We start from the raw sequence: 53,313 nt of genomic DNA, 5'->3' as shown, positions 1-53,313 counted from the left end.
AAGAAGGTAGTTTCAATAAACAACTTTTTGATTAAAAAGCAGATTTTTGACAATTGTTCAATTGTGAAAAATTCGAAGCGGCGTTACCCAATTCTAAGTTTTTTGGTGTTGGAGATTTAATATCCTAAATTTGGGATTATAAATAAAATAGTTGTATTAATATTTGCCTTTTAAAAATAAGTAATATCTTATCTTAAAAACGTTTAAATTTTACATTAAATTCGATAACAACTTGCCAAATCATTATTTTAATATTAATACAATTTTAGTGAACATATTTTAAAATTTTTTTAGTTGCCTCATATCATGTGACTATTTCTCAGTGTAGTTTTCTATATCGGCTACGATGATTCTGAAATAATTCAGGCAGTGAAATTACACATTTCGATGTTTTACTTAATAAATATTGTCTTTGTCCATTTAACAGCAAATGGAATTTACTTTGGGACCCATGGGCCGTGAAATTTTTCCAGCCACATATTGTTTTCAGATAAAATTTTGCCACACCCAAAATGAAGTATAAAATAAATAGATAAAGACAAATTTTCAATCAAACTGATTTGTTTAGTTCAGGTGCGAATTTGGGTAAATGTTTTGGAGGCTGTTTAATATATCCTATATTATTATATAACCTATCCTATATTATTTCTTTGCTTTTCCACATTCTGAGAAGTTAAGAGAATGAAGTCTACGACGTTTGATTTCATTTTTTGCAATCATTAGTTCATTTCGCTTGAGGAGTCACAATGCCCATACCGGCTGTACCGATTTTTTGAAATTTCGGACACAAATTTTCCAAAAATGGTTATAGGCTAAAACAAACCCGATATCTAAAGGGGGTGTGGAACCTGCCATACAAATCGAATTTTTCATAGTGCATATCTCTGCAAGTATTTGTGGTAGAGTCCTGGAACTTGGTATGGATATATGTATATGAATTCAATCTCAAGCTCATGGAAAAATATGGGTTTATTGGAAAGTCCGGCGTGCCAACGTAGAACTTGGAATATTGGTAAATGAAATCAATCTTAAACCTATGAAAAATTGGGTATATGAACACGATCTCGTAGCCATTGATAAGAGCTAGCTATGACTTATACTCATATAAACTAAAATTCTGGTGACGCATAGATACCTCTGGAAGCATTTACCTAGAATACTGAGAGGAGGCATTTTTCCAATGGAAATATATACAGAAAAACTGGCGCGACACCTTCTGGAAAGTAACATGATCACAGGGTGTATCCCTAGAATCATGTTAAGCTAAACCTTGAGAGATTACATTCTTGCCAAGACCCACAGGCATAAGCTGAAATTGCGTAGCAAGTTTTACGATCGGCTTGGGTAAGGTTTAACCACTTAACCCCCCTTTGTTTTCGCCGCTACTGAATTCAATAAACTGTCAGCTTTAACTCAATTTAAAATGTACATATGTATTTAAAAATGTCATGAAAATTGTGTTGCTAGCTTCATGTTGCAAGCTTTTTCACAGCGTGAACAGAATACTACTTTTCTGCCTTATATTTCACAATGTTGCCTTTATTCGTTGAACGTTTTATGTGTTGCTCCTTTGGAAGTATTTACATATATTTTGGGTGCAATTTGGAGATTTATTATTTGCTTGCAACATTGTTTTTTTTTTAATTTTCCGTTTGAATTTTTGTGGAAAATTTGTTTTTTTCTAAAACTGTCCGTTTGAATTTTTGTGGAAAAATAGTATATAATTTATTTGTGATTAAAAAATTAATAATGCCTAAGCCAAGCTGTGTAATTTGCAGAAAAACGTGGACTTACGAAGGCGTCCGTTTGTTCCATTCACCAGCGGAACAGGTTAGGCTGAATAAGTTGGATATTTCAAATATTTAATGGCGAAGTAATTTCTTGCACCACCAACTTTTCCGAAAAATTATTATCCCACAGTCATGAAATGGAAGGTCTATAAATGTGAAAACCCTATTTTTTAAGTGCAAGATGCATTTCTGTATAAATTATTTTAATTAGCGCTTGAAAGGCTAAAGGTATAATCGATTAATTCTTATAAACCTCCCATATATAGCTATTTAAATTTATTTATTTAAACCTTATAACCATTAATATCACGTGTTGCGTTTTTGTATTCACGTTGCTGATTGCATGTATCTAATTTCATCTCTTCAAAAAATTATCAAGGTTGGTCCATACATCCGTCGGTGGGTCCTTGGAAGTATTCTTTGTGCAAAATCTTTTTTACTGTTAATGGTTGTCTTTCAATACTAAATACAAGCGCAATCCACAATAAATAAAATAAAAATACAAACTTTTTAATATACACCGCTTTTATAAATGGACTAAAAAGTAGAAAGTAATATTTCTCAGTCCCACAGAATTTGTTTTGATAACTTTTGATTTTGAAATTCTAGCAATAGTCATTATAAACAATTAATGACATTGAAAACGAAAAACGTGGAGCGCATGCAGTACAAAGCATTGGATTTCATTGACAATAGTCAAACTAGCAGCTGTGCTAATCACTTCCTACATGTCTTGGAAACCACAATTTGTGTGTATTTAAGAGCACTTAACCTACCTGGGAAGACGCGAACAATATTACCTATAGTTGTACTTAAATATGTATGTATGAATGCATTTAGTTCACCCAACGTGCCGCTACTACTTACATACATATGTATAAATTGCCTCTGAGCAAAACTACTTGAGAAAAAAGCATTAATTTAATGGCACGAGTGCAACACCGTACACGTGATAAAAGTAAAACTTCTTAAAAAGAGCACATGTGTGCGCCCCACACCCGGTAGAAATATTAACAAAAATAAACTACGAGACTATCAGACGAATATAGTTGTTTATTGTATCCAAAGTTGGTACCAAGTTGATAAGTTTTTATCAATTCTTACATATTTAATTTTTAATTTTTTCGAATACAAAGGATATGATCATTCTTTTTCGCTTTATTTCGTATTCGAAAAATTATGTGTTTCAATGGACACATCGATTTGAATACATAATTTATATTTAGATAATATTTTTAGCAATTTATTTGAGAAAAATAAAACATTTAGATTATTGTTTGTATTTTGGTCGATTTTAAATTTGCTACCCCAAAATAATTGATATCAAATAAAACACCTCTTTGAGGTAAAATTTTCGAGTGACGAAAGCTGAACTAGAAACACAAAATTTATGATATCAATTTCGTGACGCATTTTTTAACTGCCTTTGAAACGTTCGGAAAATCTTTTTTTATTTATTCGGAACGTTGCGTTTTCTGCTAGAAACACAAACGATTCGTATGAATAAAAAAGATTTTCCCTGCGTTTCCAAGGCAGTTAAAAAATGCGTATAATTTTCACGAAATTGATATCATAAATTTTGTGTTTCTAGTTCAGCTTTCGTCACTCGAAAATTTTACCTCAAAGAGGTGTTTTATTTGATAACATTCTACAGCAAGAGTACAAATTTGAGATCGATTTTAAGCGGTCGTTATTCATATGCCCACATACATACATATGTTACTTTTCATATCAATTCAAGTGTATTACATGCGCCCCACGCTTTTCATTTTCAATGTCATTAATTGTTTATAATGACTTTTGCTAAAATTTCAAAATCAAAAGTTATCAAAACAAATTCTGTGGGACTGAGAAATATTATTTTCTACTTTTTAGTCCATTTATAAAAGCGTTGTATATTAAAAAGTTTTATTTTATTTTATTTATTTTCTACTTGTTAGTCTAGTCTGTACAAAATTTTGCAATAGATAAAATAATTAAATTTGCAGTGAAAGGAAACAAAAGACTATGCAAGCAAAATGTTGTTTGCTCACATTTAGTATATGCCTACATATGTACATACATACATACATATAGCAGCAATTAATTTCATTTAAAGAAATGGCGTGTCGTCCATTTCCGCTGTAGCGTATGTAGTGGATATTTTTAACTTCTTCTGGCGAGGCGACATCTATCTCTAGAGTATTTCTAATTGTATTTCTTTGATATGATACGTACAACGAGGTTGATATCTAGACTAGGTTGATGTATAGAATTTGCCATAACTAGCTTTGCTACATTAATGCAACCGAGCTACAAAAGAACACTCGCTTAAATGACGAAATACACACAAAGCAACAACACAAACTCGGCTATTTATCCGAGCTCAGCCAGGTCGGTTAAAAAATACGCGACCTGAAGGCTAGTGTTGGTGAGTGAAAAAACTGCTCTATTGTAAATTGTTAATGGGAAAGTGGAGAGGGAAATTTTTGCTTCCTTTTATACGTGATTTATATTTTAAAAGAGTATATATATTACGCAAATACCTCGCATAATTACTCATTTATATTGGTTTTTGTATCTAAATCCCGTTAAAATAACCACATTTTCTTGCCAGCTATCAACACGGTTGCTAAGGAAATTTTACCCGAGTTGAGCGTTCTTTTGTCGCTCGCTTACAAAAAAAGCAGCTAGTATAAATGGTGGTCTGGACATACAACATTCAAGGCGGTCTGGACATACAACATTGCAAGTTGATAAAAGCGTTGTAATAATAAAATAATATATCTCAGTCCCATAGAATTTGTTTTGATAACTTTTGATTTTGAAATTTTAGCAAAAGTCATTATAAATATAGATTTAATTGACAATATTCAAACTACATACATAACATTGACCTAAAATTTGTACAGCGAAAGTACAAATTTGAGATAGATTTTAAGCGGTCGTTATTAATATACATATATTACTCTTCAATTTCAAATCAGGCCTATTACATGCGCCCCACGCTTTTCATTTTCAATCTCATAAATTGTTTATAATGAGTTATAAAGGAGAAACCACGGACTAGTGAATCAAATTTCTAGTTTCGTACTAGGTCTTTATCGCCAAAAAGGAACTAGTCCGATACGAACTAGATCCCCACCAGTCCAAAATCGGCGAAAAGTGGTACTTTTAAAAACTAATGTTTTCAGTTTTTTTTCACTAGAAATATATATCTAAGTGAAGAATTTAGAACTGCTTCGGAACTATAGAAAAAGAGATGCAGAACGAACTAGATCTTATTTGTCGAATTTAGAACTAGTTCGGAACTATCGAAAAAGGGATGCAGCGGGGGCTTGTTTACTTTACATAGATATGTGTTCGGTGGCTTTTTCGTTCAAATACGCTTCTATTCTGTGCTTCGCAGATGCTTTTTCATAGCTTGCTAATATAAAACTAAAATCTGTGTTAACATTGCAACATCTTGGGACAGTCTGGAATCTTAGAAATAACAGCGAGCACCTCTGCACACTCAGATACAGCTAAAGGTATGTAAACGTACATTTCTTACAATCATTCAAACAAATTTAATTTCAAATTGAAAACATATTTCATCCAAACAATTTAAAATCGCACACACGGAAGAACCAAAAAGATCGAAAAATCATGATACTTTTTTCTTTCGTCTGTCGATTTTAGAACTGGTTCGGAACTATAGAATTTCGGACTAGTTCGGAACTTACGAAAAAGGGATGCAGCGGGGGGCAATTGACACTTCCTAGGACATCGCCATCTTAAATTCGCCAGTTGTTTGCATGCAAAAGAGATTTATCGCGAACCAGTACTGGGTCTAAAAGTACTAGAAGCACACCAGTTCAGAACTAGAGATTTTCGCCACAGGGTATTTATAGTATGGTGGTCTGGACATACAACATTGCAAGTTGCTAAAAGCGTTGTAAAATTGTTTAGCTTCGACATATCTAATTTGAACAAAAAATAATAAATTATGCTTGGTTAATTTAAATGGCTCTTTTATTTTTATACCCGAGCGCACTTGTGCACAAGGGTATTATAACTTTGTTCACATAACGGTTGTTTGTAACAGGCAAAACGAATCGAGATAGATATAGATAAATGTATACATAAATGATCAGAATGAAAAGAGAAATCGATTAAGCGGTGACTGTCTGTCCGTCCGTCCGTCCGTCCGTCTGTCCGTCTGTGCACACGATAACTCGAGTAAAAATTAAGATATCTTAACGAAACTTGGTACGTGAACTTCTTTTGGGCGTAGGACGGATGGTATTGAAAATGGGCGAAATCGGACAATAACCACGCCTACCTCCCATATAACGGTAATTTTAAAAAATACGAAAACTGCGATATTTTAGTAACTACTGAAGATAATTCACTCAAAATTGATACTTATAATGAGTCTCAGACGAAAAACATGAATATTATAAATTTTTGGAAAATGGGCGTAGCCACGCCCACTTATGGTTACATGTGTATATCTTGGTAACCGCTGCACCAATTTCTTCCAAACTTGGCACAGTTGTTGGCCTTAGTACAGCATACTAAATGGCTGAAAAGTTTAAAAATCGGACAATAACCACGCCTACCTCCCATATAACGGTAATTTTCAGAAAAACGAAAACTGCGATCTTTTAGTAACTGCTGAAGATAATTTGCTCAAAATTGATACTTGCAATGAGTTTTAGACGAAAAATAAGAATATTACAAAATTTTGGCAAATGGGCGTAGCCACGCCCACTTATGGTTACATGTGTATATCTTGGTAACCGCTACACCAATTTCTTCCAAACTTGGCACAGTTGTTGGTCCTGGTACAGCATACCAAACGGCCGAAAATTTCTAAAATCGGACAATAACCACGCCCACATCCCATATAACGGTAATTTCGAGAAATGCAAAATCTTCGATAAATCAGTAAATATTGAAGCTAATTTATTCAAAATTGATGGTTGCAACAATTCTTTACCAAGAAATACGTTTATGACAAAATTTTGGAAAATGGGCGTAGCACCGCCCACTTGTGATCACATATATGTATGTATCTCGCTAACCGTTCTAGCAATTTGTACCAAGCTCGGTATGGTTATTGTGCTTGCCACATAAAAGCAAACCGTTGAAAATTGTTGAAATCGGACTAAAATTGAGGCCGCTTTTCATATAACGGTAAATTTCAGAAATGGTTGAAATTTCAATATTTCGAAATTTAAGGACGCTAATTTACTTAAAATGTATACACCCCGGCTTATCATGTAGCGGTAGCTTTCGGAAAGGAGGAAAACATATATTTAATACTTGCGCCGGGTATTTAATGTTCGGCTCCGCCCGAACTTAGACTTTCTTACTTGTTCAAATAGGGATATTTCAAAAGTAATTTTTAATATTATGTACTCTACAAGAAAAGCACTTTTTTTGCTGACCTCTTCACTAACACACTAAAATATACACCAATACATAGAAATAAGTAGAAAAGGGGCCTTTTTGCACTGCTGGTAAAATCTCCATGTGAGAAAGGGGCGCATAGTCACATGTACACAAAAGAACTGGCCAGGATTTTCGTATTAACCCCGAATATCTGATGAGGAAATTGCAGCATTAGCTTTGTTCCACACGCTTTCCGTGCTGCTCCGGTAATTAGAGCGTAAAAATAAGTTACTCTCTCACAAGTGTCAAAAATGTTTCAACACGTGCCAAAACTGCCCAGAGCGTGAGGAACGCAAAAAACAACCCGGAAAAAAAGTCCGGGCTGTTTCGTGCATAAAGAAGAAGACATTTTCGATTCAAAAGTGGAACGTATTCGCTCTCTATTACCCATTTTTCTAGCGTGAGGAACGCTTTCTGGGCTGTTTTGGGCACCCGCGGGTACACGCGGGCTCGTGTTGAACAAACCTATTATTGCATCAGCACTGACCGTCAGGTGACCGGTCATTTGCCAGTAAGGTTCTTGTAGGTTATGTATATGTATTAAATAAAAAACTTCAAATTATTACCCCTTTTGTAGTCAAAAAGGGTAATTCTTTTTAATATTTCTGGCCTTTACCCTTTAAAAAAAATCTAAGGGCGAACACTTCCAATAAGATAGTGTCAAATCTTCCCTCTCGCTCTTATTACTTCACCTGGTATTATTCGACCATGGGTAATTATTTTGAGTGACATAGTTCACAAAAGAGGAAATCAAAATTGCTTGCTTTTGAATTGGATTGAAGTGAGGAGGAAGATGGAATTTTTTTTCCTCAGTGAGGAATTTTTGGGAGCTCTGTCTAAAAAACACATTTTTTTATGTCGGAACCAGACATAAAACCACGCATGCGGAAAACAGCACTCTGACTACATGCCGTCCATTGTATTGTTTTCATGTCCTTTTTAATCTGTTTTAAGTCTGCACGATTTACGATTTAAATCTAAGCAGATTGTTGGTGTCAATGAACTTAGTTCGTCTCTAACACATAGTGGCCAAATGCCTCATACCTAATTCTTGCAAAGGCGGGGAAGAAGCACAAAAAAGTTCCACGGTCTCAATCAGTGTTGCCGCGGCGTTCAGAAGAAATGTATCACCAAAATTCCCTAAAATGGATCAAAAGTATCTTGAAAAAAAATTTTAAGTATCAAAGTATCAATCTTCAATAAAACTTCTAATTCTAATTTTTAATTGAGATCGTTGACAGTTTTTATTAATATTTTTTGTTTTTATATAAAATACAGAGTGAAAATAATGCTTTTATACTCGGTAACAGTTGAACTCATTTGCATACTTAACTAAAATCACATATTAAATTGGTGTTTAGAACTGTAAACACATACAAGTAATTTTCACAATACTTACTGGATTACTCTAGATGAAATTCTTAAGGCAGTGTTACACGATTGGTACATTTGTACGGATTTGTACATTTTGGCAGTTACAGAGTACTGTTGTTTGGAAATTCTTTTATTTAGCTGAATTTCTAAAGAACACCACTCTGTGTCTGACAATTGTAGAAATCTGTACAAATGTACCAATCGTGTGACACTGCCTTTAGCCCAGTACCACATCCGACAGCTTCAAAATCAAAAAGGAACGGCAATATTAGCCTGTTCCCGCACTCCATGATTTAGTGAGAAATTGTTCGCAAAATATATGATAAATGTGTGAAAGGAAATGACTACGGGCTATTTCGGACTAAATCCTGGAGTACGGGAACAGGCTAGTTGTCTGTAGCTAACAGTGATGCCATATGCAGATTAAAGGTGGCATGTTCAATGAAAGGAAACAAACTTAATGTGTGGCCACAAAATCATAAAAGTCTTAAGATGGGAAGAGTTACCCTCAACTTGTGAATTAAAATGTATCACAATTTTAACTAAAAAATAAAAGTATCTTTTAAAAATTCGATGAGAAACGGCAACACTGGTCTCAACCTCTTCAAGGCAGCATGGGCAAATGGAGTTGTCATGTACGCAGTCACATATTTATGCCACGTGAAGTGACCAGTCAGCAGTCATGTAAGTGGTCTGCAGTTCCGCCTGCACACCTCTCGATGTCTCCCAGTCATTGCTAGGGTTGCCAGACGTACTGCTTTTGGGAGTAAACGTACTCCTTTTTATTGCAATGTACTCCCTTGTACTTCCAAAAAAATATCAGGAAATCTACTCCTTTCTTAGTTTTGTGCTTCTTTTGTACTCCTTTTTCCAGCTATTAATGTAAAATAATTACTGTTGCACAGGTTTTTTGAAAAATAAAAGGGACATAGATTTTGCGAAAAAGTAGTTTATTCTTAAATATCCACAGATTTTACTTAAATTTTATTAATAAGTTTTTCAATTTTAACCTTCATTTGGGTTTACCAGCGGTAAACACTTTGAGAGAAAAGTGCATGCGGCACGCAAGTCTTCGTCGGTTACTTTATAACATACCTCCTGTAACCGTACGCTAATTTCCCCCATTTGGGTCCTTTATACTCCGTCTTTTATCCAACATAAGGCCTCATACTCAGCAATAGAAAAGACTCGGAACTGGTGACTAGGAGGCCGTTCATTCGACCAACGTTATACAGTTTTTTTTTTATAAATACAAAGTCTAAGAAAAAATACACCTGAAAAAAACATGTACCAAAGCTGGCAAAGGATTAAAATTTTTAAACTAATTAATAAAGTAAAATATTTACAAAGATAACGAAAAATACTTTTTTTTGCAAAATCTATAAAGGACCCTATTATTTTTCAAAAAACCTGTTTGACAGTTATTATTTTACGCCCTGTACTTTGCCATTCATATTGTAGGCAACACTACTTAATAAGTAAAGTTAAGTGTGATAGTGAAAAGGTGTAAGCATGGTCGTAGCCAGGTAGGTGCAGGGCGCTCGGGCATAAAAATCAGAAAAATTTTAAATTATAAGGCTTAATTGTTTTTGTTATTTTGTGGCTTATAGCAATTATATTCACCTAAGGCTTAAATTAAAAAATGGCCATACATTCAGGAATAGTCTGGAATTCTGTTATAGAATTTAGTTATTTATTTTCAACATTTATTGTTGCTTTGAAAAAGATTTCTATGATACCTTTGTTTGTTTGTGCCTAATTAATGGTAATTTGTAACAATAAATTGCAAAAAAAAATTAAAACAAAAATGTTACTCCTTTTTTATGATTTCTACTGCTTTTTTCTATCGAAAATAGAAATGTACTCCTTTCTCTGTTTCAGAATCTGGCAACCCTAGTCATTGCTGAGCGAAGTATTAACCAGGTTTCTGATGATGGTGACTTCGATAGCCAAAGCTGGGAGTGCTATAACTGGTTGCGGATCGAGGAATGCCTGAATGCCTGAATGAGTCGATTCTGGCCAAATTATCAAATGTCTCATTACCAGGTACCTCAGCCAGGAAGACCCAAGCATGTACCTCCAAGAGAAAAGTGAAACTTATCCCCACTAACTTCGAAAAAGACCCCAGATCGTGACCCAGAGTCAGTTTTGGAGCCATCGGTGAAGATTCGACAATGTGGGAGTCCGGGCTTAGTGCTGGAATTAAACCAGTATTCAGCCTCAGGGAACTTAACATTATAGAATCTCTTCAACAAAGGTAATGTGGCGTACTATCCTGTGGCACTGAATAGACATATGGGCTCAGATCTCAGCCGCCAGAAATTTTCGCCTCGCCCCAGTCAGTGTTACACCAACATCCGTTTCGTTTTAGTCTGCAGGTGGGCCTTTAAGGCCTCCCCACGTATGAAGACAAAAGTGACGGTAAGTGCAGCAGTGCGTCACGCGTCACACTACTCAAGAAAATTAAGGGAGGTTTTAAAAATAGAAAATTAAAGCTAAATAAAGGGGCTATCCGATTATATGAGGGCCTAAATGAAACAAACCATATCAGTCCCGTGGAAAAAAAGCATACAATTTGGAAAATTATTTTTTCGCGTTGTCTGTCAGGATTGCATGAACACCGTGGCTAATAAAAATTTTTAGCCAAAAAGAATTAGAATCTTAGAGCTTCAAATGCCTTTTTAAAGTCTCAATACCACCATTCTTACCGAAATACGGCCTGTCATATACCCCAGAAAAATGTGGTATTTTTTTTTGCTCCTTTAATTTTTTGGAGTAGAGTATTATCTGCCTACATTGATAGATAAAGCCAAGCAACCATTTTTTTCTTTACTATCGCCAACGTAGACCCCCGTCGAGTCTCCCGTGAACCCCTGGGGGTCCACCTGGACCACTTTGGGAATCACTGATCTAGGCCATCGTTATCTTAGCTAAAATACGAATTTTTTGCCAACAAAAATATTCTCTGTGAAAGGCTTTTTAAATGCCATGGGATCGCTGGTTTTTAAACCACGGCTCTGAAATGCTTAGGAAAGATGTATGCTATTAAAAATTGCGAAAAAGCTCGTCCAAAAAAATATCAGTTAGGGCCTTTACACATTTCAACAACAATATGTACTTCAAGTTTTTTTTTTTTTTATTGGGTACACGTGCTTATGTAATATCGCCTTATATTATTCGATTATCGAACACAAATAGCTAATCTACGTACTTATGTCCCAATATTATAGCAAATCATAAAAAAACGCTAGCGGCGTATCATTAAAAAAAGTATAGTCTATATATGTATTTCAGTTGTTGCCATAGCTGCATTTTACACTCTAATACGAACCCAATTTGCCACAGAGCGAGGACGAGTTCGAATCGACGTCGGTCTGGTGAATTCGTTTGGATGAACTCGAAACGACGTCGAAACGAAGTCGTTTTTTTCATACCAACCGCAACGTAGTTACGACGTCGGTTTGGTGAAGTCGTTTGGGTGAACTCGAAATGACGTCGTTTTTTAATACAATACACAAGTGGTTTTGATGAACTTGAAACGACGTCAAAGCGAATTAATTTTTTCCATACAAAATTTGTTCTCTATTACACTAGAATTTAATCAGCTATAAAATTGCTTTATATATTTTTTTTATTCAGGTTGAAAACTTTGAAATTTTTAAGAATGCTGATTTTTTTTTTTTAATTTTGAACACAATTTGATTGGATTGGTGTGGTTTTTATTAAACATTTTTAACATCGTTTTGCAGTTCGCTAGCATATCGTGTTTTGCGGTTCGAGTCGGTTTTACAGCCCGCCGGCGAGCTGTGCTTTTCATCCGATGGCGAGTTCGCCGATCAGTGTTGCCAGGTTTTCGGCATGAGAAAACGTTCCTCTTGGTCTGAAAAAACGTCATTTCCTACCCAAAAACGTCTTTTCCATGTATGAATTGGTCTTATTAAACTTTTATTGTAGACAAAGGTCCATATGTACGTAAGGTATATTAAAATGTAATTTTGACAGAGCACATTTAAAATTCATTAGTGGTATTCACCAAAGTGAGCAAGTGGCCGGCCACTCTGGTAAAATAGCAGATGAGCTCAAGCAACGACTGTTGACAACAATTTGGTGAATACCACTATTGTAAACTGGTTTGAGATCATTAATATAAAAATCATGTTATACATACACTTGTGATCAGCTGATTAAGTCATCAACATTTTGATCGATTTTAGCTGTTTTTCTTTTGTTATTATTTTTTTCATAAAAGCCTAGCTCATTATATAACTAACACAATATAAATCCACATTTCAAACTTATAAAAAATTATAAAAATCTGCAAAGTTTCAGCTAGAATTTCAAGTTTTTATTCAGATTTTTTAGAATTTTTTTGAGTATCCGGTTTGATAGCCCATTAAATTCCAGGGTAATTATGTGCAAGTTTAAAGTTGCTAAAGAATCGCGTTAATTTTTAAATATTTTTTTTCTTGTAGACATTTGGTAAGGTGGTCGGTTGTCGAAAATGCTAAATTACGTTCTGCTAAGAAGGAACATAGTGCTTTTGCGAGCGTGCGTGTTGCAATAGATCAGCTCTTCCTGATTTGGCTTTTAATATGCAATTGCAAACATTGTAATAAGCCTTGTAATCTCAAGTATTTACACAACCAGCCTTTGAACGCGGGATCATATGTGTCCAAAGAATAAACATCTTTTGAGGCACCTCCTGCAAAAGTTTGTAAAGATTTAATAAGAAAATAATTCAAAATGAGTTCTACTTACAAGATTTAGTAACAAATTTGCCGACAGAGTGATCGTAAGTACTTACTCTACAAGCAAATAGTACGCTATACATTAAATATATTGTGCATAGAGAAAAATTACTGGGAAGTTAAAAAACGTAATTTTTTACACAAAAAACGTCCAAACGTCAACAGGATACAAAAAACGTCCAAATGACGTTAAAAACGTCAACCTGGCAACGCTGTAGCCGATGAACAAATTGTTAACCAGAACGAGTTGGAAACGACGTCGTTACGTTCGCATCACTTTACACATTCGCATCGACATTCGCCTTCGCATCAAATGATACGAATATTTTGCGAATGCCAATGAGTACTTGGGCAACAGTGTTGTCATTTTGGTGTTTTTGGAGCAAGATTTAGCTCTTGATTTTTCTATTTAGCACCGAAAATTGGACTTTAGCTGCTAGCTCTTTTCAAAATTGTCTAGCACTTTTTAGTTCCACAAAGATTTAGTTGTATTTGGTAATATATTAAAATTAGGAATCTGTATTTCAATGTACAAGTGTTGCCTAAAATTTATTTGGCTTTGGTGATCCCAGGCTATCTCCAATTTCGATTAATAATTAGAAAAGTTCCATTCTTAATGCAAATGGCGGGTAAGCAAATGGAAAATTAGCCCAGGAAAATTAGATAAATTTGGTAGGAAATTTGAAAAAAATTGGTAAAAGCGATTTTTTGATGCAGTTTACTTCTATTTGGCACGTAGATCATGGAACCACAGTTGTGCTCATTGCTAGAGACTACGAATTAAACTCTATAACTATTTACGCCAAAGATGTACAATGAATTAAGCAGTAGTGCGAGATAGTTTATTTCTATAATAAAGGAATTACATTAACGATTTACAAATTACCAAAATTTAGATCTTACCGCGGTTCCGTCTCTGTCGGCTTTTTGCAACGAGTGAATTCGTCAAATCGCTGAAGATGGAACCGTGGTTTACAATCTTGCCATGTTCACAAATAAACATACAGAGTTGCCGCATTTATAAATAAACAATTTTAAAGTTTGAAATAACAGCGTTGCATTTGCTAGGCGTTTCGCGACATCCCTCCCCCGTGAATCACACTGATTCACTATTTTCTAAATTAAGAATGGCTAGCTTAGATGAGGCGCGTCTAACGATTCCGTTGCTGGTACGGACATTTGCCTTCCTGATCACTCCATCAGCTCCTGGGTAGACTTCCTCGATGATTCCACGACACCATTGCCTCTTTGGAACAATCGCGTCGCATATAAAAACTGTGTCACCAAGTTCGATTGGTTGTGTGCCCTGGCACCACTTGACACGTCGCGTTAAAGTGGGTAGGTATTCAAGGATCCACCTTTTCCAAAAGTGGTCACGAAGTTGTCTAGCGATACGCCACTGATTTCGTAGCGAACACATCCTTTCGGGTTCCTTGTTGACACTTGGTGTTTGTGCTGTGTTCGCCGAACCGAACAAGGAGTGGTTAGGAGTAAGCGGTTCTTCTTGGTCTGGAGCGATGGGTAGGTGCGTAAGCGGGCGCGAGTTGACGATGTTCTCAGCTTCGCCGAGGAAACATTGAATGGTGTGTTCCCTTGGTGCAACTTCCTTAAGCGTTCCGTAAAACTCCTTTTACGCACTGCACCATTCTCTCCCATACGCCTCCTTCTGATGTATTGACAGGGCAGTTAAACCTCCATTGAATACCCTTCGACGCTAGTTCATTCTGTACCCTTTCGCAGTCGAAAACCTCAGAAAACTTATTGGCCTCTTCGTTTGCTCCGACGAAATTCTTCCCGTTGTCCGAACGTAACCTTACTGGCACGCCGCGCCGGTTGATGCAATTTCGAATTGCGATGATACATGCATCCGTACTCAAGACGTAAGCCAACTCTAGGTGGACGGCTCTTACCGTCAAGCAAGTGAAGAGCGCCACCCACCTCTTTTCTTGCCGGCGTCCTATAGTGACCATAATAGGGCCGAAGTAATCTAAGCCAGTGTATGTAAATGGTCGCACAAAGGGCTCAAGGTGATCCACTGGCAGCGGTCCCATAAGTGAGGTAACTGGTGCAGCTTTATTTATACGACAAACGAGGCAATCGGCTATAATCTTCCGGAGAAGTTGACGTAGGCGTGGAATCCAGTAGGTTCTTCGAATTTCACAAATTGTTGCTTCGGTGTTCTGGTGTTTAAGAACAGCGTGATGTTGTACCAACAATTTTGTAAGAGCGTGATTGGATGGCGATATAACTGGACGTTTCGTACTAAACGGCAACCAACTCGCAGCATCTATGCGACCATTAACTCGCAGCACATTGTCTTCGTCTTTGTATGGCGACAACTGGTATAGATCGCAGGTTAGTGGGATAGGAATGCCATCTGCGATACTCTGGAGATCGAGGGCAAATGCTTCTTCTTGGAAATGACGAAAAAGAAGCTTTTTTGATGCGTCCACCTCTTCCGATATCAAACCCCACTGCTCAGCATGCCAAGCACGTCGGCCACAACGACATCTCTTCGTGAATCGCAGCACCCAAGCAGTAGTTCTCACGAGTTTATTAAACGACGAAAAACGATTAATATCATCAGGTCTATTACTCACAACCAACCGGGCGAATTTCGGGCTCAGCTCTTCTTCATCTTTCAAGCTCTGGTCGTTGAATCCAGCTTCTTTTGGCCAGTCCACTTCATTGCTGAGAAGAAATTTCGGGCCACATAGCCAAAGTGACGTGGAACAATATTCGTGACGGCTCTTTGCTCGGGTCGCCTCATCAGCAACATTCTCAGCCGTAGAGAGCCATATCCAATTTGAAGGCGTCGTTGCAGACAGAATTTCTGCTACACGATGCGCCACAAATGGCTTGTATCGGCGGTGTTCGCTCTTAATCCACTTCACAACCGTTTTTGAGTCTGACCAGAGGATACAGCTGGATGCTTTGACTGCATGCTCCTCTCGTAACGTCTGCATCAGACGAGTACCCAGAATGGCTACTTGGAGTTCGAGACGCGGGACCTTGATTGGCTTCAGGGGTGCACATTTAGCTTTGGAGCATACGAAGGCGACTTCTATTTCGCCAGCTGAATTCGTGGTACGCCAATACGATATGGCGACAAAGGCATCTTCGCTGGCGTCCACGAAGATGTGGAGTTGAAGATCTTGTGGCATACCGTTTCGAAAATAATTTCTTGGAATGCGTAAGTCTAGAGCTAAAGGCAACGTACCGCCGCCAATTGTTCCAGGCGACATTAACACCGTCAGACAATGGGTCATCCCAGCAGATCTTTCGTCTCCAAACCTCCCGCATGAGCAAATTCGCTGCGATTGTGAAATGGCTCAAGAATCCAAGCGGGTCGAATATGAACATTACCATACTAAGCAGTTCTCTCTTTGTGGGGCGCCTATCGCCGTTTATGACCTTCTCGTCTACGCCATGGAATCTCAGCTTGAACCTAAACTCGTCATCGGACGGCTGCCAGTACATGTCTAAGACCTTTTCAATTGGCAGGCTGTCTTTGCTGACGATGGGAACCGTGACGTCAGTGCCACACAAAGCAGTTATTACCGCTTCAGAATTTGAAACAAAGTTTCGCAGCTCGAAACCAGCGCGTTGGTGTATTGCACGTACTTGTCCCGCAACCTCAATAGCCTCCGATTTACTGCTGAAGCTATCTACAAACTCGTCCACGTAGTGATAGTTTAGGATGGACTTAACTGCTCGTGTGGCGTGATTAACATGCATGCTCCAGAGCGTTGGCTGCTTCGACGAATTGCGCGCAACATGGCGAGGAAGCAGCACCGAATGTCATCACCTTCATCTCATAAACATCGGGATCTTGCGTAGTGTTACCATTTATTCAAAGGAATCTTTGTGCACATCTGTCTTCCGGGCGGACTAAAATCTGGTGGAAAATCTCCTTGATGTCTCCACATACAGCTATTGCTCCCTTACGAAAGTGAAACAAATCCGATGGCAATGCACAAAGATCTTGCGGACCCTTCAGGAGATGAGCATTCAGTGACACACCATGTGCTTCAGCAGCGGCATCAAAGCCTCAATTTCCCTGGCTTGTTAGGGTTAACCACGCCGAATTGCGGCAAATACCATGTTTTGTTTTGTAATGAGGCTATCTCTTCTGGCTGGAGTTTCCGGGCGTAATCCTTCGATGCCAAGAAGTCGCCTGTATGCCATTGAGTAACTTTCTGGCAGAATAATGTCGTCACTCCTCCACAAGAGCCCTGTTTCGTACCTTCCGTTTACTCGACGCGTTGTTGTATGTAAGATTACTTTCGCTCGGGTGTCATCTGCACTTTCAACAGGGGGCGCTGGTTTCACTCCGAAGCTTTCTATGGTGAAATAATCAGCCACCAGGTCGTGAAGCTCTTGGTCGCTGGTTTGTTTGACTAAAACACATCGTTGTACGTTGGGCTGAGCCTTTACTGTTGGAAAAAATACACTAAAGCCAAGCTCGGTATTGGCGGCGTATGGTCCAGTGCAATGAATCCTCAGGACTTCCGCAGGCAGACCTAAATGGCAGTGGTCGAGGCCTAGTAGCAATTTTGGCACGGCACCACTATACGGCTCCAACGGCAACTGTCGCATGTGGGTTAATGATTTAAGGTCTTCTTTACTTACGCTTTGTGATGGCAAACACAAACTCGACACGCTATGGACGTTACGCAGATGATGTCTCTTCTCCATTCCTGTGCCACTGATGAACAAGTTGACGACTTGGCTGAGTTCTTCAGCTGCCCGACCTCCGAACCACTGAACATGTAGCTTGCGCTGATGGCCACGTAAGCCCAGCTCCTGTACTAAAGCACTGTCAATCAGAGTGAGAGACGAACCTTCGTCGAGCAAACCATAAGTGTTGACGCCTTGTTCTTACCATAGAGCGTCACAGGCAAGATACGGAATAACAGCTTGTTTTTTTACTAAATTGTTGCTGCAACTCAAGACTGATGGTTTATTACCTTGATTTAGTAAATCTGCAGGTGCTGGAGACGGTTCTGGTACTTTAGCTGAATTCTGAGTCAAATCGTGTAGGAGCTTGTGACTCACTCTTTTACAGCCATCTATAGTACAGGTCTTTCGGCGACGGCAATCCCGTGCAGAATGTCCAGCATGGAAGCAGGAAAAAAATAGGCGGTGACGCTTAGCTTCAGTCCAACGATCAGGTACTGTCATTTTAATGAAGCGTTGACAATCCGCCAACTTATGACAGTGTTTGAAGATTACACATTTCAAGGTTGGTGTCGAATGTTTTTCACGCTGGTTCTCTGTGGCATATAATACTACACGACGTGTTATTATTTCTTTGCTATCGAAACTATGCACAGTGCATATGAGATTCGCAGTCTGAGTAAGCCATTCACTAAAGTGTACTATGGTTGCGTACGGTTGAATCACTGATGCAAACCTGGCCCACTCGATTCTCTTGCTCATTGGCAGTTTATTGACCAGCTCCTCCATCAATCGTCGGATTCACCAGATGCTTATGACCGTTCGCCGATTTCAAAAACGCGACAAGATTTTGTACTTTAGTAGCAAACGGAATCAGCTTCACTAAATTGGACTCGGGCACAAATGGTATACCTTTGCTGATCGACAGTTGGCTGCGAATAAGTTGTTTGGGGCGACCAAAACGAAACCTTAGCTGCTCAATGATGGCATTTACATTGTCTGGATGGATCAATAACGCCCGCACAGTATCGCGAGCTTCCCCTTTCAGACTTTTCTGCAAGCGCTGGTTGTTCTCTAAATTTGTGTAACCATATACCGCTGTAGATTTTATGAACGCTGTATGAAACAAAGGCCAATCCTCTGGATGGCCGTTGAATTCAGGCAAGTACTGCAATTTGCGCGGTGCTAGTGCCGTATTTTCATGTAGGACGTTGTTGCATATAGGCGTTATCCCAGGCATTCCTGTATCTGGCAAAGGCGACGCTGATGATGAAGCGAAAGGCGCTCTCGTTGGTAGAATAGCGAACATGACGGCGGATGCTCATTCGTTACTCTGGCGCGTTGATGAATGCCACTAATTGGTTGAAAGTCGCTCGAACCTGCATTAGAGGACGACGGCTGCGTGACAGGGACAATAGAGCTGGCGACAACGGCGGACGAGTTAGCGGCACTTGTAAAGACAGGAGTAACGGCTTCATAGGTAGCAGACCTTGAAAGTAGCGGCTTGATGAGTCATGGCGGGAAACCCATGCGATGCAGAGACTGTATTGGTGGTCAAACTGCTATACAAGGCGGTTGATGCTTCATTATCAGGTCTCGCCATCATTGTGTTATTAGCGCCCTCAATGTAGCAGCCAACTGAGCCGGTAATAGCATTGGTGATTGGAACGGCGTATGATATGGCCGTTGTGTCATCCTTGGAAATGCGCTGCTGAAGTGCCTCCCTTAACGGAGGCATTGTGAATCGCTTTCCTTAGCTCTGACTTCCACGCTTTTAAGTTGACATTCAAGAGAGGCAATTTGTTTAAGCAGGGTCTGAACAACGCTTTCTTGGGTGGGCAAATTTGCGGAACTGGCGAAAGTATTTTGTGTGACGGCTTCTGATCGTTGGCTAACGCTATCCTCTGGTACTGTTGCGGCGGGTACAGCGGTGGTAGCAATTTGCGTTCGATGCTGGCTCGGCTACATTTCCTCTTGGCCTGCGGGATTAGGATCATAGGCTGCATCGCCTTTGTCTTGACTGGATTCTGATACTAGTCCTTGGAGGCGAGGGCTACCACGTGGGGCGTGCGTTCCGTCATTTTCCGCAGTATGCAAATGGAATTCGCTCGAATAAAAAATGTATGCAAATGGCGGCTTATACAATTGAAAATTAAGAGGCGCGAAATAAAGATGTGCTCGTTGCTAGAGACTACGAATTAAAATCTATAAATATTTACGCCAAAGATGTACGATGAATTAAGCAGTAGTGCCAAGATAGTTTATTTCTATAATAAAGAAATTACATTATCGATTTCCAAATTACCAAAATTTAGATCTTACCGCGGTTCCGTCTCTGTCGGCTTTTTGCAATGAGTGAATTCGTCAAATCGCTGAAGATGGAACCGTGGTTTACAATCTTGCCATGTTCACAAATAAACATACAGAGTTGCCGCATTTACAAATAAACAATTTTAAAGTTTGAAATAACAGCGTTGCATTTGCTAGGCGTTTCGTGACAAAAGTCTTTCCCCTAAATTCCATTTGGCAACATTCCGCCATCTTAAAGTTTTTTTTTTGGGTTTTTTTGCGATTTGCAAGCCTATTTTGCATCTTTCGTAAAAAACGGTTAAATGCAAATATGTAGAGAATTTAATTACCCACATTTAAAATTTTTACATTGTCACGGTTTTTGCCATTTTTTGAATATTTCTGTTGAAAATACATAGCATATTGAAATTCCAAAATTGTAGAGAATTTCATTTCTCACAACTTCTATACCAACATTTTTTTTGTATGACGCTTAGATCACGGCCGAGAACGTGCCAAACATAGCGATTAGCCAAATAAAATTAGATAAGAATAGATAAGAAATAAACTAAAGATTGAGAGTAATATAGGGCTGCCATAATTGCTGGGCCTCAAACGGGGACACTTAGCAAACAAAACTTAATTCATTCCAAAGGGATACTCATGCTCTCGTTTTTCAACCGGCTTCGCAAAAAGGAAATGTTATTAATTCGTCGGAATATATATATGTTTTTTTATGTATGTTACCGCAAAATTTGGACCACGGTAACCGATTTCTATAATTCTTTTTTTTTTTAAAGGAAATATGTTACCTCACAGGTGGTCCCATACTAATTTCGTTTAAACCGATCATTGCATCATGAAGAAATTAACGATAATCTTAAATTTTTATATCGGAATTGAAATCGGTTTTGTTTTTTGCTTACAAATTGCTTATTTTAAATCATATTTACATTTATAGTCTCGTTCAATTGCAGAGGGTAGTTAAGTTAATACATACAAAAACGGAATTGCATAAACCATAATAAATAGAGATGAAGCAAACAGTGAAGGAACGTACTATTTATACGCATAACGTATTTTATTATATACTAGCAGACCCGGCGAACTTCGTCCCGCCCAAAATCTTTATTTTTTTATTGTAACTTTTTGGACCAACATTTTCACCAACAATACACGTTTTCGATTTTCATTGGCACATTCATCTGCTAAGATTATGGTTTGGTGGTCATTTACCGCGTTAAATAACCTAACACTTCCCGTGTTATATCCGTGAAGAAGTTCTTGAAATTCTCCAACTGTGCAGCATTTCATAGCACGGTTATTCAAAAAACGAAATAAATTTGAAGAATTTCTTCCTATTCACTCCCTGGCGGCACCAATGACCCGGTCCTATAGTGAATCTGCCCTAGAAGCTTTACAGTATAGTTGGTGGCAATTTCAAAATGGGTACGAATAATTGTTCTACAGAAATGAAATATACATATATTTATTTCAGACGAAATACCTTAAAAGCTTGGACGCATAATAGTATGAGAAAATCACATCCATTGAGCCAATCGTAACACAGGAGAGTTCGATATACTCAATGGTGCAACGGGTCGATTTAATCTGACCTTCACGGCACCTTTTCTCACTTGGCTATTTTTAGTAATAACTCGACTTCAGCGCCACTTGGCAGTAGGGTAGAAGGGGGACCATTCGTCACTTTTTTTTTAAATCTCTGCCGAAAGTACGCCGTTCATTTCTTTTGTTTAATGTTTGGTCATCTCGAAATATACATCATTTAGCATCTTATATTCATCTTCCTATAGTCATTTATTTTGCAATGTCTATAAATTTTTTAATGATTTTTGAAACGATCCAAAATTGTGAAACGGCCCCACCCATGGGGTAGATCTGCCATCGAGATGGGGTGCAAACGCCAATACAAAAAAACGGAACATAATAAACTTTAATATTGTATTTAATTCAAATTTATTAAGTCAACACTTTTTCTTATAAGGAACAAAACAAAATTACAAAAGTTCATCTTTAACAAAAATTAGAATGTTTATCTTCTGATGCTAACATCAGTTCTACTTCACATTAAATTTTTTTAAATCTGTGTCAAATATGTATGTTGCAGCTGCTCGTGAAGTTCCAGGCGGAGGAAATGGTTCTGGAAGCCTTAAAATAATATCTGTTTTCGGTACATCCGATGTGTCTTTTACGTTCGGCTCTATAAAAACCCATGATTTGGCTTTGTTTCGCAAAAATTCGACTTCGAATGAGTTCTCGAGTTCACGTATTATGCGGCCAACAAAGAATTGCTCGACTGGACCTTCAAATCGCACCAGAACATAATCATTTAAATCCAATTTATCAGTACCTACGAAAGATCCAGTAGATTTATCCGTGTCTGCAAAACTTATTACTAAAGATTCGTCTGATGTTTCATCCGAGCTGCTATACTTTTTGGAAACTGGCTTCCTCTTGGCAAATTTTCTTGGTTGTACTTTTTTGGATACAGTATTTTCCTTCTCTTCCTTGACTGGTGTAGATGTCAGAATTTTAGATGCCCCTCTTCTTGGATTTGATGCCTGAGAAGCTTTGCATATTCTAGGAAGAGGTCGAACTTGTTCTGGAGTTCTGTGAAGTGGCGGTGTAACTGAAGGCTCGTAAGAAGTATTAGGTTCAGCTGAAATGTTTCTTTGCTCTACGATCATTTGCGATGCATCGTCGGTGTCAGCTGTTTGATGTTCGACAACTATAGTTATAAAGTCTGACTCTTGAAAAACTTGTCTGTTAAATGGGTGTAATCCTGTTGTTGCGAAGCCTTTGCAAATGTTTTCGGAAACAAATGCTTTTTGAAAAGGAACTTTTGAAAGATGTGGTATATCGTAAATTGTTATTGTCCGCCCAGGATTGGACAAGAGAAAATCATTGAATGAAACGGTCAAGTATCTTTTAAATGGTCCAAATACTGATACGTCCAAAGGCTGCAACTTGTGCGAACAATGAGGTGGAAAGGTAACCATATGGATGCCATTATCTCTGCAAAACAGAATTGCCGCCAGGCTACAATGTGAGACGTGGTTGTCTAAAAAAAGCAGAATCGGCTTCTCTTTGGAGCACCTGGTGTTGTTTTTGATATGTTCCAAAACATCGTAGAAGCCTTCAGTAGACATCCATCCACTTTTGCCTGCAATGCCTTTGCAGCCGCTAGGACCCCCATTTACAAAGTGGTCTTTATAATTCACGCGAGGAAAAACATAAACCGGTGGAAGAGCATTTCCAGCGGCGTTTATAATGCCCACCATTGTAACAAGCGAACCTCTTTCTGCGGAAGCCACCTGAGACACAGTGCGTTTTCCCTTCGTTGAAATCACCTGACCACGATATAAAAAATAAACGAATGGGTATGAGTATAAACATGTGATCAAAAAAGTCTGTAAATATACCTTTGGTGGAGCGAGTACAGTAGTTATGCCAGTTTCATCCAGGTTATAAATGTCAGCAGGAATAAATGAAAATTTGTTATATAAAATCTCGATATTGTCAAAAAATGACAATACTGCCGTTTTATTAAAACCCGTTAAACGCGCAAGGCTAGTATTTTCTGGCTTTCTTAAACTTAAGCTTTTGTTTCGCTTCATGAAGCCTTGCATCCAATCAATACCTGCTGTTTCGTTATTTACCCAAGATACAGGAGTTTTAATGTTATTAATTTCAGCATATTCGAAAACGAATTTTCGTGCAATGGTGTACGTGAATCCATGTTGCAGGTTAGAGCACTCCCTAAAGTATTCTGCTATTTCACCTTCTTGGTATTTTGTAAATACTTGATTTGAACTGTATTTTGATGAAAACAATAAATTTTCATTGTCCGAGTAATGACCAGAATCTTCAACAGATTTAGATTTTTCATTGCGCATCTTTGCTATTCGATCACGTAATGTGGTGCGGTTTAAGCCATAAGTTCGCGCCGACTCACTTATGCTAAATCGCTTAGAAAGAACATCCTGCATAGCAAGTTTAATTTTTTCCTCGTCCAAATCTCTTCGATTCGTCTTCCTTTTGTAATTGCGAACCATGTTTCTGCCTATGTGTAAAATTATGGGATTACCTGTTTGTAAATAATACATTCCATTCTGTTTAAGGGGCACATACGCCAGAGGGAAATCTACCCCGTGGGGCCCATACACCAGCGGCACTTCTACCCCATGGGGCAGATTTGCCGGCGAAACAACCCCACTAGGAGTCTGGTGGATCTGCCCCACGTGCAGCTCTTTTTATAAAAGTCACATTTTTTTTAAGAGCCGTAAACAATTCAGCAGAAAAAGCTATCGATTTTATTTGAAAAAACATTGGCAGAATTCCACTTATAAAAAACTATTTTAGAACGCGACAACTAACAAAGTTATTACGAAATATATTTACCCACAAAACTTTTCACAGCAGCGCAAAAAAGTGAATAAAAGCAACTGTCTACGACCACTTGCAAAGATGAACTGTCAAAGTAAATATCGAGAGATGTGGTCGACTGAAGCACAAATTACTGATTTTCAAATATCGATAGCACTAATGAGTTTGAAAAAAACGATGGGTGGCGAATGTGCCCCGTTGGCGAATGCTCCCCCTTCTACCCTACGTTTTTACAATAGTATTGCTCTCACCATTACCAATACATATTTAAAATATTAGCCAAATGGGATCATAAATAAGATTTTTAGTAATAACTCAACTACAGCGCCAACTGGCGGATTAAATTGTGAAACTAAACCATCGAGAGACCCACTCAAACACACACAAAAAAATTCGTTAAAATCCGTACAACCATTTTGTAGGACTTCACTAACAATCATACCTACAGAAGAATTATAAATACATTCAAAGATAGCTAAAAGTCGGTACGCATGTAGCCCACGCGCCCCCTTTTCATATAGCCCCAATTTTCTTCATGAGTATGGGCTTGATTGCAGCTAAGTTTCAGCACTGTACCATGAATACTTTCAGAGATATGCAGTATAAAAATTCGGTTTGTATTGGAGGTGCCATGCCCCCTTTTCCAATAGCTCCCATTTTTCTTCATGAGTATGCGATTTATTTCATATATCTCCACACTTAGTTCCAATACTCTACCATGAACATTTCCAAAGATATGCAGTATGTAAAAATCGGTTTGTATGGGGGGCGCCACGCCCCCTTTTACAAAAGCTTCAATTTTTCTCCAAGAGTATGCCATTGATTTCGTATATTTCCATACCAAGTTCCAGGACTTGAACACTTCCACAGATATGTAGTATGAAAAATTCGGTTTGTATGGGAGGTGCCACGCCGCCATTTCCAATAGCTCCAATTTTTCTTCAGAATTACGCGATTGATTTCTTATATCTCCATACCAAGCTCCAGAACTCTACCATGAACACTTCCAGAGATATGCAGTATGAAGAATTCGGTTTGTATGGAAGGTTCCACGACCCCTTATCAAATTGGTCAAATTTTTCTCCAAGAGTATGGGGTTGGTTGCGTATATCTCCGTACCAAGTTCCAGAACTATAACATGAACACTTCCAGAGATATGCAGTATGAAACATTTGGTTTGTATGGGAGCTGCCATGCCCCCTTTTACAATAGTCCGAAATTTTCTTCAAAAGTATGCAACTGATTTCATATATAGCCATACTAAGTTCCAGTATTCTACCGTTAACATTTTCAGAGAATTATAATTACATTCAAAGATAGCTAAAAGTCGGCAAGTTTGTAGGCCTCACGCCCCCTTTTCAAATAGCCCCAATTTTCTTCATGAGTATTTAAGAGGCGCGAAATAAAGATGTGCTCGTTGCTAGAGACTACGAATTAAACTCTATAAACATTTACGCCAAAGATGTACGATGAATTAAGCAGTAGTGCCGAGATAGTTTATTTCTATAACAAAGGAATTACATTAACGATTTCCAACTTACCAAAATTTAGATCTTACCGCGGTTCCGTCGCTGTCGGCTTTTTGCAACGAGTGAATTCGTCAAATCGCTGAAGATGGAACCGTGGTTTACAATCTTGCCATGTTCACAAATAAACATACAGAGTTGCCGCATTTACAAATAAACAATTTTAAAGTTTGAAATAACAGCGTTGCATTTGCTAGGCGTTTCGCGACAAAAGTCTTTCCCCTAAATTCCATTTGGCAAATTTTTAAATTGTCACGGTTTTTGCCATTTTTTGAATATTTCTGTTGAAAATACATAGCATATTGAAATTCCAAAATTGTAGAGAATTTCATTTCTCACAACTTCTATACCAACATTTTTTTTGTATGACGCTTAGATCACGGCCGAGAACGTGCCAAACATAGCGATTAGCCAAATAAAATTAGACAAGAATAGATAAGAAATGAACTAAAGATTGAGAGTAATATAGGGCTGCCATAATTGCTGGGCCTCAAACGGGGACACTTAGCAAACAAAACTTAATTCATTCCAAAGGGATACTCATGCTCTCGTTTTTCAACCGGCTTCGCAAAAAGGAAATGTTATAAATTCGTCGGAATATATATATGTTTTTTTTATGTATGTTACCGCATAACTTTGGACCACGGTAACCGATTTCTATAATTTCTATATATATATATTTCTATAATTCTTTTTTTTTTAGGGAAATATGTTACCTCACAGGTGGTCCCATACTAATTTGGTTTAAACCGATCATTGCATCATGAAGAAATTAACGATAATCTTAAATTTTTATATCGGAATTGAAATCGGTTTTGTTTATTGCTTAAAAATTGCTTATTTTAAATCATATTTACATTTATAGTCTCGTGTCACGCCCCCTTTACATATATAATTTTTTTAACCTAAAACCATCCTTGGGACACATGCGGCTGGTGTCTGAAGTTTCAAAAAAATCGGCTCAGCCGTTATCGAGCTTTGCGAACACTAAAAACGGCTTTCAAAATATATATTAGTATAGATGTCATAAGAACATTTCTGCGTCTCAACGCCTAGGAATGGCTCGTTGATCCCAGGCCCTGCGGAATGATAGTGCGCACTTTTAACCGTTGCACCACAGCGGCCGCCGTATGCATGTATAGTAAGGCTGTTCTAGTTGGTATGGGTAAATTTAAAAATACGTTTTTTGCTGAGCGCCGACAGAATATTTTTTCGCTTTTAATTGAACGACTTATGTTAAAATTTTAATTCAAACGGTTAGCGTTTGATAGAAGCGAAAATTGTTTAAAGTCAAAACCATGTTTCTATTTAACTTTATTAAAAAACACAGCAGTTTTTTTTTAAATTTCCGATTTTATTGTAAACACAGCAGCAGCAGTTTTGTAGCGCATTCAATTTTAGTCCAATAAAGTGCAAGTTTCAAGTCGTTAAAAAGTACGTTAAAAATTAAATATTGTACCAAAGTACTTCTCGTTTCTCTGCCTTTGCTTCTACTTCCAGATCGAAGACATCATGGCATCACGGAAGGCATGCCCCCTGGCTCCAACGGCAGTAACCGATAACTGGCTGCAATTTCTGCTCTGCCACAAGTATTACGCGCTCGGGACGTATCCGGCCTTTCAGGCAATGAAGCTACCGCAGCGCTTAGCAGTAGCCCGGGGGCATGGGTTAACTGCCTGGCGCTCACCCACACCACCGGAGAACGCGACTCGCCAGGCAGCTGCAAAAATTGTGGGTTAGCGCACCATACGCTGCTGCATGTGGCAGACAACAAACATGCGCGCACTGGCCAAGTTAGGAAGCAGCCCAAGCAGCGCGCATCTTCCAGAAAGGCTCCAGTGAAGGCACGTAGGAACGTCAACCGGCGCGCACCGCGGAATAAATGTGGGCAGAAGAAGGCGAAGAACCCGCGCAGCCCGGCGCCGCAACCAACGCAAAGGAAGACCGCACGACGAACGATCGCGTGCACCCCCCATGGCCTGCAAACGGCCAATTACCAGGACCGCCCCCCAACCGCGTCCTTGGCAACACCACTCGCGCCCTGCAAGAGCTGCAGAAAGTGCTCAAGAACACATCCCTGCAGGGCGGGGACGATGTTTAAGCCACCGCTTAAACCTAATTCAGCGGCCGTGAGCGCATCCTTTGGCCGCAGTGGAGTCGAAGCGACTCCGAAAATTATTACCATCCTCGCGGCAAATTACCACCGATTCAGTTCAGCATTTAACCTCGGTGAACGCGCGTGCACCCTCTTCAAATTAGTCACTGGCAAATCCTTATACATAAAATTGACATTGTGCATTTTGAAAGCCAAAGGAATAAATTGAGCAAAATAAACCTTTGTAATACAACCAAGTCCAAGTCCTTTTATCGGAAAAAGTGTGTGTGTGCAAGGTGAGTGCGAAAGGCGACCATTGGAAATATTTATTTCTAAGAATTTTTTTGGTGGCGGTGTTGCGCATTTTCTTCCATATAACACATGATCAAAATTTATTTTTATGTGAAAAAAATCCACAACAACCCCCGGAAAAAAATCAAAAAAATCAACGGTAATTTTTAGCGACTTGAACTTTGCACTTATTAAACTAAAATTGAGTGGGCTACAAAACTGCAAATCCGAAAATTTTCAAAATAGTTTTATTTAACATATGGAAGTTTTGATGAAATTTTTTTTAAGTTTGATTAATTTTTCAAGTTTGTGCAAGCTTTGAAACTTTTATAAAAGTATGCGGTTTCTGTTGTAGAGTTAATTATATTTTAAGTGAAAGTTATTAAAAATAAATAAATAAACATAAGTTGTCATTTTGAATTTCGGTGCTAATTAGTTGAACGCAGGTGTAGGTGTGCTTAAAGCCCAAAATACAATAACGCATTGGCAGTGGCAGCGGCAGTTTTTCGAAATCAGCTGTTTTTTTAGAAAGTGTGGTGTCCAATGGTGCGACTCACAGTACAGCAGTGGCAGCTAGCAGTACTGCTCAGTTTAGCCCAAATTCTAAATTCACTGCCACTGCCTTCATCGCAGCAAATTTCGCATGTTAAATTTGACATAAATGAAACGCAGCCAACTTCAGCTGATGTCACTAAAAGACGACAGCAAAAATGTAAACAAACAAAAGGGAATGCCAAAAAAAGCAGTCACTGATAACGCTGTATTGTGTTTGCTGCGTCAGTGACTGCCAATAGTTGCGTTCGCGTAGCTGTTAATTGTTCATGTTTAACTAAAAATTACAAGTTTTTGCGTTCGCGTCGCAAAAAACTGGCAAAGTAGGGGAAATTGAGAGAGCAAAGTGACATTTCATTTTGAGGGGAGCTGCTGGTTTCTGCTGGAAAAATTTTTGCCAACAGCATTTTGCCAACAGGAAAACAGCTGATCAAAAACAGCTGGTTGGCATTTACGCAAATCACAAAATTGAATTTGATGGTTTGGAAGTTAAAAATTACAAAATGCGACTAAACTTGTATGAAATAAGTAGTTATTTGTTTAATCAATAAACTGTGTCAGTATAACACTTTCTGATGACTTTTCGTACATTTTAAATTTTACATTTTTGAATGTAAACAAAATTTCTATCAGCTGTTCGTCTAACTTGCAAGTTTCTGCAAATTTTCTGTTCGCGTACAATTTTGGATATTTCCCTCTTGTGAGAGAACAGATGACATTTCGCCGGAATTTGGCAGTTGGTTGGTTTTTACTGGAGATTTTAAACGAACGCACCTAATATTAGTAGCAACAGCTGATTTTAAAAACTGCCACTGCGCTATTGTATTTTGGGCTTAAAACAACTTTTTTTTTAATAAAATGCAACACTAATATTCTAAAAGAAAAGTATAAGTTCAAGTATAAAAAGTATTACACATATTATCGATTTTATTGGACGTACTTTTCACCAAATTACTGGTACGAAGCTCCCTTCAAATAGGCAATTGTTGCAAGTTATGTTATACAATATCCGATTCGTGGATCGTGCCAAAAGAAAAGATTCCAGGAAGAGTGCAAAACTAGCAATAGATGCTAAAATAGGCTGAATTCCAAAACCTATCAATACAATTATACTGCGGTATTCAAACTGTTTTCATATGCGGAGTTACGACACATTGCAACCATATACATTGCATATTTTAAATATTCAATATAGCAATGAACAATTTCTCTGAATTTTCCATTTCTAAAACACCAATGGTAACCAAACAAACGAAGCATCAACTTTGTTTCTGATGCGCTGATTGCTCTAGCGATGCGTTTCCATAACTTTTCGGAAGCGTTATGGAACAGTATACATTGTCAGTATTTTGTAGTTCGACGTTATGGAACCTTATACTTTGTCCGTATGCAAAGCAATTGGCGTTTTGGAAGTCAGCCACATTTTGGCAATAAGCACGAATAACAATTCGCGACGACCAAAAATGTGTAGATAATTTAATGAGGACAAAAGGGAGGTCCAGGTTGCATGGCAGGTGTTGATATGGCTTTATACGGACAGGAAAAAAGAGCCAAGAGCGAAAAGAGAAAGAAGAAATGCGTAAAAGAAAAAAGTAAGCGCGCCTGGGCCACACTGGAGAAGTGAAACTTACGTTATATTTCTAGTTGTTCACATAACCAATGCAAATATATATACTACATGTGCTTTTGCTTAACGTTTTATTTTTTTATATCTAGCTCCCTACCTCTACCACGTTCGTTCTAATTACATTAATGTTCAATGTTACAACGGAGAATTTTTTTCTTTTACCCACTAAAACCAACCAAAACCAACAAAATTTTTTCTTGAGTTTTCATTTTGTTCAATGTCAAGTTTTTAAAAATGTAGATAATAGTCATGGTGAAAAAATAACAAGGTGTTGTCAGTAGCGACGTGTTTGTTGTGATTTTGACAAGATCGGCATGCTTATTTTCAGTGCTGCCGATCTTAATTTTTATACTACTATTCGTTGGGAAATACTATCTAAAAAACCCCATTTTAGTAATTCGTTTTATCGCGATTTTTAAAGAACTTGGTGTTTTCAGAACAATATTAATATTTAAAATTGGAAAAAGACGTACACAAAAATCGTATCGAAAGGCGATTTTTTATATTAAATAACTTTAGCTACATTGTCATAATATTGAGCCAAATGAACTACTGATACACTAGAATAGAGTGGCTGCATGGTTAAATTAGGAATTCGCTTATATTATCGATATATATGTGTTTTAATCAATTTAGAAAATCATTTACAGTCTTATAGAAAATTGCCTTATTTTACGGCTTTTACTTGTTTAAAGTTACAATATATCGCACGTTTACTAGTATAGTGGTGTAACTAAAAATTTACGTTTTTGGATATTTTATTATGCAATTAATAAGCTTGATAAGTGGAATATGTTCAGTCCAACAGATAACCATACTTCCCAAATATGGCGATGATATGTGCCTTTCCATCCGTATTTTTGTATACCAATTGTATGAAATGATAAAACTTTATATTCAGGCTTATAAGCCTGTAATTATACATTTTTCTACATTTAATTTGAAATAGTATGCACCAATGGATTAAAAGTAGTAAATAACTAGTACCCTTTCTAGTACTTTAAAAAAGTGACCGGAATAGACCTGCTGAAAAAGTAAGGTTAAGTTACTGACAACACCTTGTTATTATTACACCATGGATAATAGTCATGATCAGGGCATATTTAATAAGATAGAAGTGACAACTAGCTCGAACTCTCTTGCAGCTACCCTGCAGGGAAAGCTACCAGTTGTGAACCAGAATGCTACCAGTTTGCGTTAGCGACTGGTATTTTTAACATGGCGGTGTCATAGGAGATGTCAATTGTCCGCTCCTGCATCAGCACGCTACCAGTAGAAATACTAGTAGCATCATACCAGTTGACGGGATAAACTGCCTATTCATCCCCCGTGAAAAGCATAAGTATGTCATTTTGCTCGCGGCGCTGCAACAGTGGCAATGGTCGACAGAGTAAAGCTTTGGCACGCCAAATCAAGACATCCGAGTTCGAATCTCAGTGAGCGAATCTTGTTTTTTTTATTTTTGTTTTTTTTTTATTTGTTTATTTTTTTATTTATATCTCTTGTGTAATTTTTAAATTTATCGTTTTAAAAAAAACAAAAAATTTTTTTTTTCATTTTTTATGGTATTTGAAGTATTCGGTTTTTTCCAAATCAAAGTAAATTTATGTACAATTTTTATTTTATATTTAAATTGAAATAATTATTTAAATTAATTTACTTACTTTACTTTAACAACCTCCACGCTCCCTCGAACCTGAGATCTCAGAACCAGAATCGGTAGTCTTCACTCGACGCCACAGCCGACATTTGTGATGAAAGACAGATGTCGCTGATCGCATAAGTTGTTCGAAATCGCCGAAATGGCAGGCCGTCGCTTTAGCACATACTGGTTAATGAACTAGTAGTTATACTGGCTGATTTGGCATTTCACTGGGGAGAACTGGTATAATTATAGTCCATGACGAACTGGTATGACTCTCCCATTTAATTCCAGTTTTCGGACTAGAATTTCTACCAACTAGTTTACTGTTTTCTGCGCGGAACTGGTATAATTATGGTTCATAAGGAACTGGTATGACTTTTATCCTTAAATAATAGTTCATGAACTGGAATTTGAGCATACTGGTTTAGCTTTTCACTGCAGGGTAGTTATAATGTCAAAAAACTGTAAACAAACAAATTAACCCTATGAGGTGCGAGCGCTATGTTTGCTACAAATTAGCATCAATTGAAACTCATCATGGTGAAATTGTACCAGGGGTAGTAATAAGAGCGAGATGAAAGATTTGACCCTATCTTATTTGAAAATTTACCGAGAAAGCCTTTTTATTACTTCAGCTGCTTATAATTTCACAATGGAAATGCATCAGCATCAATACGAACATACATATGAATGTACGTATACTAATTTTAAGGATTACTTCAATATTACCTTCAAAAATTTTTAACTGCATTCGCATCTTATATGCACATATACATATGTATGGACAAAAAAGAATACCTCATACCACGTCATTAAATGAAATAAATATTTTGTGAAACTGTTTTAAAAATTTTTTTTTTCTATTCGCCCAATGTTTTTGCGTGTTTAGTTTCTTATTTAAATATCATTTTTTTTTTTATTCACGGCTAAAGGATTCCAATTCGATTTACAATAAATTACAGCTAGTATCAACCTAAAAGGCGTTATACAGCCTTTTCAAGTTCGCAAAAGTTCGTACAGTGAAATTATCGTATTTCGAATCAAATGTGACTGCTTTACAAGGAATTCAATTTATCCTTTTAATATCTATTATTTGAACAGAGCGCTTATCTAATCGCTGTTGTTCGGCCGGTGGTTCGCATTGAAAAGGCAGAGTCGCCTTCCACGATTGTAGAGCAAGCTTAATTGGATTTGTTTTTGTGTGTATGTTCGAATTCATGCATAAACGGTATTGTGAACGCGCTCTTTCGATTTTGACAATTCACAATTCATGTTCTGTGGTGTTATGGCAAAATTAACAGAACATAGCTCTACCCCACAGCGTTCATCCCGGTTCGAATGCAGATGAGTGACGGGCATGAACATGATCTCGAGCGTTTCCGGAGAGGACAAAGAGGGGAAGCAAATCACCCCAATCTTGTCATTCAGCTGTACGTTCAAAGCGATATTAGATATTGAACGACTATCGTGTTTCCGAGTTATACTAGTAGAGCTGTTTTGATTCCGCGTTTACATGCGCGCGATATGTTCTCACTAAAGTGTTTTCTTAACCAAATTGTTAAAAAAAAACTTTTATTCAGAGGGATTTCGAGGTTGTTTTGAATCGAAATTTGTAGCCAAATGAATTCCATTACCAGTTTCGAGAAGGTCGTAACTCGGGTTTTAAGGACAGCTTCGAATATTTTGGTCCGATTTTCATCGAGTTTTGATAAGGTCAGAATGGTAGATACCAATTCGTTTATTTTTCGAGTCACCGAGTTCATACATATCCGCACCAACCTGGCGACTGATATATGCGCGTTTTTTGTCGGGAGTCAATTTGGCAGCGTAATGTACTTTCGCTGAAGATAATTTATTATTGGGAATATAAACCTCGTCACCAATTTTAAAGTAACGCTTTCGAGACCGAGTTAAAGTACGTTCTTGGGATTTTTGATAAGTTTCGAACTGTTTGTCTCTGACTTCGTCATGTAACAATTTCTTTGTTTCCGGATCTTGCGTTAAAAATGGATTGACATCTAAAAGAAGTTTGTGTTCACGGCCGTCTCCGACGAATTCTCTCCCGAAGTGAAGATAATAGGGAGAATACTCAGTCGTCGTGTGAGGAGTAGTGTTATTGTCCAGCAAAATTCGGAAAAGAAAGCTTTCCCAATTCGAGTGTTCAGGGACATTAACAAGACGGGCTCCGGTTTTGATACTTTTGTTGGTAGCCTCCACTTGGTTTGCATTTGGGTGGTACAAGGGAGTGAACATATGACGGATTTGGTAATCACGACATAATGACCTGAAAGCATTACTTTCAAATTGCTTTCCGTTATCGTAAATTAATAGTTCGGGGACACCGTTGAAACCTCATTTCGGAGAAATTCGGCTGCAGCCATGGAATTTGCATTTATCATGGGCTTGGCCCAGAGATATCGAGAATAACAATCGATTACGACGAAGACCCATTGACTACGATTTTTCGAGAGGGGAAGTTTACCAATGAAATCGATAGAAAGTTGACGACCCGGTCTAATGGGCTCTCGATATTCACCATGCGGTGTTCTAGTATTTTCGTTATTGGTTTTAATCAAGGGGCAAATTTCACATTTTCGAATGTGTTGATACACCGATTCGTGCATATGTGGCCAGTAATACGATTGGGCCATTCGGTGATACGTTTTCCAAACTCCAGTGTGCGAACAATTATCATGCTTTTCTTCGAGCACTTTTTGGCGGTCTTCCAGTGGCACGCATAACGTCCATAATTTTTCGGCGCTGTAGTTCGAAAATTTCAACCGATGATAAAGGAGGCCGTTTTCGACTTTATAACGATCCAGGGGTTTTTTGGAAGCTAAATCCAACATTTTCGAGTACCAGGAGTCATGTGTTTCATTTGGATTAATATCAATCAGAGCTACTGCTCGTGAAAGAGCATCGGGTAACTCCATGTGCTTGCCGGGTTTATGGATGATATCCATTTGAAATCGTTGGAGACGAATGGCCCAGCGGTTAAGGCGGCCCGTGGGATCTTTCATCATCCACAACCATCTTAAAGCAGAGTGGTCGGTAACGACAGTAAAACGAACACCTTCTATATAAGGACGAAATTTTTCGACCGAAAGTAAGACAGCATAACATTCACGCTCAGTGGCGGAATAATTCTGGGATGAATTTACGGTACCATCCAGCAGCACCCACAAAATGTCGGGTTTCTTTGGCCGTGGTGGGCCTTGGATAGTCGACAATTGCCTTAATGCGATCAGGATTGGCCGAAATACCGTTCTCTGACAAAACATATCCCAAGAATTCGAGACGTTTGCAACAAAAGTGTGATTTCGAGGGTGAAATGGTCAACCCAGCTTCCGCTAGTCGTTTGGCAATGATTGCCAAAATCCTGACGTGTTCTTCGAACGTAGCTGTACAAATGATGAAATCGTCAACATATGCAAATGCATACGGATTCAAATCACGGAAAATGCGATCAATTAAAATAGCCAATGTAGCTGGGGAATTCCGTAGACCCATAGTCATACGCTTAAAGCAATATAACCGATTTCCAAAGGCGAAGGCCGTTTTCCCACGACTATTTTTAGCCAAAGGCACTTTGAAAAATGCTTGGGACAGATCGATACTTGACAAGTATTTAGCCGGGATAAAATCTGATTTACATCGGTAATAGGATAAGCATTTGGAACGGTTACTTTATTTAATTCACGTGCATCGAGACATATGCGGCTACCGCCATCTTTTTTCTTAACCACCAGAATAGGAGATCGCCAGGGGCTGTATTCGATGGTCATTATGATGTCTTTTTCGATCATGCGATTCAATTCTTCTTGCACCTTTTCAGCGACATAAGGGGAATCAGGGTATTGACGATTCATGATGGGCTTAGCGTCACCCGTATCAATTTCGTGTTAAATTTTATTGGTTTTATTTAAAGCGCCCGTTTTCGCCGTGTGATGAAATAGGCTAAGGACAGAGTCCAGAATTTCCCGTTGGGCACCTGTTAACGTATGAGGCAAACTCACGCAAGCCGTTTTGGGAGTATCTACATCCCACTGATCTTCTGGCAACAAATACGTTTCGAAGTTACTCGTATCTTCGGAAACAGTTTCGACTGCCGAACACTGAACATGGAGAGCAGGGGGGGAATATTCATGTGACATCCACTCAATGCATTGGGTGGCAGAAATCATACATGAAGCAACATTGTTTTCATTTGCACCTCCTATTTCTAAATCATTCGAGTTATGATGCGAGTTTACGTAAGCGTCTACTTTCTCTTTATTTTGAAGCTGTTCAATAAAAAAAGCTTTTAGGAATGTTTTTCCCAAAATTGGATATGCCATTGGCAAGGGAAGAATTAAAGTTTGAATAGTTCAGGTTAATTTATCAACTGTATAGGGAACATTAATAAAACCGATAGGTCGGTGATAGTTTTTACCGTCAGCCATCCATATGGTGGTGGTACTTGGAAATAATTTAAAGATTCGATCCCACTTATTATCACGATAAAATGCTTCACTAACTACGGTTACTTCTGAACCACTGTCAGTAAGTGCAGAGAATATTTTACCATGAACAGATACGTTCATGTAATCTCGCGGATCGCAACCGATTGAAAAAAATATTCGCGACGACGAGAGAATGGCAATTTGACCTGCATCCGATTTTGATTTATCTGAACTTTTTAACTGTAATTCCAACTCGGAAGGCGCTGGGTAACTATATGGATCCTTGGCTACAGGAACTAACACAACCGGTTTCTTCATTTCAGAAGGCAGGAGAGAATTGGTGGTCTTATTTCGAGTCCCGAGAGAAAGTGAATCTGCACTGCCACCGTGAAGATTCTATTGTTCGTTTTTTTGATTTTGGCAAGGGCAATTAGATGCTTTTACCCCCTGATGTCCGCAAAAATAGCAGAAAGTTGTTGTTGGAGGCATGGAGCACGAATGATGTTGGTTGCCCCAACGATGGCAATTGAAACAGATAACTGGTTCATTACCTTCTGGCTGATAAATAAATGACGTAACTTCGGGTTTAACATCCAATCGAATTTCAACTAAAGCGGTATTCGGTTTCTAGATCTTGGTTGAAAAGGACTTGTTCCGAGAGAGCCGCGAGGACTTGCGGTGTGACATTTCAGCCATATGAACGGAATCCTCTGATGACGAATGGGAATATTCAGGTTCTTGATGAACTGCAAACAGTTTCTGTTTCGTGTTTGCTTTTGATTCGTCAATAAATTGGTGTGGTTCCATCAATTGGGCGAACTGTCTCAGTTCAGCCACACTTGTAACACCACGTGTATCTATTTTATTTTGCATATTCAATGGTAAAGTGAGCTTAATCAAATCGAGTTGATGAGCATCAGATGGAACAAAGATCGAATTGGACATTCGATAGGTCATATCGTCGATGTGATTCAGTAGTGATTGAGATTTTGGATCAAATTGAATTCGGCCCATGCCCACAATCGCCTGCATAGCATTACGTTGGTTATTGAATCGAGCTCTGAATAATTCCACAAATTTTCTAAACGACACAAAGGCACCAGCCTCATACAACTGACGGAACCACTGTTTCGCAGTACCCGACATAACTCGTTGTAAGTATGTCAATATTTCTTCATCAGGGATTCGGTGAATTCGGCGAAAGGTACGAAGGTCAGTTAACACATCTTCAACAGACATAAATTTATCCTTGATTCGAGTTCCGTCGAAATGCTTACGAGAGAACCAATTATTTAAATCGCGTAAAGCGGCATTTCGATCTTTCTTAGGCTCGATATCTCTAATTGGTGCAGAAATGGCCGTATTATCAGTATCGGAGCCGGAGTATCGTTGAGAACGGCGACGAACTCAGCTACCAGTGCGCATTGGTACACCCTGATTACAATTTTGATTGAAAATTTGTCTGGAAGATTGTCGTTGTGAGTTCCAGCCAGCGCGTTCCATAACAGGGACCTGATTGGATTGAGCGGCTTGGTTCACCTGCATATTGAGCATCATTTGTGATATTTCGGACACGTGGTCGACTACAGACTTCAATTGAGCTTGCATCCGTTGCATTTCGATTTGATTAGCCGAAGGAGGTGGCTCATTTTGTGGTACAGGCCAATTAGTCGTTGTTTGAATGGGTGGGTGAAGTGAATTCACTACTTGTGTGTTCGAGTTAGGATACGAGAATGGATAAGGGTTGTTGAGCACATGAGCTCTCATAGGCTGTTGAGGTTGAAACATGGTTGAATGAATGGTCTGTTTGGGAATAGTTCCTGTTGTAGCGTTTACGATGGTCGAAGTGGTTTCACACATGGTGGACTGATGGTATGGTTGATCCAGAACTATTCGTTCCCTAGGAGATGGGAGCAAAGGAGCCAAAACCTTTATTTGTTCATTAAGATTCTTTATTAAGTTCTGTTGGCGCGCAGCCAATGCGGTCTTGACAGACAATCTAGCTACACGGAAATAACAATGCATGAATGCAATAAAATTAACTGAGAATTTTTTTGAACATCAGCATGGAGTTTTTCACATACGGCCAGCTCGGCTGCTGTGTCGCCTACAGTACTGGCAATACGACTTGGATCATCCCGAAAATCGAATATCTTTTGATTTAGGCCTCTGAGTTCGACCTCCGTCCATTCGACTGGTATATCGAAGTTGCGAATGTCAGCTTCATATCGACGTTGCTCGACGGTTAAAAATCTCGCATCGAGATATGGGAAATTTGTAGCCATAATGTCAATTTTTTCGAGCCGAATTGGGGAAAATTCTCCTTAATGTGTGTATGGCTGGTGGCTCGAGTAAATAATTCAAAATTCGAGAACACTCCCAAATAAACCGTCCCCAAGAACAACACACTGCCGTACGATTCAAGTAATTGACAAAGTTGGGTTTAATTGTTTAATTCGTATTTGATTGTACCGATGTTACCTCGAAAAAACAAAAAAACATATCGAAAAAGAAAAAAAAATCGTTTAATAGTTGAAACGCGTAAAACAAATCCAACAATAATAAATTTATAGATTTCACGTTAAAATACTCAGTAAGGGCTAACCCAATGCCGACTGTGAAACAGCATAATTCGCAAAGGTCACGGCCGAGAAACGGGATAGAAAATTTTACGTATAGGCAAACGGTACCACGTAAAGTCACAAAAAAATAGTGATTTAGCCAAATTCCCAAAAAGTTTGTCCCGTTAATTTCACTGCGATAAATCAGTACGCGAATACAAGAAAAATCCGATTTTATTTCGCTAAGCTTCGATATACTAAAATGAACCTATCTATTCCGTACGTTTCGGCAAGCGATAAATTTGAATGCGGAAAACGAATGAATGGTATAAAATGGCTTTTGGTGGTGACCAACGACACGAACTGAACTCAAAAGTATATGCCAGTTAAGATAATGATGACTGAATCTTATAACTATACCCCCCGGAAGACAAAAATTAATTTTTCATGCAAGAAATAATGAAGTCTGGGGTCCGTCACCCATCGAAAACTCGAAATCGATAAACACGCGTGGAGGGAAGAAGCGTATGCCCTTTACAAACGAAAATTAGTTGAACTTACTTCAAAATTAAAGAAAACTAAGCTAATTCCTTCGCTTGATTTCATTACAATTAAAATAAAAACTCTGACCCCAAAGCAACTGTTTGCAGACGGCACTAAACTGTTGAGCCAGACCTGTGTTTTGTTCGCTTGCAGTTGATCTCGAACGTTCTCGATGCTCTTTACAATCAAATCACATATGTAAATCGCCTAACCTTACATTTACACGTGGTGGCATCCACAATTTCGAGTTTTACTTTAAATTTAGTTTAAGCAACAAAAAAATATCGGGGAACCACTACATTTCTAGTTACATTACCTTAACTTAATCAAGTTTTACGTTAGTTAAAATCCAAAAGAAATTCCAAAGATTCCACAGTCCCACAGATTCCACAGTCAGGTCCCTGCTCGGGCGCCAATGTTCTGACTTTAACCGGTCACGTGGGTCAAAGTCGACAAATCGGGACTCCAACTGTAACGAATTAGCAACGCAATCCACTCCCTTTAATCTGGCTGGAATCCACCCGCTGGACAAAGAAAATAATTCACCGCACACTGGTTTCCAGATGACTATTTTACTTTATTCTCTCAGGTTTTTTTATTCACGGCTAAAGGATTCCAATTCGATTTACAATAAATTACAGCTAGTATCAACCTAAAAGGCGTTATACAGCCTTTTCAAGTTCGCAAAAGTTCGTACAGTGAAATTATCGTATTTCGAATCAAATGTGACTGCTTTACAAGGAACTCAATTTATCCTTTTAATATCTATTATTTGAACAGAGCGTTTCTCTAATCGCTGTCGTTCGGCCGGTGGTTCGCATTGAAAAGGCAGAGTCGCCTTCCACGATTGTAGAGCAAGCTTAATTGGATTTGTTTTTGTGTGTATGTTCGAATTCATGCATAAACGGTATTGTGAACGCGCTCTTTCGATTTTGACAATTCACAATTCATGTTCTGTGGTTTTATGGCAAAATTAACAGAACAGTGTCTTTACAAACAGAAAGCGGTGAAAGCAAAAAACCTTGTATTTGTAAAAAAAAAATGGAAGTAAACAACGAAATATTTGAATATGTATAGATTTTAATAATCAGTTAGTGATATTTCAGTCAAATCAGTGTTGTACCCAGGGTTCGTATTTGCACACACATGTGCAGCACATCCTAACATTTTAAGCTCACACACGTGTGCTGTGCATATAAAAAATTAAAAATTTGCTCACATCACATGTGTGTACCGTTTGGTAAACAGCACGGGCACATCTGTGTACTTTCTTTTTATTAATGTAAAGCACACGCACATGTGTGTGCTATGCGTAGAGAAACTTATACACTTCGAATTCTAACTCAAATCTTAAAATAATTTTTTAATATGTTTTCTGTCATATAAAAAACAAACAACATCTCACTTTTTATTGAATTGTCTTTCAAAAAATAACGTTTAATAAACAAATTCTTTTAAGAATATATTATGTGCATGTGCATGGGCTGAAATTTGTACAAAAATCGGCTCACACACATGTGCATGGGGTTAATAACAAACAGCACACACTTTTCTGTGAGTAGAGTTTGTTTTACACTTATGCACACACATGTGTATGAGCAGTGAGTGCAAGTTGAATGTGTTTCTGGCGTGTGTGTGAGCAGAGCATGTGTGTGCAAATACGAACCCTGGTTGTACCAATGACATGTAAACAAACCGACTGACGTTTTTACAGGAAATAGTGCTTTTTGCGTTCCCGTGCACTTCTGCATCTGTTCTCCTTTTATTCTAGGCCCGCGATTGCAGTGAAATTTTGGCACAATATACTCTAAACTCTTGCTTTTAAGTTCCAAAAAGAAAAAATTGGTCTTTCCAATTTTGCCAGTCGCTATCGATTTTTTTGTCACCTTTAAGCGTTGAGCAAATAGCTATTTTCATTTAAGCTTGTGTGAGTGATAGCATTTATACGTTGAATAATGTACGTACTTGTATAATTATTCATTAATTAACATAAAAATGCTATCACTCACACAAGGTTAAATGAAAATAGCTATTTACTCAACACTTAAAGGTGACAAAAAAATCGATAGCGACTGTCAAAATTGGAAAGACCAATTTTTTTATTTTTGGAACTTAAAAACAAGAGTTTAGATATATTGTGCCAAAATTGCACTGCAATCGCGGGCCTAGAATATATAATCAGTTGCAATTGTTTAAATTATTGTTATTAAAGAATTAATTGTTTTGCAAATTTTATTCTGCAAATCTTTCTATTGTAAAGGGAAAAGCTTCGGCTACTCTCAAAAAAAAATTCATCAAATTTCATCAAATGGGTCGCGAGTTACGAATTTTTCTCTCAAAAACTGCAATATTCTTATAATACCAAAAAAAAAAAAAGGAAGTGCAATTTCGAAAAACCGTCCAAAGTGTATTTTTGTTCTATAATTATCTACAGATTCCCAAAATTGTCTTCACTTTCCAGAAAATCAGTGGAAATTCATTGACACAGTTGGCGTGGTTTGACTCATTGTATAGTATATTGCCAATAATAAGGGTATACGTGTGTACTTACGATTCAGGTATATTCACATGTTTGCGGTCGCCGTTAATCAGGGTTGCTAAAATGTTTGTTGATACATATTTTCTACATTTTGCTATTAACTATAACCTACCAAATGGAAAAAAATCCTACTAGTTTTGGTAAGAAAAGCCCATGAGTGGCAACACTGTTTATGTTATTCTGTTTTCATTTATCGATAACTGATTCGATAAAAATTTCGATAGCAAAATCGACCAATATATAAATAACAGAATCAATAAAATAATCGATAAAAATTTCGATAACAAAAGCGATAAAAAATATCGATAGATAAATCTGTATCGATATCGATAAAAAATATCGATAACAAAATAAATAAAAATATCACATCGATAAGTTTCGAAAATATCGATAACAAAATCGATAAAAATTTCGATATTAAAATCAATAAAAATATCTATTATTATATCGACTAGTTCCGAGAATCCAGAAAATATCTAAAATCCGGAAATAGTTCCCAGATTGAGTCTCCATGTCTATATCTATATCCTTTTCTCTATAATTACCTCTATTTTAATCTTTCTACCTCTATCTTCATCTTTACTTTTATCGGTATCCCCATCCTCATCTTTTTCTTTATATTTATATTTATCTTTGTTTTTACTTTTATGTTTAACATTTTCTTCGTCTACATATTCCCCTTCACCTTTGCCCTTGTGTAAATTTACCTTGATCAGTTTTGCCTTTATCTTTATGCATCTTTGTTTTTTTTTTTTTACTTTTGCCTTTATCGTTTTTTTATCTATGTACGTTTTCACCTTTTATTCTTTAACCTTTGTTAGCAAGCTTTTGCTAAATTAATACCATGTGTATACACTCAAGAAACACTCGTTTCAGCCCCAATCATTTCCGTTGCACCATTTTTGTGTGCAATTTTCGTTGAATTTGCCAATTTACTCCCAACCAACCAACCGCTGCTAAAGAAGTTTCACTTCAAAAATCAAGAAGAAATGCATCGAAAAAATTGTAAGGACCCATATTGGAATCAGCAATTCATTACACCGGCACACAAAAAAAAATTGTGTGTATGAATTTGGACGGACCTAGCTATGGCTATGTATTTCGACCCGCAAAATCCGAATTTGAAGTCAGTTTGGCCAATATACCTCCGAGCTTTCGAAAGAACTTCAAAAACCGATTTTTATTGCCGATTTTCGCTATTTTCTAGGTAAGTCCGGTCAAATGCACATCACTTTAATTTTTTTTTTGTGTGCCGGTGTTATTAAATGGTTTTTGTAACAAATTATAGCTTGCAATGAAATCATGGGATGAGAGAATAATTTGAGCGACGATGAGATTCCATTTCATGACGGCAACAGGAAAAATATCCAAGAGCCATATGCAGGTGTACCATGTTTTGAACAAGCCGAAAGCCCAGATTTTGCAAAACAACCTACAAAACGGGGTCTAAAATGTTATGACCAGGGCTGCAAACCACTTCAAAAAACGGTGCGTTTCGGTTCAGTGGTTTGAACCAATGAGAAAAATCTTGTACCGGTTCATGGGTATCCCCGAACCGCGGTTCGGTTCGGTTCAAATGGTTTAGTTTTTTTTAAATCTCAAGGATACAAATATATAAATCTATCTATATAAAAATAAAAGGCTTTGTTATTAAGATCAAATTCAAACATCCACATTTATAGTAGTGGAAAAATAAATAGGAACGCGAAAGTTTAACAATTTTGGCTATATGTTTTTGTTTATTTAAGGTTTACCTTTTTTAGTATAGTTCGCCGTCCAAAGTTTAAAACTTTGTGAAAAAATGTGAAAATTCTTCAAATTTACATCTAAGTTGCAAACTTTTAAATTAGAATTTCTAGAAAAATTTTCAAGGTTTAAGTTGATTTTTGGAAATTTTTTCCGGGATTCGAATTTTATTTTGCTGGCGGTGATATGCCTTTCAGTTTTACCATAGGATTGCATTTTTTGACACAGTTGTGTATTATTAAACTTGAAAAATGCTTAAGTGGACTTTGAACCGAACCGAACCATTTTTTGGAGTGGTTTTCGGTTCGGTTTTAGCATTTCAAAATAAAAATGGTTCGGTTCGTGGTTCAGTTCGAAGCCCGAAAAACAGCGACGGTTCGGTTCAAAACCGGTTTGCAGCCCTGGTTATGACGCCACTGTTAGCTGCAGCACTTAATAATGCCAATGGCAGTGCATTAACTTATCGCAATCACCGAAGCATTGGGTCATGGTGTAGAAGATCTGGTTATCAGCAGATCGAGTATTCAACGCGCACGACGGGAAAATCATGTTAAAGATTCAAAGAAATCCCAAATACATTTTCTGATAATGTAATTTAATTTAAGGTTTATTTAAATTTTTTTCATCCAGCATTGACTTGGGAAATGACTTTCGAATATTAAGAAGGTGGGACCTTCCGCCGGAATTTATTTGTTGCAAATGATACTTCCGAACGAGGTGTTAAATCTATGAAAGGTTTTAATAAAATATTGACAAACGATGAAGAAGAAAAACAATTGCTGCTTCAGGTTGTTGAAGCTTATCGAAAGAGATACTCTTCACACAAGTAATCGGATTTAGTTAAAAAAAATGTAAATAATTTGTTTATATATTCTTTGAGAAGTAAAATAAATACGTAGTTCGTACTTATAAAACATGCTATTTCATCCAACATATGAATGTATTTAATAAATTTTACGAAATGCTGTAAATACAGTAATATTGCTACATCGATATCAATAATAAAATAACTTAATTTCTGAAGCAAAACACATATTTCCTTCTTATGTCATTTTCGCTTCTCTGAAACGATACCCTTCGACGCCAAATTTGTACTGTAAGTGTTTCAGACGATAAGAAACAAATGTCCGGGTCGCGCCCGTTGAAAATTTGATTTGTAAAAATAAGAGCACTCTTAATATATGTATATGCTTCATTATTATTGTTATCACTTGCAAGTGTGCACCAGAGAAGCGCAGCGAGTATGATCAAACTGAATATAATATCCCACTCACCATCCATGATTTGTTCTACTTATATGCATTCATATTTACTGAAATGCCCCCGAACGTCATATCCACCCTTGAACAAGAGGTATCTAACGTACCCATACTTAACAACATGCCTGACGCGCGCAAACTTCAACTCTCCTTGGCGTGATGTGCAAAGAGCTGAGGGAAATAAGTATGATTTAAGAGTGCGCATGTACATACATGCGCACATTAATAAACTTAAAGAGGAAAAAAGTATGTTTCTTTTTTAATAACTTAATAATAATAACTTAAAAAATTGTGAACATGAAAAAATTTACTACCACTTATTGTTTTCGCGAGTTTTCGCTATCCAAGACCTAAGTTTTAAGGCAAAACCGCAAAAATGTGGGTACATTTTCATAGATACATTTGCAATTCCGGACACTTCTCAACACATATGTAGTCGTACCTTAAAAAAGTAGTGCACATGAAAAAATGTACTACCTGCTTTTGTTTTTGCGATCCAAGCCCGAAGTTTTAAAGGAATAGAGTAAACATTAGTTTAAGCATGCCAAACGGATGATTACATCACTTAAAAATATGTATGTATGAATTTTATGTTAGATAGGTATGTACGTTGCTGGGTTTATGACCATGTATACTAATTTTGTGGAACTCTTAATATTATTGTTTCATTGTTACCGTTTGTGCGAATCCCCTGAGCAATCAGAAAAAAATTTAAGGTTTACATACATATTTATAATAGTATTTACAAGTTATCCTTCAGCCTCTGGTTATGCGCTTAAATAAAGAAAGTGCTCTAAAAATCCTTTCTTTATAAATACATATATAAATATTGTATAAGTACATATATAAGTATGTACATACGTACATATGTACATATGAATAAACCCTGCAGGGAAACCGCGGACTAGTGAATCAAATTTCTAGTTCCGTACTAGGTCTTTATCGCCGAAAAGGAACTAGTCCCACAGGAACTAGATCCCCACCAGTCCAAAATCGGCGAAAAGTGGTACTTTTAAGAAACTAATTTTTTCAGTTTTTTTCACTACAAATCTATATCTAAAGTGACGAATTTAGAAATGGTTCGGAACTATAGAAAAAGGGATGCAGAACGAACTAGATCCTATTTGTCGAATTTAGAACTATTTCGGAACTATCGAATAAGGGAGGCAGCGGGGGGCTTGTTTACTTAACATAGATATGTGTTCGGCGGCTTTTTCGTTCAAATACGCTTCTATTCTGTGCTTCGCAGATGCTATTTCATAGTTTGGTAATACAAAACAAAGCTTTGTGTTAACATATTAACATCTTGGGGCCGTATGGAATCTAACCAATAACAGCGAGCAATAACCAATAACAGTCAGCTACAGCAAGGTATGTAAACGCACATTTCAACAAATTTAATTTCAAATTGAAAAAACGTTTCTTTGAAAATAATGTAAAATCGCACACGGAATAACCGAAAAGATTGAAAAATCATGATACTTTTTTCTTTCGTCTGTCGATTTTAGAACTGGTTCGGAACTATAGAATTTAGGACTAGTTCGGAACTATCGAAAAAGGGATGCAGCGGGGGGCAATTGACACTTCCTAGGACATCGCCATGTTAAATTCTCCAGTTGCTTGCATGCAAAAGAGATTTATCGCGAGCCAGTACTGGGTCTAAATGTACTAGAAGTGCCCCAGTTCAGAACTAGAGATTTTCCCCACAGGGAACGATCACCAAAATACATACATACATACAAATGCATGTATAAGCAAACGCAATTTTAACATGCGTTGGTAAAAACAACCACCATCTGCATAGAAATTCCCTAACTAGTTGGCGGAGGCGGCATTTACAAATTTCGGGTTGAGTGGAATGATTCACATGATTCCACTCAAGCAATGAATATTGTGGATCAAACTCCGTTGAGCTGAGGATCAAACTTGTTGTGGATGGTTTGAGTATGATGAGGGCATATTCATATGGAGGGCAACTTGTGCACATAAATCAATGTCGTTGTGCATATGCGTACATCAGAGTGGTGGCGTTTCGCTGATTTAGACGTACTTATATGCAAAAAATGCTGAGTAGCGGGGAACCTCAAAATAGGCACTCTTTGCTGATCACTGGTGTGCACATATGTATGTAATTACAATATTTCGTAACTGAATTTTTATGAATAACTAAAATATATTTCCTTATGTTTAGCAAACACACGGTCAAAAATTGGGGTTTAATTTTTAAACCGAGCTGGGACTACTGTCTTTTTTAATCTTTTATAGTCTACTTTTTAAACCAGCCAATAGTTTTAAGCAGTGGCGTAGCCAGGGTTTGGCTTTGGGGGGAGGGATGAAAAAAAACTTCCATCGATAACTTAAATTTGTGACACACAATGGCTAGAGGCGTCGCCTGAGTGCATTCTTTTATATATTTATGTATGTGCCAGTTTTACCGTTATATATTTTTTATCTACTCGTTTATTCCATGGGGGCTTCATGCTTTATTTAAATTTTAAAAATTAAATTACAATACCGTTTTAAAAATCTGAAAATTCACTGCGGTGAATTTTTTTATTCTCTCTTTGTCTTCGCCTTCTCGTTTTTGCCTTTATAAGTTTTGAAAAAAGGTTTTGAACGAACCATTATATCACATTCCTAGGCAAGTTTTGAAAGAATATTTTCGATACTAAATTTTATTAAAACAAAATGTTGAAATCAGCTTCATATAGAAACAGTGTCATCGTTAATTAAGAAAGAGATGTTCTTAAATATCATAACTTTACGACACTCACATATTGACTACATTTGACTATTTATTTTATTATATTTTAATTTGAATTATTTGTTTATAAAAATATAGTTTATACCTAAACAAACACTAAAATGAGTTTAATCTTTCAACAACATTTAAAAAAAATCGACAAACTTTCGTAAAAATTTCGAACTTTCTATGTCAATTTTATCTCATAATATTTTGCAGTTTTTTAGCTCATTCAATTTTAGTCTAATAAAGTGCAAATTTAAAGTAGCTTTATAGTTGATGTATGGCATATTTTTGACGATGTCGGTAATTTTCTTCCATATTATCTAAGTATGTTCAACGATTTTTTTAATGAAAAAAACGAGCAACGCCTTCATTAAAAAAAAAAAAATTAAAAATCAACGATAAGTCGCAGCTATGTATTTTAAACTTGCGTTTTATTTGAATTGATCGGGCTACAAAACTGCATACTCAAAATATGTATTTATAGGAAATCAAATTAAAAAGCTTTACGAAAGTTTGTTGATTTTTTTAATGTTGCGCAAAGATTAAACCTTGGGTTTATAAGGGTTTTGTGTAAACTGCATTTTTATAAACAAATAATTAAAATCATATAATTTTAAGATAAATGGCCCATCTAGTTAACATGCATAAAGTTTTGATAAGCACTTGAAATGTCAAGTTTTAGTGAATTCAAAGAATATGTCTCTTTTATCCATTCATAATAACTTAAAAAAATGTGTTTGTTAAGAAGTGTATCTTAAAATATCTGCCTTGACATTTATGTTAAAAGTGTAAAATATGTAAATGTACCTTCATAAACTTTCCCGTGAATACCATCAAAGCATTGGTCTTGAAGGGAATCTATGCATGCATAATAGCAATGTGCAATTTACAGTCGAAAAGTACAGTTTTTGTATAGATTATAGATTATTTCCCAACGCTGTGGGGAACTAAGCAAAATGGACTAGTGTATTTCACAAAAATTCAAATATATAATCCACCAACCGATAATTTTATATATTCATTAAAAGATAATTTGTCATCAGTCTGAAATAAAAAAAATACAAATCGGAAGGGTAAAATAGTATTATTATTAATTCAAAAACAAAAAGTTTAATTTCACTGACGAAGGGGGGATCTATCCCCCAATCCCCCCTGGCTACGCCACTGGTTTTAAGCAATTTTTAATATATAATGGTTTAAATATTAGTCTAACAGCCGAGAAAATGATGTTTTGCTATGAGTGGTTCAAAAATCAAACCAAAATGTTTAATTCTAGTTTCTAGGTTTCATATTTAGAAAATTTTGTTTAAAATCTAAACCGAAATAGAAAATGTTTGCCTCAATATGCCTTATTTTATATGTCTCTCAGAGAGAGAGAGCAAATCTTATGAAGTGAGGACAGAGTGTCCAGATTTGGCGATTTTTTTTTTGAATATTTGCGCGTAAAAATTTATGAAATCGCCATTGGGGATTTTTGGCGATTTTGTTCCTTCAAATAAATTTTTTCCAATTATAAAAATATACTAAACTTATTTTTCCACGATAATTTAACAGAAGAGGCTAATGAACTGCGTGATAAACTCGACTCAAGAAGCACATTAAAAGACTGTCAAAAATGTTCAATCACCCTAATCGAAGAACTTTTGCAACGATTACCTAGTCATTAAATACTTTTAAAAAAAAACTTTGATTTTGTCACCAGAAAAGTGTGTGAATCACAAGAGGTTGAGTTTCAGGGACCTGCAAATTCACTATTTGACTTTGAAGGAAAGAAAAGCAGCGGAAACTGAATATTTGAATCTTTTAACTTTCCCATGAAATAACTTTTCTCAGAACCATTCTATCCGACTCTGAGGAATTTTGGATAATTGCTTACGGAGTGAAAACCGCAACAGGCAATAAAATGTTTGGAAATATATGTAAGTAAATTCATATTATTATCCTTGCCGCACTCACATGCTTTGTTGAGCGCGTTTTTTCCGTAAAGAATTCAGCAAAAACTAATATTCGAAATAGGATGAGGTTGGAAAGCCCTAATTCAATATTTTGAATAAAATGTTATATGAAGGCTGGTAGTTTCTGCTGCAAAACGTTTCCAATATCAAACAGTATGTTGTCAAGGTTGAATAGCTCAATATATGACAACAACAGAAATGTAAATCATTAGACACTACAAGTGATTTTGACGAAATTGTGGAAATAGCTGATCTCGCCTTATTATAGGTTTTTATTTAATTTTTAGCGCCGAGCTCTTAAAAGCGAATTGTGCCATTAATCAATTAATATGAGTTATAATAAATTTAATAATTGCGCAAAATGTGTTGAAACAAATATTTTAAAAAAGTATGCGTAATTTTAAAGAAAATTGTTTGTACATCACTATTACATAAGTGATTTGTGTTATTTATTATTACCCTCTGAAGGTATTACAGTATATTTTGCTTAGCTGCTCATCCTTCTTTGCACGAAAAACTTGTGCACGTAACCGAAAAAGGCACTTAAGTGAATTTTCTTTACTACTTCAATGAGGAAGGTATCCGAATCCCTATGAAACCAAATATTGGCGGAGCACTTACCATGTAGAAATTACTGCAAGCGAAATTTTTACCAAATGTTATCTAATTATGTATATAACTACATAAATTGATAGCCATTTTCGTTGTTCTGCGAGATGAGCAAAATAAATAAAAGGTTGTAAAATTAGGTAATTGTAGGGCCAGTGCAGGTAAACGTAATACTTTCATTGATACAGTATATTTTGCTTAGCTGCACATCCTTCTTTCCACGAAAAACTTGTGCACGTAACCGAAAAAGGCACTTAAGCGAATTTTCTTTACTACTTCAATGAGGAAGGTATCCGAAACCCTATGAAACCAAATATTGGCGGAGCACTTACCATGTAGAAATTACTGCAAGCGAAATTTTTACCGATTGTTATCTAATTATCTATATAACTACATAAATTGATAGCCATTTTCGTTGTTCTGCGAGATGAGCAAAATAAATAAAAGGTTGTCAAATTAGGTAATTGTAGGGCCAGTGCAGGTAAACGTAATACTTTCATTGATAATTGATACTAGTTGCACAATTTTTAAGGCAGGTATCGCCAATGCGCAGGTAGGTTGAATGCATCTATCGGAGCAGTTTCCTTATAAATGTTAAAAATAATGCTTTTGATGCGCATTTTGGGGTAGGTATCTTAAATGTGCACTTAAGCATAGAGGCAGCAAAGCAAAATATACTGTAATTGATACTAGTTGCACTATTTTTAAGGCAGGTATCGCCAATGTGCAGGTATGTTGAATGCATCTATCGGAGCAGTTTCCTTATAAATGTTAAAAATAACGCTTTTGATGCGCATTTTGGGGTAGGTATCTTAAATGTGCACTTAAGCATAGAGGCAGCAAAGCAAAATATACTGTATATTCGTTTTTGGTTTTAAAAACTATATTATAACAAGATCTAATTTTTTAAATAAAAGAATGGTTAAATCGATTTCATTAATTAAAAAAAAAAATTGGCGATTTTTTTTCTGGAACTGCGCTTTTTTTAAACCATCTGGGCACCCTGACTGACGGCATCAACACAACGAAATGCGAAGTTGATTCAAGCTCAAAATATGAAAGCAAATTTACATGCATGGCTGTAGCTCAGTGTGCAAGGATGCTTGATACAATTGGTTTGCTACCAAGGCTGTCCGGGTTCAATCCCCATCAAACGGAGCATGAAATTTAAGTTTTTTTTTTTCTTAATTATGAAAATGTTTGGGTATAAAATGTAAACCAACCTGTTTAAATTCTAAACCCAACATATGTGCTCTCTTTTTTTAGACCTGGAACTGAATTTAGTTTCGTCATATATGTAGTCCAGAAAGTTTAAAAGTAAAACCGAAATATTTAACCGTGCATTCATAAGATAACTTATAACTAGTAGTATATATTTTGATCGGAGTATTGATATTTTAAGTGTTTAACCATGCTACATTTTCATACACACATAATTATTTACTTATGTATGTTCAACGTATGTATCAAACATACGCCGAGAGACATTTATATAAATGTAACACTAAATTAAATAAAGTTTAGTACTATTGTAAACATAATATTTCTGTATCCTAATTTTAGCTTAAAGTTATAAAAACAATATTATTCTTAAAACAAGTTATTATCTTTTAGTTTGTTTCTTCATTAAATAATTCTTTACATCTTTAATAATAATAAATCCTTCTTTATTTGTACATCATAATCAGGCCGGGCGGCGCCGACACGAAGTTGAAGGTGAAAATAAAGCCAAAATTAGTTCTGTTTTCGTATTCTCTAATATTTACTCCCAATGAGTGAAATATGCAAGAAAGTACGAAAACGCAAAACCAGCAAGAAGTTGCTAGTTTTATGAACAGTTGATTAATTTGTTATTTTCCGAAGCAATTTTCTTAGAAAACTGGTGTTTTCCATCTTATTATATATTTAAATAGGTTTATTTTGTCAATTGCAACTCTAAAAGCAACACAAACAATTATTTTCTTAATGTGATTTACAATAAGCATCATGCCATCAGCTGTTTTTCTTACTAGCTAATAGTTGCTAGTAAAAATTTATCCAGAAAAAATCCAGTAAAACTTGCAAGTTCACCTGTTATTTTTGCTCTCTCAATTTCCCCTCTTTTGCTAGTTTCTTGCAAGTTTTTGCGTACGAAAACGACATCCAGTAAAAAAACAGTAAAATTAGTACTGGATTTACTGGATAGTGCGTACGCGAACAGGGCTATTAATTACTGATTCATAATAGTTGTGTTTTCGTATTTTCCAGTAAAAAATATCCAGTAACTTGCCAGTAACCAAATTTCGGAGAGTAAGCCAATATTTACTCCCAATGAGTGAAACATGCAAGAAAGTACGAAAACGCAAAACCAGCAAGAAGTGGCTAGTTTTATGAACAGCTGATTAATTTGTTATTTTCCGATGCAATTTTCTTAGAAAACTAGTGTTTTCCATCTTATTATATATTTAAATAGGTTTATTTTGTCAATT

General features: G+C 37.0%; 1 protein-coding gene across 1 annotated transcript; it reads right to left on the bottom strand.

The window, feature by feature from the left end:
• Positions 1-14,937: 14,937 nt before the first annotated feature.
• Positions 14,938-16,494, bottom strand: LOC118736298. The gene has a single exon (XM_036466395.1). The coding sequence runs from the start codon at positions 16,492-16,494 to the stop codon at positions 14,938-14,940; it is 1,557 nt and encodes a 518-aa protein (XP_036322288.1).
• Positions 16,495-53,313: the final 36,819 nt, after the last annotated feature.

This window comes from Rhagoletis pomonella, unplaced genomic scaffold (assembly GCF_013731165.1).
Source record: "Rhagoletis pomonella isolate Grant_MI unplaced genomic scaffold, Rhpom_1.0 Rhpom_scaffold_00003, whole genome shotgun sequence".
Taxonomy (NCBI): domain Eukaryota; kingdom Metazoa; phylum Arthropoda; class Insecta; order Diptera; family Tephritidae; genus Rhagoletis; species Rhagoletis pomonella.
The sequence above is the reverse complement of the archived record's forward strand: the minus strand, read 5'-3'. Positions and strand labels throughout refer to the sequence as shown.

Coding starts and splice junctions, on each gene's coding strand:
- LOC118736298 (XM_036466395.1), bottom strand. CDS start 16,494: ATGCCACAAGATCTTCAACTCCACATCTTCGTGGACGCCAGCGAAGAT.